Source organism: Leopardus geoffroyi, chromosome C1 (assembly GCF_018350155.1).
Source record: "Leopardus geoffroyi isolate Oge1 chromosome C1, O.geoffroyi_Oge1_pat1.0, whole genome shotgun sequence".
Classification (NCBI taxonomy): Eukaryota; Metazoa; Chordata; class Mammalia; order Carnivora; family Felidae; genus Leopardus; species Leopardus geoffroyi.
In genome coordinates this window covers 31444018-31506010 of record NC_059328.1, presented here as the reverse complement: position 1 = coordinate 31506010, position 61993 = coordinate 31444018, and the positions used below count along the sequence as shown (strand labels likewise).

The 61993-nt window shown below is 40.5% G+C and overlaps 4 protein-coding genes across 11 annotated transcripts in view; all 4 read right to left on the bottom strand.

The window, feature by feature from the left end:
* Positions 1 to 6554: 6554 nt before the first annotated feature.
* LOC123596783 (zinc finger protein 684-like) lies at positions 6555 to 13615 on the bottom strand. The gene is made up of 3 exons (XM_045475094.1): positions 13553 to 13615; positions 11963 to 12089; positions 6555 to 7220 (listed from the first exon to the last, which is right to left on the bottom strand). Exons 1-3 carry the CDS (start codon positions 13613 to 13615, stop codon positions 6610 to 6612), a joined length of 801 nt encoding a protein of 266 aa, XP_045331050.1. The 3' UTR covers positions 6555 to 6609.
* Positions 13616 to 23741: 10126 nt separating this feature from the next.
* ZNF684 (zinc finger protein 684) lies at positions 23742 to 53244 on the bottom strand. 3 transcript variants are annotated; one of them, XM_045476826.1, is made up of 5 exons: positions 53133 to 53244; positions 37041 to 37079; positions 31248 to 31374; positions 30822 to 30917; positions 23742 to 25289 (listed from the first exon to the last, which is right to left on the bottom strand). In XM_045476826.1, the coding sequence occupies exons 2-5, from the start codon at positions 37053 to 37055 to the stop codon at positions 24385 to 24387; spliced, it is 1143 nt and encodes a 380-aa protein (XP_045332782.1). In that variant the 5' UTR covers positions 37056 to 37079; positions 53133 to 53244; the 3' UTR covers positions 23742 to 24384. The 3 variants fall into 3 exon arrangements, with proteins under 3 accessions (XP_045332782.1, XP_045332783.1, XP_045332784.1); XM_045476827.1 differs by lacking the exon at positions 53133 to 53244 and adding an exon at positions 38807 to 38965; XM_045476828.1 differs by lacking the exon at positions 53133 to 53244 and adding an exon at positions 37417 to 38768.
* On the bottom strand, positions 48225 to 53870 carry EXO5 (exonuclease 5). Of its 2 annotated transcripts, XM_045476830.1 has the most exons (3): positions 53845 to 53870; positions 53222 to 53302; positions 48225 to 49739 (listed from the first exon to the last, which is right to left on the bottom strand). In XM_045476830.1, the coding sequence occupies exon 3, from the start codon at positions 49726 to 49728 to the stop codon at positions 48607 to 48609; it is 1122 nt and encodes a 373-aa protein (XP_045332786.1). In that variant the 5' UTR covers positions 49729 to 49739; positions 53222 to 53302; positions 53845 to 53870; the 3' UTR covers positions 48225 to 48606. The 2 variants fall into 2 exon arrangements, with proteins under 2 accessions (XP_045332786.1, XP_045332785.1); XM_045476829.1 differs by lacking the exon at positions 53845 to 53870 and having other exon boundaries at positions 53133 to 53239.
* A 7445-nt stretch (positions 53871 to 61315) lies between these two features.
* ZFP69 (ZFP69 zinc finger protein) overlaps positions 61316 to 61993 on the bottom strand; it is a 17446-nt gene continuing 16768 nt past the window's right edge. For all 5 annotated transcript variants that reach the window (XM_045476823.1, XM_045476825.1, XM_045476824.1 and 2 more), the window contains exon 6: positions 61316 to 61993. This exon is cut by the window's right edge and continues 1961 nt beyond it. The gene's annotated coding sequence lies outside the window, so the exon portion shown is untranslated.

Sequence of the window (61993 nt, the reverse complement as noted above, 5' to 3'; positions counted from 1 at the left end):
GGCCCGTCCCCCGCCTCCAGCCAGTACGCTTAAGGTGATGTCCATTTGGCCGGCCCGCCTCCTTCCTGATTCTATACAGGCTTCCAATCTCCTTGCAAGCAGCCCCAATCTCCACGTGGAATCCCTTGGAAACCTTCTCACTTGGTTTTTGGAGCAAAACTCGGGAGGCGCGGGGCTGCTTCTCCAAGGCTGATTCATGGTTGCTGGTTCCCATCCCCACCCCCTCTAACTAATCTTGTAGTTAGGAATTGTCTAACTAATCCTGTAGTGGAAATTGTCGGGTCTGGGAAAATGGTTGAAGATGGAGAAGCCTGTTTGGTCACCTTTTAGTAAGTCCTGGAAGTGGAGAGGTTGTCTGGCCCCCGGTTATTTATGGCTCTTTTTACATTGTAGGGTACTTGATGCCTCACCTCTTAATCCTAGTTTCCATCCTGGGCTAAAGGACAAATCCCAGTTAACATCATGTTCTGCACCTGTGACTGTAGTAGTCACAAATATTCTGGATTCCCACTTCTTTCCAGGATGTGGTAGACCTGCAGTTTCCCATCCCTTGGAATTTAGCGGTGACAGTGCGACCTGTTTGGCCACAAAATACAAGTAGTAATGTATGCCACTTTCCAAAGGAGTCTTTTAAGAGCCAATACACGATTTGTCCTGTTTCTTTTCTCTCTGCCCCCAGAAATTGTAACATTCGATGTGCAGGCAGCCTCTAAAATGGCTCCCAGTTGTTCCCTGTGCACTTCATGTCTCTGACACATTTTATTAAGTTCACAAAATTTCATACTTGCTCATTATTATATTTGTTACGATAATCTAAGATCGGTGATTACCATTTGCTGAAACCTCAGATGACAATCAGCATTTTTAAGAAAAAAATTTTAAGTGTATTTATTTTGAGAGAGAGAGTACAAGCCAGGAGAGGGACAGAGAGAAAGGGAGAGAATCCCAAGCAGCCTCTGTGCTGTCAGCGTGGAGAGTGACGCGGGACTCAATCTCATGAACCATGAGATCATGACCTGAGTCAAAATCAAGAGTTGGAAGCTTAACGGACTGAGCCACCCAGGCACCACAAGCAGCATTTTTCAATTAAGGTATGTATATTGTTAGACATACAATATATAGTCTATTGCACACCTAATAGACTATAATATACATAGTATATATATACATATACATGCTTACATAGTGTGACATGACTTTTATATGTACTGGAAAACCAGAAAAATTTGACTTGCTTTGTTGCAGCAGTCTGGAACTGAATCTGCAATATTTCCAGCATATACCTATATTTCAATGACAACCCCTATGTCAGTTATAGGAGACTAAACTGCTGTCACAAATAGACTTCCCAATGCATTGGCTCAGCCAAAATAGAAGTTCCTTATTCCTCATTTCACAGTACAAGGCAGGTGGTCCATGTTGGTGGGCAGCTTCTTTTCCACGTGGTTTTCAGCGACATAGTCCATTAAGGCTGCTATAACAAAATGCCATAGACTGGGTAGCCTATAGCCACAGAAATCTCCCACAGTTCTGAAGGTTGGAAGTCTGAGATCAGGGTGCCAGCATGGTCAAGAGAGGACCTTCTTCAGGCTGGCAGACTTCTTATTTCCTCACATGGCAGAAGGGGCTCGTGAACTCTAGGGGGCCTCTTTTCTAAGGGCACTAATCCCAACCATGAAGTCGCTGCCCTGATGACCTAATCATCTTCCCAAGGCCTCACCTCCTAATACCATCACCGTGGGCATGAGGTTTTCAACAGAGGAATTTTGAGAGGACACAAAAACCCAGACCATAGCAATGATCCAGACTGACAGTGGCTCTACCCTCTTCAACATGTTGCTTCCAAGGTTGTTCTGGCTGACACGGTCTAGCCCCCCAGAGGAGCATCTCCACTCCCAACACCCTAGTCTAAAACACCATCATCTACTGTCTGGGCAATTGCCTCTTACCTGGTCTCCCTATTTGCCCTCTTGCCATCCCTACTGTCTATTCCCCACACACAGCCAGGGAAAAGTTTTCCAAAGTAAATCAGACTATACCACTCTTCTCGAAATCTTCAAAACCTTCCCATCACATTTAGAGTGAAATCTCACATAGTCTGGCACCTATCTAATGCACAGAACTCATCTCCACATCTTTCCTCCAGCCACACTGAACTTGCTGATTTGCAACAGGCTAGACTCACTCTTGCCTCAGGACCCTTGCAGGATCTTTCCAAGGCTCCTTCCTTCATTGCATTCAGGTCTCTGTTTAAAGGTTCCTTCTTCTCAGAGGACTTCCTTAGTCACTCCAAATTAGTTTCCTATCATCTTCAATCTCCTTACAGGTTTTAAAGTGTTTTGCTTATCGTTACCTAAGATGATCATTTATTTGTTTACTGTTGGGTCGCATGCTGGTATCTTGCCTTTTTTGCTCACTGCTGTATTATCAGTATACAAGAGAACAGGGGTCAGCAATCTACATCAGATCTGGTTTTATGCCTGTTTTTGGAAATAGTTTTATTAGAATACAGTCACACTCATTTGTGTACACGTCTTCAGCTGCTTTCAGGCTACAGCAACAGAGTAGTTGTAACAGACTGAATTGCCCACAAAGCCCAAGATAATTAATATCTAGCCCTTTACAGGAAAAGTTTAGCAACCCCTGATCTATAGCAATTATTGATAGATCAGCTTTCTATTATTTGCTGAGTGGATCTTGTACCATTCCTTTATTTTCTATCCTTTCTGAATGATTTGGTTTCAATCTTGTATGCAGCTTATATTTGGATTTTAAAAAACAATCTGATAGTCTCTGCTTTGGAAAAGTATGGATTTTCAGGCCTTTCTTTTGCTAAGACAAAAGATGGAGGAACAAAAAGTATCTCCTTCTCCCTCTTGATTAAAATGGAACAAACTGGGGCACCTGGGCGACTCAGTCGGTTAAACAACCGACTTCGGCTCAGGTCATGATCTCACAGTGTGTGAATTCAAGCCCTGCATTGGGCTCTGTGCTGACAGCTCAGAGCCTGGAGCCTGCTTCAGATTCTGTGTCTCCCTCTCTCTCTACCCCTCCCACTCCCCTGCTCACGCTCTGTCTCTCTCTCAAAAATAAATAAACATTAAAAAAAATTTTTTTAATGCAGAAAAGATGGAGAACCTGATGCAAAGAAAACAGTAATTCCTACCTTAAAGACATTTGTACTGCTGCTGTGTGAAGGGCCTAGCTCAAAAATCAGACTACATTAATCCTTTCTCTGCCCAACATAAAGATAACTGTTAAACTAATTAAACGTGCTTACTGCTTTATTAGCTATAACTAATTTCTAGAATTGAAAAACATTATTTGAAGAAAACATTTCGTGTTACAAGAGATAGTATGAGTTCATGAAATAAATCAATCACATCACCAATTTACCTTCTTTCTTCCTTTTCTCCAAAAAGGTATCAGCTTGATTGATTGATTGATTGGGGTTTTTTGTTGCCTTTTTTTTTTTTTTTTTTGAGTTAATTTTTTTTTTTGCTCTTTTTTAAATATGAAATTTATTGTCAAATTTGTTTCCATACAACACCCAGTGCTCCTCCCAACAGGTGCCCTCCTCAATGCCCATCACCCACCTTCCCCTCCCTCCCACCCCCCATCAACCCTCAGTTTATTCTCAGTTTTTAAGAGTCTCTTATGGTTTGGCTCCCTCCCTCTCTAACTTTTTTTTTTTCTTTCCCTCCCCCATGGTCTTCTGTTAAGTTTCTCAGGATCCACATAAGAGTGAAAACATATGGTATCTGTCTTTCTCCGTATGACTTATTTCACTTAGCACAACACTCTCCAGTTCCATCCACATTACTACAAAAGGTCATGTTTCATTCTTTCTCATTGCAAAGTAGTACTCCATTGTGTATATAAACCACAATTTCTTTATCCATTCATCAGTTGATGGACATTTAGGCTTTTTCCATAGTTTAGCTATTTTTGAAAGTGCTGCTATAAACATTGGGGTACAAGTGCCCCTATGCATCAGCAGTCCAGTATCCCTTGGGTAAATTCCTAGCAGTGCTATTTCTGGGTCATAGGGTAGATTTATTTATTTATTTAGTTAGTTAGTTGTTATTTTTTGGAGAGCACCTAACTATCTCCCTTTTGCAACATAAGTTTTAAAGTGTTTCTGACACGTTAAAAAAGTAACCCTAAAATATAACAGACTTTATTATTCCTCAGGATAAGTGATTCAATCCATTTGCCTTTCTTGTGATTAGTGATATACTTGGACACATCCCTGAGTTCTGCCTTCTATTCACTGTGCCTTTCCTTTGTTGCTTTAGTTTTCCTTTCCTGTGTTCTACTGCATTTATAGTTCTCTTTATTCCCTTTCCTCTCCCTAGTGACTTGTGACATAGTCTGTTTCTTTTAGTGGGTAGCCTTCAGTTTTTGTCATGCATCTTCAGTAAGGTATGAATTTAATATCTATCCCAGAATACGGACTTTAAAAGACTTTAACCCTGATTCCTCCCATTTTTCTAATGTTATTATGTATAATATTCACTTCACCTTATTTCTAGCCCTCTCCCAAATTAATCCTTATTTAAATTACTCAGACCCGACACAAATTCAGATTTAGCAACATGTTTACAATTTGTTTGTTCACCAGTGCCTCTTGCATTCTATTCCCCCCAGTGGCCTGATGTTAATGAAGGTTTTCTCAGAAAAATGAGATTCCAGGTGGTATTTTATTAAATAATTTTTTTTGTATATGTTTTTTTTTTTTTTTAAACGTCTATTTTTGAGAGAGAGAGAGAGGCACAGAGTGTGAACAGGGGAGGGGCAAAGAGAGAGGGAGACACAGAATCCGAAGCAGGCTCCAGGCTCTGAGCTGTCAGCACAGAGCCCAATGCAGGGCTCGAACTCATGAGCTGTGAGATTATGACCTGAGCCAAAGTCGGACACCCAACCGACTGAGCCACCCAGGCACCCCTGTATTTTATATATGTCTTTTTTTTTTCTAATGAGGTACATCTGGGTGGCTCAGTCAGTTAAGAATCCGACTTCAGCTTTAGTATTAGTATTAAGTATTAAGTATTTAGTATTGGAAACTTTGTGAGACATGGCTTAACTTTAGATCTGATGGATATTCAGAAAATCACTCAGGTATAGTAAGTCTTCACCCATCATCACCCTGCAAAAATGCTCGTGACATTAAAACAATTCCAAGTTCACACATTTAATCCAACAACTTTGCTTGCAAGAGAAAACCTGATTTGGTGAATTTAGGTTCAAGTTCAATGCTGTCTGTACCTAAGCCTCACAACCACTGAAAGGCTTAAAGACTTTTTTACATTATCAAGTAACACTTAAACTGAAATAAAAAATTTCCACTTAAATCACTGTTGGTTCACGTGTTTCTAAAAGGAAAACACAAACTGTGCCTAATGTCAAATTATACAAGAGCTGGTAAGCAGCTCAAGAAAGCAGAAAAGCTTTTCAAAGAGCTGGATTTGACACCTGTGCTAGTCACCTAGAAACTTCCAAACAGGCCTGAGAGACCTCTGAATCAATTTCCACAACAAAAAAGTAATAATTTTCTTCCAGAAGTTTCTGCAAAGTATCACGATGCCTAATTTTTCCAAAGTACCCCAGTTACATGCTGCTTGAGCTAGGTTCTGTCCTACTAAGGTAGCCGTGCCAGTTAAATAGGATGGCTTTTATTTACATGACTGTTTACCTGAAGAAATGCCTCTCTTCCCGTACTAAGTGCTTAGGGTATTACAAAACACAGCTGATTTCTTTCTTCAGTATCCAGTTAATCAGGATTAAATACACACATACACACACGCTTTGGTGTTCTGCAGAGACAAGAAAACATATTACCCAATGTCTTCAGCTCAGCAGAGGCAGTACAAGATTTCATCACTGTCCCTGACTCCTATTATTTAAAAGGAGGCTCCAGAAGGCTCAGTAAAAACCTCCACGACTATTCACAGGTGCCAAGAAATGGTCAGAGATAAAATTCATAGTACTGAACTTCATTCTACATAATAAGGCACTGATTTCACTTCTAATTAGCAATTCTGCATATGGTGATTTTAGATTTGAAGAGACAATGACGGTGTTTACCAGACATTTTACCAGACATAGTTTTGGTTTTAAGTTTTATTTATATGTTTTTTCTTGCAATAAAATATACACACCATAAAATGTACTATTTTAACCATTTTAAGTAATTCATCGCATTAAGTACAATCACAATGCTGTGCAACCATCGTCATAACAGTTATAATTTCGTGTAATGTGCATAGCACATATTTCAAACCTATGGTTATACAAATTTCTTAAGCAATGCACTTGTATAACTTGTATAAAAATCATAAATTGGGGCAATACATGTATGTAATTATAGTCAGCTTGATGCCTTGATTTTTAAATTGTTTACAACTTCTTCAGTTTTATGCTATGCAGTAAAATTCTCAACTTGTAAACTCAAAATCTTCTGTAATCTTCTCAATAAAATTAGCAGTACCACTTACAGAATATGAATTTCAGAACATGCTTTTCCACATTCATCCAATTGGTGTTTTATTTTCTCATTATTAATTCTTTGCTGCTTTATTAAAAGGCTAACTGCACGTTCTCCCACATTCACAAAGCTTCCATGTGTTTATGAGTTCTTTGATGGACAGTGAGATGTGTCTTCCGGTTAAAACATCTCCCACATGCACTACATTTGTTTTGTTGCTCTGCTGTAGGAGTTAAGCAATGTTTAAGGAGATGTGACTTCTTGATGAGGGCTTTTCCACAGTTCGTACACCCGTGGGGTCTCTCGCCTGTATGAATCCTCTGATGCATGACAAGCACTGAGGCTTTGCCACATTCTCTACATCTGTAGGATTTCTCTCCTATATGAAATCTAGAATGTTTATAAAGGGATAAACTGTACTCAAAGGTTTTCCCGCATTCCTTACATTCAAACGAGTTCTCGAGTGCATGAGATTTCACATGTTGGGTAAAGGAGGAGTTGTGAGTAAACAACTTCCCGCACGGATGGCATTCATAAGGCTTCTCTCTAGTGTGAAGTCTCTGGGGGACCACCAGTTGTGCTTCATGCACAAATGCTTTCCCACAATCACTGCACACAAAGGATCTCTCCCCACTATGAATTTTTTGATGGGCTATAAGGTGTCCCTTACTGTTAAAGGCTTTCCCACAGTCATTGAATTCAAAGGGTTTTTTTCTCTTGTATGCTTTTTTTCATGTGTAACAAGATGAGCCCTCTTTTGGAAGGCTTTCCCACATTCAGTGCAGCCAAAGCTTTTTTTCCTTCTGTGCTTTTTTCTCATGTCTAATAAGACAAAACTTGTTTTTGAAGGCTTTTCCACAGTCCTTGTATTCATAAGAATTTTCTCTGGTATAACTTTTATTATAACTAAGCCAGTGTGAATTAGGTTGCAGACTCTTTCCATCTGACTCACATTTATGTTGTGTTTGTCTTGAAGAAATAAATTTTATACTCAGGTTACGATTTTGGACTCTCTTCATGGTCAGTGTTTTCTTAAAGGTGAACATATCTTGATTCAAAAAATTGTCTTTGCTTCCCTCCTGTCTCTCTAGTGCATCATCAAGTAAGCAGGTAACTTCTAAAAAGGTATAAAATTAAACATTCCCAGTTACTCTTTCCAATCTCATGTTAGGAAAAGAAAAATTTTAAAGTCTATAATATCAACAAGGATGCCTATTTCTTACCTAATAGCTAGACCAATTAGGTAAGAAAAAGAAATAAAGGCACCCAAACTGGAAAGGGAGGCATAAAGTATCTCTGTTCACAGATGACATGATCTTATATGTAGAAAACCCTAAAGAACACACACACACACACACACACACACACACACACACACATACACACAAACCTATTTAGAACTAATACACAAATTTGGCAAAGTTGCAGGATGCAAAGTCAATATACAAAAATCAGTTGTGTTTCCATACACTAAAACAAATAATCCAAAGAGGAAATTGATAAAACAATCCTATAATAGCATCAGAAAGAATTAATTAGGAATAAACTTAACCAAGGAAGTGAAAGACTTGTATATGGACAACTACAAAATACTGCTGAAACTAAAGACAAGTAAACTGACTTCACAGACTAGAAGACTTAATATTGTTAAAAATGTCCATACTTCCCAAAGCGATCTACAGATTCAATACAATTCCAGGGGTATTTTTTGCAGAAATAGAAAAAAACAATTCTAGAATTCATATGCAACCACAAAGGACTCAAATCGTTAAAACATTCTTGAGAAAGAGAACAAATCAGGAGACTTCATACTTCCTGACTTGAAACCATATTTCAAAATTATAGTAATCCAAATAGTATAGTACTGGCATAGAGACAGGCACCTAGACCAATGGAACAGAAGAGAGAGCCCAGAAACAAACGCATGCATATATGGTCTTCAACAAGGGAGCCAAGACTACACAATGGGGAAAGGATGGTCTCTTCAACAAAGAGTGCTAGGGAAACCAGATATCCACATGTAAAAGAGTGAAATTGGACCCTAATCTTACACCACACACAAAAATCAACTCAAAATGTATCAGAGACTTAAATGCGAGACCTGAAACTATAAAACTCCTAGAAGAAAACACAGGGGGAAAGCTTTGTAAGGTTGGTCTTGGCAAGAGTTGTTGAATGACTCTAAAAGCATTGGCAACAAAAGCAAACAGACAACTAGAACCACATCAAATTCAAAGGCTTCTGTGCAGCAAAGGAGACAACGAACAAAGTGAAAAGGCAACCTACAGAATGGGAGAAAAAAAATGTTTAAAAAACACTTGCCAGGTAAGAGGTTAATATCTCAAATCTGTAAGGAACCCCCACAACTCAATAGCAAAAAATGGGCAAAGGACGTTAATAGACCTGTCTCCAAAGGAGACATACAAATAAATGGTCAACAAGTACATGAAAAGATGCCCAACATCATTAATCATCAGGGAAATGCAAGTCAAAACCACAATAAGAGAACACCTCGCATCTGTTAGGATGTCTATTACAAACAACAACAATAACAACAACAGAAAATAACCAGTATTGGCACAAACACATGGAGATAATGGGACCTTGTGCACTGTTTGTGGGAATGTAAAATGGTACAACCACTGTGGGAAACACTATGGAGTTTCCTCAAAATACCAAAAAGGGAACCAACATATGATCCAGAAATCCCACTTCCGGACATTTATCAAAACATCTGGGCTGATGGCTCAGAGCCTGGAGCCTGTTTCCGATTCTGTGTCTCCCTCTCTCTCTGCCCCTCCCCCGTTCATGCTCTGTCTCTCTCTGTCCCAAAAATAAATAAACGTTGAAAAAAAAAAAATTTTTTTTTTAAATAAAAATAAAAAAAATAAAAGGTAAAGGGATATGGGGCCCCTGGGTGGCTCAGTAGGTTAAGTGGCTGACTTCGGCTCAGGTGATGATCTATCTCATAGTTTGTGGGTTCGAGCCCCGCGTCAGACTCTGTGCTGACAGCTCAGAGCCTGGAGCCTGCTTCACATTCTGTGTCTCCTTCTCTCTCTGTCCCTCCCTGTCTCGCGCTCTGTCTCTCTCTCTCAAAAATGAATAGACTTAAAAAAAAAATTTTTTAAAGGTAAAGAGATAAAGAAAATGTAGTATCTACATACATACTATTTAAAAAAAGAAGGAAATTGTATCATAAGCTACAACATGGATGAACCCTGAGGGCATTAGGCCAAGTGAAATAAACCAGTCACAGAAGGATAAATACTGCAAGATTCCACTCATATGAGGAATTTAAAATAGTCAAACACGTAGATATAGAAGGTAGAATGGTGGTTGCCAGGGGCTGGGAGGGGTGGAGAGATGGGGACTTGTCATTCAGGAGGTACAAAGTTTCAGTCACGCAAGATGAAAAGGCTCTAGAGATCTGCTGTTCAACGATGTGCGAACAGTTAACAAAATTGTACTGTACACATAAAAATCTGTCCAGAGGGTAGATCTCCTATTCTGTGTTTTTTTACCACACACACACAAATCTCTCTTCGAGTCTACTTCCCCATTCTGGACACCAAAACACAAGAAATTTGTATTTGCCCTGCCCCTGGGCTTTAAGAAAAAATTGCTGAAATGGGGTCTTGTGGAAAACAATAATGACAAATAGCTTTTTCTATCTATAAACAAGACTTTCCAACCTGTGGAAGATGTGAAACAGGAACAAGGTAAAGTTACGATGACAAAGGATGCTAGAAAGCACTCTTAACAAGGACACAAAGTTTTAAGCTCTGACAACAGAAGAGCCATGTCAGAGAAATGAAAGGGTAATCAGAGGAGCAAGACATAAAAGTATCATGGGGAAATGAGAAGATGTGGATTGGTTTGGAGAAGCTTAATAAGAGTCAAGGCCAACAACATCTAAAAACTAGATTATCCTGGGGGCCCCTGGGTGACTCAGTCGGTTAAGCGACTGACTTCAGCTCAGGTCATGATCTCGCAGTTCGTGAGTTTGAACCCTGTGTCTGGCTCTTATGCTGACAGCTCAGAGCCTGGAGCCTGTTTTGGATTCTGTGTCTCCCTCTTTGCCCCTCCCCCATGCTCTCTCTTTCTCTCTGTCAATAATAAATAAACATTAAATTAAAAAGAAACAAGATTATCCTGTTAGGATCTTCCTAATTTCCTTCATACAACTCTCTTTCTCCTTCCCCTGCACACAACCACCAAATGACTATGAAACCATTAACTCCCTTTTATCCGTAAGCACACTCCTATATCCTCTCAAATCATCCAAATCACGGCTGAGGCCTCTGCGTATAAAACTGTCCAACTCCACTTCCAGCTAGGATTCAGCCCCCAAAGCCTGCATATACCCAGGAACACAAGGAGGGGCCCAGAGGAACATTTGAGAGACCAGCCATAAATTTTTGTTTGCGTCTATCATCAGCTATTTCTACCACTTTTCATGACTTTGTCCTGAAAATTAACTGCTTTTTACAACCTCTTTCAATTTCCTAGATATAACACTCTTCAGAACCCTGCTTTGCCCATGACACCACACCCCTCAACTCAAAGTTTCCATTTTGGTTTCCACACTTACGATTTCTATTAACTTTGGGGACCTGAAACACAAGGCTTCTAGTTTATAGCAACATTTGCCTTTATATATTTTGAGGTCAAGGTCAATTCTGATGGTTACCATGAAGTCAATGTAACCTTGTCCAATGTAACAAAATCACTGCCAAGCTCAAATCCCTACAAGGCTAAGTCCGCTGATAATAATAATGTTAGGGAAATGGGGAGAAGATGGTTCTTCACTATTTCTGAGATTTGATTCCCTTCCATCAAGACGGAGTATTATTAGTGCAACACTCTAGACTCTTACCTCATTCCTTGTTTCTGAAAACCACACAATCTGACTACACCGGAAGAGCCAGACACACAGAAAATATCTGTGATCACGTTTAGGAAGGAAGAAGAATGAGGATTTGGGGAATTAAGAGAACAAAGCAAGGACCTACATAAAACAGGCAGCGTAGGAGCCCGGGCAGAGAGGAGAGGAGGGAGGTGGAAGCATAAACACACATCCTCTGTTTATGCTTCATCTCAAAGGGGATCAAGAGTCTGTGGGGCGCCTGGGTGGCTCAGTCGGTTGAGCGTCCGACTTCAGCTCAGGTCACGATCTCACAGTGCGTGAGTTCGAGCCCCGCGTCAGGCTCTGGGCTGATGGCTCAGAGCCTGGAGCCTGCTTCCGATTCTGTGTCTCCCTCTCTCTCTGCCCCTCCCCCATTCATGCCCTGTCTCTCTCTGTCTCAAAAATAAATAAACATTAAAAAAAAAAATTAAAAAAAAAAGAGTCTGTGACCACTGACATTCAGGGCCAAACTCCGTAATGCTTTAGAATGTCCACAAGTCCCACAGGAAGGGCACTATGAGTACATGCTCAGTTACAGTGAAGAGTTAGTTACCACCCACTGTCCTTACCCACTGCGGTGAGGTTTCTAAAGTTCTCCAGCATCACATCCCAATACAAGGTTCTCTGATCACAGTCCAGCAGCTGCCACTCTTCTGGGGTGAAGTCCACAGCCACATCCTGGAATGTCACCGATCCCTGTAACGGCACATTCGTCTTTAACCTGTAGTGAGTACCGCTGGGGGAAGTGGAGGGGATTCAGAGCAATTGCTCTGATTATGTTCATTGTTCTCAGTCTGCAATAAGTTATACAGGGTAACTAAAAACTACTATGTACTAGACTCAGAATTAAAATTTGTGAGAGAACAAAATCATATTCAAATTGCCCCACTACATACACATATACACACATGTATACACACACACACATATATATACATTCATATATAATGGGGAGGTACAGAGGAAGAGAAGGAAAAAGAGAGAGAAAATATTAAGTTCACTGAGCATGGCCTTGGCCTCACGTATGTTTAGATAAAAAGGACACCAAAAATGGTGATATGAAAACCCCTACCGCATTTATAACAAATCTCCTACATAATAAACACTTTTCAAATTTTTTTTCATAGTACATGCGAGGCAAACCTTATCTATGGAATTGTTATGCCTTATTCTCTAGGACAAGGCCAATAATTCATTGATTGGCTCCGTTTTTTCTGACTGACCAAGATGAATCACACATTTGCATTCAACATTACAGTGTGCAGACCCTATCACCTTCATATCAGCTTTCTAAGTGTGTGTTCAATTCAAATTTCTATCTATATTTTTCCTGTTTCTTATATGTTTATACTTTCCCATTGCAGTATATGGATTCTTGTAAGTCACTGCAAATTCACTAGGAAACAAAGTGAAATTTGAATGAATAAATGGACGAACAGGTGGACAGATGGATAAGTGTCTTGCCTAGAAATTGGTCATTTTTCTGGTGCTCATGGGAAAGGACGCAGATCTATGAAAACAAGACTAGGGGGATTTCTCTGCTTTTCCAGCCTAAAAATAAGTACAGCACTCATATGCCTGCTAGAATAGGCTACTGATGAATGAAATGAATGACTATTCAAACAAGTAACACAAGTCCGCATTCTGGAAGCACCAACTTGTCCACTTTTTTTTTTTTTTAATTTTTTAATGTTTATTTATTTTTGAGACAATGCGAGAGACAGAGTGCAAGCAGTGGAGGGGCAGACAGAGGGAGACACAGAATCCGAAGCAGGCTCCAGGCTCTGAGTTGTCAGCCCAGAGCCCGACGCGGGGCTCAAACTCACGAGCCGTGAGACCATGACCTGAGCCGAAGTCGGACGCTTAACCGACTGAGCCACTCAGGCGCCCCACCAACTTGTCCACTTTTAATTCTGCTATGATCGTAGGAAAGTTGGACAAGGATGTGCTCTCTTGGGTAGATGTATACATTTCTTCCCATTGATATATTACAACTTATTGTTAATTTCTTATCTAAGGATTTCTTTTCACCCAGAAATTTATCCTAAAGAAATAAAAACGGACGGATACAAAGATTAAAGTTTGGGCTCTGGAGCCAGGCAGCCTGGGTTCAAATTCAGCTACTCCTCTTACTAGCAGTGTGACCCTGATAGAGTTACCTTAACCACTCTGTATCTCACTTCTCTTATCTGCAAAATGCTGGTAATAATAGTACACGTCATAGGATTTTTATGACGATTAACTAAGTTAATACATGTAAAGCATTAAGAACGATATATGGCACATGGTAAGCACTCAATAAAATTGTAATTATTTTTAAAAATAAAAAAGGCAAGGAGAGATAAAAAGTAATGTTTTCACATCATTGCTTACAATATGAAAACACTGACAACAGCTTAAATGTCCGTTAATATGGTGTTGATTTTTCTAAAAATGCTATAGAAAGATATTGTTATGGAAAGAGGTTCCATTTATATTTGTAGGTGAAAAAAGTACATTAAAGTACGTAATATAATCCTTCCCTGTGTGTTTTTTTTTTAAATATGCACACAGAGACACACAATCTTGGCGGTCCTATATCAAAATGTAAATAATTATTATTTATGGTTGTAAAGACAGCAGGATCATCACTTTTATACTTGTACTTTCTAAATTTTTTATGAAGCATTACTTTTTCAGATACACATACATATATACACATACACATAAGAAATAGATATACATATACAATTTACAAATATACATATAAACTTTAAGCCAAGGTCTATAAGTCCCTACACCATTTTGGTTCCACCTCTTCTAATCTCATCTACTTTTAAAAAATTACTTAATTTTTTATTTTAGAGAGAGAGTGAGTGAGCAAGCCTGGGAGAGGGGCAGAGAGAGAATCTTAAGCAGGCTCCACACTCAGCGTGGAGCCCGACACAGGGCTCGATCCACAACCCTGGGATCATGACCTGAGCAGAAATCAAGAGTCAGATGCTCAACCAATTGAGCCATCCAGGTGCCCCTAATCTCTTTTACTTTAATCTTTCAATCACTCTCTGACAGCTCATCCTATCAGACTTTACGTTTTCTTGCTGTTCCTCCAAAATACCAAGGTTGATTACTCACGATCTCTGTACATTTCTTCTACTTGGACTGTTCTTTCCCTGGAAAAACTCGGATACTGCACAGCTCACTCTCTAAATTCTTAAATTATTATTTTTTTAATGTTTTTAAAAAAATTTTTTTTAACGTTTATTTATTTTTGAGAGAGAGAGAGACAGAGCATGAACGGGGGAGGGTCAGAGAGAGGGAGACACAGAATCTGAAACAGGCTCCAGGCTCTGAGCTGTCAGCACAGAGCCCGACATGGGGCTCGAACTCACGGACCACGAGATCATGACCTGAGCCAAAGTCGGCCGCTTAACCGACTGAGCCACCCAGGCGCCCCAAATTATTTATTTTTTAATGTTTACTGTAGTGTGTTGTTTTGAGAGACAGAGTATGAGTGGGGGAGGGGCAGAGAGAGAGGGAGACACAGAATCCGAAGCAGGCTCCAGGCTCTGAGCTGTCAGCACAGAGCTCGATGCTGGGCTCGAACTTGTGAACTACGAGATCATGACCGGAGCCAAAGTCAGATGCTTGAACTGCGAGATCATGACCTGGGCCGAAGTCAGATGCTTAACCGACTGAGCCACTTAGGCATCCCTCAGTCTCTAAATTCTTTTAGGTCCCTGCCTACACGTCACTTAGCAGTGAAGCTTTTCTTGACCCCCTCATATAAAACAGCTTCTCTCACTGTCACCATCAGGCCATACACCCTTACTCCTTTTCCTCATACCACTTGCCACCAGGTGACAGGTTATTTGGTTTTTGCTTATTTCCTTCCACGAAAAGAGACTCTGTTTTGCTCAGCGTGGACTCTGTTTTGCTCACCAAGCAACAGAACGGTGTTTGGCTCACATCAGATACTTAGCAAATGTTTGCTGAATGCATTAATGGATGAACCGCTTTTAGTGATGGTTCTCTCCTTGCTACGCATTTTCAAAAGAAACTTGTTAAGCAACTTTGGCCCAAATGAACTGTGGGCCAGGAAAAAGTCAATGATCTGGGAATCAGAGACTGGACTGGCACCTGACTTAGCCACTAACAAGCTGTTCAGTTCCAGGCACTCAATTGCGATCTCCGGGCTAGTTTCATTCCTCCTTAAAATGAGGAAGCAGAACTAGAAGTTGCCTAAAAAATCTTCTGGCGCTACCAGTCTGTGATTACTCTGTAAACTCTTTCTGCATTTAGGCAAGGGGACAGAGGGAATCAGTACACCAAAAGGCAAATGTAACAACTCCAACAGTATGGAACCAGCCTTGAAAGAACCGATGGACCAATAGGAAATGAAAGGGATGCACTGGTGCTAATGTGTGTTTGTGAGAGCCCAGAGAGGGAGAGAGAAGGAGAGAAAGAAGGACAGGCTGGGTCAGGCAGATGGGGAGGGGAGAAGAGGTGTTTAGGAAAGAAACAATTTCTTCTGTAGCAGTTCTTGATTCTTCCTTCCCTTGATCATACCCTCAATTTCCTCCTGTGAGTTTCCTTCTCCTGTGGAGCCTGACCACATACACCCAACTCTCCATTTTTCTGTAATTCTCAGCTCTCTCCTCAAACACTTAGGACAACACCTCTGAAGGCACTCACTTGTAATGCCATGAGTCAAGCTCTACTCTCACCAGATAGGTGGAATGAAAGATGATTCCTGTCTCTCCTGAAATGGGATAAAAAGTCACAGGTCAGGAGAGTCTTCCCAGGGTTAATCTCTTTCTTCTTTCCTTCTTCTAGAAAAGATGGGCTGGAGGACAGAGAAGCAACTGGAACCTTCACTCTGGGCCCCAAGACTGTAAACTCACAGTCATCTGTGGCCCTAGGTTGGCCTTGTGTAGATTTTTTTTTTTTAATATTGTATTTATTTTTGAGACAGACAGAGACAGAGCATGAATGGGGGAGGGGCAGAGAGAGAGGGAGACACAGAATCGGAAGCAGGCTCCAGGCTCTGAGCCATCAGCCCAGAGCCCGACGCGGGGCTTGAACTCACGGACCGCGAGATCATGACCTGAGCTGACGTCGGACGCTTAACCGACTGAGCCACCCAGGGGCCCCGGCCTTGTGTAGATTTTAACCAGGGCTGCTGGAAACTGAAACAGGCAGGTACATGCAAAAAGGACCCACAGGTTCAATTACAGGCCTCCTGCAGAGACACTAAGGGTTCTCTCAAAAACAAACAAACAAAAAACAATGATCACAGGTCGAAATTCACTTAACATTCACTCCTCTGAAAGAATACAAACTAACTTTATTGTTTCAGAGTACTATGCTGCAAAAAGGAATGAAATTTCAGGTAAAACTGCTCTGGGTTTGAACACCATCTCCTCCACTTACTACTAGCTGTGTGCTTTGAAGCAGGTAACTCCACATCTCTCTGTGAAATGACGAGGACACTTAACAACGCTGAGTAACCACGATAAATAAATGCACTTTGAAAAGTGTTTAACAGTGTTTGGCTTTCGATATGCTGGCTCTCGTCTCCGCCACCTTGAGGGGGTTCACTGCAGTTTGAGAGTCAAAAGGCTCCTAGAATAAGGTGAGGGGCAGTTCAACGCCCAGGAGTGGGCTCCCTACGCAGTGCACAGCACCTACAACACGGCGACGCAAACAGATCCGCCGCACCCCAGCCAGACCTGGGCTCCACCCCAGGGCAGCGGGAGCCTCGTCCTTCCTCGGCTTTCTGAGTCACATGCTACCGTGCAGCGGGGTTACCTACAGTTTTTATTTCCTTTGCATGAACCAACACGCCGGTCTTTGCCCTTCAACTGTCCCTGCAGCCCTTCACGATCACTAGCAGCTCAGGACCCAAGCACGCCGAGGAACATAGGCCACTTCCGGAGGGCCCTCCTGCGCGTGCGCGGAATAACAACGCGCCGAGATTTCGCAGGGTCTTCCCGGCAAAGCCACCTGAGACTACATTTCCCATAAGGCTCGTGGAATTTATGTCGGCAAAGCCTTAGGGGTTTCCCCTTCGTCTGGTGGAAATTTCTAGTTTGGTGGCACTTGAGCTTCATGGAGCGCTCTGGTTATATTGAAGAGAAACGTGTATGTAATTTTGAGTTATTTATATAGAGATGACATATGGAAAATATATAGCATATCGACATGGCAAATAGGAAACCGTAATTTATTGAAAGGAAAATGTATCATGGCCAAATGTGATTTCTTCTTTCATTTTCTTTTTTTTTTTTTTTTTTTTTTAAATTTTTTTTTTTCCAACGTTTATTTATTTTTGGGACAGAGAGAGACAGAGCATGAACGGGGGAGGGGCAGAGAGAGAGGGAGACACAGAATCGGAAACAGGCTCCAGGCTCTGAGCCATCAGCCCAGAGCCTGACGCGGGGCTCGAACTCACGGACCGCGAGATCATGACCTGGCTGAAGTCGGACGCTTAACCGACTGCGCCACCCAGGCGCCCCTCATTTTCTTTTTAAAAACAAACTTATTTTAGCAACACAGGAATAACATAAATATGTTTTTATTTTAAATAATTTTTAAATATTAACTGTTTAATGTATTAGAGCCCTGCTAAAAAGGTTCTTTAGTTCAGACAGCCTAATTATGAGTAAGTTTCAGTCTTTTTTATTACGGTCTTGCTGTAAAGTAACATTGGCAGGAGTCCAATTTCAAGTTTCACTCAGGGAAAAGACTTTATAAAAGGAAAAGAGAAGGATTACCTAATCATTTTTGGCTAGCTACAAAAAGGAGAGTGTATCTCTCAGGAATCAAGGTGGGGAAATGACTAGTTTCTAGACCAAGTCTTAATCAATGAAAGCCATTTTAAAATTTCTTATTAGGAATGATAGTTTCTCCCAGAATTGTACCAGAATGATAATTTTCCCCATGAATTACAGTGTGCAAAACAAAAACAAAACCCTTTTGACCAGAGTGGGTTTGAGACACTTTCTCTTTTACATGGTTTTTTATGTTTGTTTTTTGTTTTTTGCAGATCTTTTTACCTCAATCCTCTGCCCCCACCCTTTAAAATAAAATGTGTCGAGGCACCTGGGTGGCTCAGTCCGTTAAGCCTTCAACTTTGGCTCAGGTCATGATCTCACTGTTCATGAGGTTGAGCCCTGAGTGAGACTGCACACTGACATCACGGAGCCTGCTTGAGATTCTCCCTCTCCCTGTCTCTCTCTCTCTCTCTCTCTCTCTCTGTGTGTGTGTGCCCCTCCCCCATTCATACTCTCTCAAAAATAAAATAAATAAACATAAAATAAAATATGTGTATACTATCAGGCCTTATTGTAAGCATATATCTAATATTCATTCAACAAAAACATGTTGATCAAGCTCATGTTATGTACCAGGCATTGATTTAGGTGTGTACTAATGAACAAAACAGATGAAAATACCAGCCCTCATGGAGCACTTGTTGTATTTTATTTGATACTAATAAATTTTTGATGAAAAACAGGATATTTCTCCTACAAATTACTTAATTACAAAGGAAAAAAAATGGTAATTTTGCAATGAAGAAACCTGGTAGATGCCACCTTAACCAAGTGATCAAAGTTAAAATTACCAGTAATGAAACAAGTCAACATTGTGCCTCCTGTCCTGAAATGTTGAGAATATCACTTATGTGATATACTTGCCAAAAATGCATTCCTTGAATCTAATTATGAGAAAACATCAGACCAACTAAACACGAGGGACATTCAACAAAATAACTGGCTTGTACTTTCCAAAAATAACAAAGTCATGAAAGATGTTGAAAGGATGAGGAATTATTTCAGATTAAGGGAATCTAAAGAAATGCAGTGGGAAAAGACCCTGAATAGCCAAAGTAATGTTGAAAAAGAAAATCAAAGTTGGAGGCATCACAATCCCGGACTTTAGCCTGTACAACAAAGCCGTAATCATCAAGACAGTATGGTATTGGCACAGAAACAGACACATAGACCAATCGAACAGAATAGAGAACTCAGAATTGGACCAAAAAATGTATGGCCAACTAATCTTTCATAGCAGGAAAGAGTATCCAATGGAAAAAAGACAGTCTCTTTAGCAAATGGCGCTGGGAAAACTGGACAGCAACATGCAAAAGAATGAAACTGGACCACTTTTTTTTTTTTTTTTAATTTTGTTTTCAACGTTTATTTATTTATTTTTGGGACAGAGAGAGACAGAGCATGAATGGGGGAGGGGCAGAGAGAGAGGGAGACACAGAATCAGAAACAGGCTCCAGGCTCTGAGCCATCAGCCCAGAGCCCGACGCGGGGCTCGAACTCACGGACCGCGAGATCGTGACCTGGCTGAAGTCGGACGCTTAACCGACTGCGCCACCCAGGCGCCCCTGGACCACTTTCTTATACCAGACACAAAAATAAACTCAAAATAGATGAAAGACCTAAATGTGAGACAGGAAACCATCAAAATCCTATAGGGGAAAACAGTCAACAACCTCTGACCTCAGCTGCAGCAACTTCTTACTCAACGCGTCTCCAGAGGCAAGGGAAATAAAAGCAAAAATGAACTATTGGGAATTCATCAAGATAAAAAGCTTCTGCACAGCAAGGGAAACAATGAAACTAAAAGGCAACCAACGGAATGGGAGACGATATTTGCAAATGACGTATTGGATAAAGGGTTATAATCCAAAATCTATAAAGAACTTATCAAACTCAACACCTGAGAAACAAATAATCCAATGAAGAAATGGGCAGGAGACATGAATAGACACTTTTCAAAAGAAGAACATCCAGATGGCTAACAGACACATGAAAAGATGTTCAACATCACTCATCATCAAGGAAATACAAATCAAAACCGTATTGAGATACCACTGCACCGGTCAGAGTGGCTAAAATGAACAACTCAGGCAATAATAGATGTTGGCAAGGATGTGGAGAAAGGGGAACCCTCTTGCACTGTTGGTGGGAATGCAAACTGGTGCAGCCACTCTGAAAAACAGTGTGGAGGCTCCTCAAAAAATTAAAAATAGAACCACCCTATGACCCAGCAGTAACACTACTAGGAATACACTACTAGGAATGTATCCAAAGGATACAGGAGTGCTGATTCATAGCCCCAGTGTTTATAGCAGGGCTATCAACAATAGCCAAAGTATGGAAAGAGCCCAGATGTCCATCAACTGAAGAATGGATCAAGATGATGTGGTATATATATACAATGGAATACTACTTGGCAATGAACAAAAATGAAATCTTGACATTTGCAACAATGTGGATGGAACTGAAGGGTATTATGCTAAGTGAAATCAGTCAGTCAGAGAAAGATCTATGTTCTCACTAATACGTGGAATTTGAGAAACTTAATAGAAGACCATGGGGGAAGGGAAAGAAAAGAAATAGTCTGAGAGAAAAAAAACTGAGAGGGAGTCAAATCACAAGACTCTTAAATACAGAGAACAAACTGAGGGTTGACGGTGGGGCCGGGAGGTGAAAATGGTGATTACCATTGAGGAGGGCACTTGTTGGGATAAGGACTGAGTGTTATATATAAGTGATGAATCATGGGAATCTACTCCCGAAGCTAAGAGCACACTGTATACTCTGTGTGTTAGCTAACTTGACAATAAATTATATTAAAAAAAATAAAAATAAAGTTATGCCACTAAAGAAATAAATTAAATAAATACATAAATCCATATGCTCTTTGTGAGAGAGAGAGAGAGAGAGAGAGAGAGAGAGAAAGAAAGAAAGAAAGAAAGAAAGAAAGAAAAAGAAAGAAAGAAGAAAGAAAAAAAGAAAAGAAAGAAAAGGAAAAAAGAAATGCAATGGTAATCCTGGTTTGGATCCTGGACTGGAAAAAAAAAAAATTTGTTAAAAAGAACATTGTTGGTTTAAATACAATGTGGTATCTTGGATTGGATCGTAGAACAGAAAAATGACATTTGTGGGGAAAGTAGTGAAATATGAATAAAGTGTAGAGTTTTTCTGCACTTTTCACTTTCCCTGATCTCTGTTGGATATATTAAGTTCTCATTATTCCTCTCTTCAGATTTGTAAGTTACATATTCGATTTCTATGCTTTTCTACTCTTAATTTTTTACATCTTAGAAGGCCTAAATGTTCTCCTTTTTTCTAGAACATGAGGACTCCTAAACTGAGATTTCCCTTTCCATTTTTTGTTTTCTCATTACATTTTTCATATTTGATTCTTAAAAATTACCATATATAATCAGAAAAATGAACAGTTTCATTGGGGGGAAAATGCCAATACACCATCTATGTATAAATAAAAGAGAGAAAAGGCATTTTGAATTATCTTTTATAGAGTAAAACAAACAAACAACAAACCCCCAGAAAATCTCAAGGTATGACGAACTGTAAAGAGGTGGTAAAAATCAAGGGATTTCTCACCTAAATTGTGCGTGGCTGTCTCAGCCACAGAGCACAAATAGACTAGGGAGTTCTGGGAATCCAAGATGTTTAGATGAGTCCAAGCATAGTTCTGTTTTTCTTCTTGCCAAAATTTTGTACAGCCTTACAATGAGGTCAGTGGCAAAAGCTGTCTAGGAGGCAGTTTATATCTGTCCAGTACTGGAAATATTTTTTTCTACCAGTGCATTCCTACTTCCACTTACAGAAGGGAGCAAAATAATTTATGAACCCCAGATTACATGCTTCCTGACATATTACAATTAAAACTCCCTTGTTTTATTCCCTTATCCCCAGAGCAGATCACCGCACACTTCTTGCCACGTTGACCCACACAGCTGCTCTTTCAAGGGGCCTCACATCATGCTGGCAACAGTAGAGCCCCCTACCGCCTCTCTTCCTACTACTAGCTTTAAGTAGTTTGGAGTTTCTCAGATGAGAGATATGGGCTTGGGAAAGGGAGAGACAGGATGGGAATGGTAAAACTAAGTAGGACAAAATGAGAATCTCATGTAGGAAGTGAGAAAAACGTTGAACTGAAAAAAAGGCAAGTCCTGTGACTATAAATACCTAAAGAATTTCCTGCATGGCTATCAAACTGATTCTGAAAGACAATTCCAAAAGAAAGGGGTTCCAGAAATTTTTGGAACTACGAGAGTAAAACCAGCCTGTAGCCTCCTGAAACACTTGGGGAGTATGAAAGAAAGAAGATATTCGGGGCATCTGGGTGGCTCAGTCGGTTGAGGGTCCGACTTCAGCTCAGGTCATGATCTTGCGGTTCGTGAGTTTGAGCCCCGCATCGGGCTCTGTGCTGACAGTTCGGAGCCTGGAGCCTGCTTTGGATTGTGTCACCGTCTCTGTCTGCCCCTCCCCCACTTGCGCTTTCTCGAAAAAATAAAAATTAAAAAAAGAAAGAAGATATTCAAGGTCACTTGTTAAAGATGGCAAGACAGGACCATTGCAATAGGTATAAGGACCACTGTATTGAGATTTCAATTGGGTAGAGAGATTGGTCTTAACTCTGAATACAGCATGGGCAAGTGGGAATTTATAGCAAAGGAGCAAGGTGGGAATCAATGGGTGGAAAATCAGAGGTAAGGAGGATTCTGGCTAAATCGACCTAACAAACGCGACTGTTGCTGAAGACAGGCCAGATGATGGATGGTAGAGGATGAGGAATCTGATCAAATACCAAGGGTACGGAGTTCTGGTTAAACTGACTCCATGAGATTCTTGCTAAAACCATTTTACAAGGAAGTGCACAGAAGAGAAGGCCTAGGAGAAGGTGCATGCGACTGATAAAAGTTTGGACAAGCGAAGAATTCTTGTCAGTAGACAAGATTTAACTTAGTTCCGTAAGTTCTTGTGTGCTTGTTCAAAAAAGCACTATCTCTCACAATCATTACTCAATGTTACTCTTCAAAAAATGGCTAATGAAAGAAAAACAATGCAACAGTTATAACTCAGCTTAAACTTGAAAAGGCTTGATTTCCAAATTTAGGTTCAGGTTGTTTTGTCACTACTCAGGAAAAGGCATAAAGGTTTTTTGACATTATCAAGGAATACTGTGGACAGCAATTAAAAACTCCAGCTTAAATAATGGGTGGTTCATCCTTTTAAGGGACTATGCATAACTTACCTAATATCACATTCCAAAGTGAAGTTGCTAAGGAGGGACACGCTCTCTGCAACTTAACGTCGCCTATGCTGTCACAAGGACAACTCCAGGCACCCCTAAGAGCTAAGCCTGTCTCAATTTCTTACAAGAAAACAAAAACAGACACAAAAACTCACTCCCCCAAAGTTGCAAAGTATCAGGACACCCTGGTCTATTAAAATCAAATACAGATGTACCTCAGTTAAACATTACTTGAGCTGTGCTTACACCTTCTGTAGATACACCAGTGAAAAAGAACAGGAATGTGTGAAGGGCAAATGTTTTATTTACAAACTTATTTTCAACTGAATGCTTACCGTAATACAGAATACAAAGGCTTTTCCCTCTCAATTGGTATATTGTTTGTTTTGCTGCTTACATACACAGGAAAACATCTTTTTAACAAGTTTTATAATTAAAGAGGAGACTGAGATTCAGTAACACTGCCTTGCCCATTAAAAGTGCCAGCAAATGGATGAAAATATTACTGAAATTCATACTTCGTATTAAACCATTTTTTCACTTGCAGGTTTTTAGGATTGGAAGAAAAAATGGTATGTGCTTCACTCTTAACAGATATAATTTAATACGTAAACATTTTATACTCACACTTGCATATTTGATAATTTGTTATAAAAATAAAAATCAGAGACGGTAAATGTAGTTTTCACTAATTCCTTCATTATTTTATGCTACTTTTTAAGCTCCATGCTCTATTATTTATAAATCAATGTTTTCTGTGACCTTTTTAACACTTTATTATCACTTTCGGAACATGACTGGCATTATTTTTTTATGGGAATCTACTTTGCCAAATCCAAATTGGTGGATTTCTCTTCACCATGAATTTTCGATTTAATAAGATTTATCTAATATTTAAGGCTTTGTCATATTCACAGCATGAATATTATGTATGAGTTTTCTGATGTACAATAAGATTTGACTTCTGGGAAAAAGCTTTCCCACATTTGTTACATTGATAGGGCTTTTCTCCTGTATGAGTTATCTGATGTCTAAGGAGATGTGACTTCTTGATGAACGCTTTGCCACATTCAATACACCCATATGGTTTCTCTCCTGTATGAATTCTTTGATGCGTAACAAGCACAGATGTGTTACCAAAGGCTTTGCCACATACGATACATCGGTAGGGTTTCTCTCCTGTATGAAATCTAGAATGTTTATAAAGGGATGAGCTATACCTGAAGGTTTTCCCACATTCTTTACATTCAAACGAGTTTTCGAGTGTATGAGATTTCACATGTTGGGTAAAGGAAGAGTTCCAAGTGAATGACTTCCCACACTGATGGCATTCATAAGGCTTCTCTCCAGTGTGAAGTCTCTGGTGGACCACCAGTTGTGCTCTGTACATAAATGCTTTCCCACAATCACTGCACACAAAGGCTCCCTCTCCATTATGGATTTTCTGATGAGATGTAAGGTGAGACTTCCTGCTATAGGCTTTCCCACAGTCGTTGCATTCAAAGGGCTTTTTTCTTGTATGATTTTTTTCATGTCTAATGAAATGAAACTTCTTTTTGAAGGTTTTCCCACATTGAGTGCATTCATAAGAGTTTTCTCCAGTATAGTATGTATTATAATTAAGTAAATCTAAAGTAGACTGCACACTCTTCCCATATGATTTACATTCATATGGTTTTTTTCTTGTAGGATGAAGGCTTGTGCTCATGTTATAACCATGGAGTCTCTCCATAGTCAGAATTTTATTGAAGGTGAACAAAACTGAATTCAAAAAATTGTCTTTGCTTTCTTGGTTCTTCTCTGATTCATCAACAAGTAGCCAATCAGCTTCTAAAAAGGAGTACAATAAGACATGCCTCGTTAATTTTTTCCATCAACAGTTATTGAAAGAAACATGATTTCAAATCTAGTATCTAATTCTGAAATAAATCCTGTATTTGCCTTGCTCTTGAGCTTTAAGAATAAAACTGCTGAAGAGGAAATGGGAGCAGATGAATGACAATAATGAGAACAGATGGCTTATCTTGTGACCTACGGAAAGACAGTTAAATAGGCACAAGTTACAGTGAGTAGGGCACAAAGGAAGTCAAAAAGTTGCTCAACATTGATGCATGGTTATCTCACAGAATGGAGACCTATTGCAGGGATCTACCAATGGATGAGTGACTAGAGGAACAAGAGACTCTGGAGTTAAGGGAAAATATCAGAGGAAAAACCAGATCTGGAGGCAGCAGATCAGAATCAGAGTCCCCACCACCCCGGTCCTAGATTACCCTGGTAGGACAGCTCCCCGTTTCCCTCATTCATATCTCTTTCTCCTCTTAATCACCTGGCACAATGGCAGTTACCTTCAAGAACATTCTTACATCTCCAGTCCTCTAACTCCATCCAAATCACAGGTGAGACATGTCTGCAGAGGGCACCAATCTACAACAGCTGGGATTCATTCTCCTGTGTCCTTGGAAGCCCAGGCATAGATTCTGTCTGCTTGCTATTGCTTTCATTCTGGTTGGGTTTCTATATATGACAACTATTTGTTGTATCTGTATTTGATAAGTACAGTTTTTACATTTTCTTTCAATCTACCCAACAACCTAGTCCTTAGAAAGCTGAAGTCACTTTATCCTGAAGTTACATTTTTTCATTCCTATCCCCAAGACACTACAAATCTCCAGTTGATCTCTCCACTAAAAAAGGGGGGAGGGTGCCTGACTGGCTCAGTTGGAGGAGCACATGGCTCTTGATCTCGGGGTCATGAGTTTGAGCCTCATATTGTGTGTAGAAACTGCTTAAATAAATAAACTTAAAAAAAGAGGGAGAAGGGGTTATATCCCCCCTCCTGAATTTCTCTCCTTGTGGAGTGTTAGTACAACACCCCAGCTTCTAACCTCATGCCTTCTTCTCTGTGGAGCTGCTCCAAGCAGTGGGCTATAGCCACCGGTACACATTTTTTTTTAAATTTTCTTAACATTTATTCATTTTTGAGAGACAGAGAGAGACAGAGTGTGAGTGTGGGAGGGGCAGAGAGAGAGGGAGACAGAATCCGAAGCAGGCTCCGGGCTCCGAGCTGTCAGCACAGAGCCCGATGTGGGGCTCGAACTCACCAGCAGAGAGATCATGACCTGAGCTGAAGTCGGACACTCAACCGACTAAGCCACCCAGGCACCCCTTTGGTACACATTTCTTTATGCAGAGTGCAGTTCCTGTCTTCTTTCCTCGCTGCTTCAACTAATGGGAAGCAGCGTCCTGGGTTCCCTCAACTAATAGTAACCAACTGAACTATCCAGGGCAATCAGCCTGGTGAACAAAACTATACATTATAATGAATTCATTCATGGTATCTAAGCACACATTTTTCGGGTCCTGAACAAATACCTTCTGTTCCAAGAATTCTAGACTCTAAATAATTACAATATTTTGCTCATGTTCCTTTCCCATCTTAACTTGCTCTACCTCATCACCTCTCACCCTATTTAGTACTTACATATTCTTTAGGGAGGAGCCATTGTTCCATAATCTCAAAAAATGACTCCTTTCATCTTTGCATACTTTAACTTTAAGCTCCATTTTCTCTGAACTTCCAGGACAGTCCCACTGCTGCCCGAAACCACTCATTCTGACAATTAGTTAGAAAAAAACTGCAATGTTATTGTACATCCAACAAATCTTCCACACTCATAAAATTTTAAAATATCTGATATGGCTGTTTTGCCTCTCAACTACAATTTTCACACCTTGGCAAATGGTAATGGGTTTTTTTGCTTTCTTTGAATCCTCCTCAGGAAACGTAAAAAAAGCCTCACTGAAAGAATAAGAAGCATCCCACAGTGCCTGACTTTACGACAGTAAATTAATGAAATGTTCGTTAAATATCCAGTGTGTGCTCAGCAATGGTATAGAAACAAAAAATGATATTGGACTTTCTCTTCAGGGCATTATCATGAGAAAAGATGCCTTAAGAGCACACAGGGTTTAAAAAAAATTTTTTTTTAACATTTATTTATTGTTGAGAGACAGAGAGAGAGCACGAGCAGGAGAAGGGCAAAAGAGAGAGGGAGACACAGAATCCAAAGCAGACTCCAGGCTCTGAGCTGTCAGCACCGAGCCCAACGCGGGGCTTGAACCCACGAACCGTGAGATCATGACCTGAGCCGAAGTTGGACACGTAACCAATTGAGCCACCCAGGTGCCCCATGAGCATACAGGGTTTTAAACTGGTGCAGACACCCTGGAAAATAGTATGGAGGTTCCTTAAAAAATTAAAAATAGAACTACCCTACGACCCAGCAGTTACACTACTAAGTATTTAGCCAAGGGATACAGGTGTGCTGTTTCAAAGGCGGCACATACACCCCAATGTTTACAGCAGTGCTATTGACAATAACCAAAGTATGGAAAAGGCCCAAATGTCCATGGACAGATGAATGGATAAAGATGTGGTATATATATACAATGAAGTATTACTCAGCCATCAAAAAGAATGAAATCTTGCCATTTGCAACTATGTGGATGGAACTAGAGGGTATTATGCTAAGCGAAATTAGTCAGAGAAAGACAAGTATCATATGACTTCACTCATATGAGGACTTTAAGACACAGAACAGATGAACATAAGGGAAGGGAAGCAAAAATAATATAAAAACAGGGAGGGGTCAAAACATCAGAGACTCTTAAATACAGAGAACAAACTGAGGGCTGCTGGAGGGGTTGTAGGTGGGGGAATGGGCTAAATGGGCAAGGGGCATTAAGGCACACACTTGTGGGATGAGCACTGGGTGTTATACACAGGGGATGAATCACTGGAATCTACTCCTGAAATCATTATTGCACTATATGCTAACTTGGATGTAAATTTTAAAAAATAATAATAAATAAATAAACAAATAAATAAAGTTTTAAAAAAATCTAAAAGAATATATGTCAAGTTTTCATGAAAGAGCCATAGTAGAGCTGGGACGGAGCTTCAAAGAAGGTAGAGATTAACACAGGCTGGAGTTATCATGAAAGAGAACAGTGAATTCAGACTTAGTAGCATGCTGGTTTTAGAGCACACCAGTATCAAAAGAACTGACACACAGAAGAAAATCGTGTACAAAGTTCACTAAAGAGCCCAACTGCCATGGAATAGGGAAAAGATGGACCGTTCCAGATAAACAGAATGGGATCACATTAAAGAGACCTTAAAAGCCATCTAAGTATCACTTAATAAAGGTTATAAAGGAATAACTCCTGCTAATTTGTCAGAAGAGTGACTCAGAAAATGAAATGATCTGGATAAATCTTGCAGGAACATCTAATATAAAACAGAAAATAGAACAGAATTGGCAATATAGAATCATGAATGGCCTAGACACCATAGCAGGAGTTAAAATTCACTTAGTTTGTATTAGAAGTTGGGGTCCCAGGAATGTAAAATACACTTAATTGGTGTCTTAATCATTTGAAACATACTTCTTTTACGGGCTCTGTGGAAAAAGAAAATTTTATTTTAAATCAGTCTTGGATAACCTAATAATTGAAATCACCGGTAATAAGTCTAATGGTATTTAAGGAAACACTCGTGACACAGAAAAGCTAAGTTGCTTACCGCAGTGATTCAGAGACTGCAAAGCAGCAGGCCAGTCATTATCCTTGATTATAATTTAAAGAGAAAGGTGAAGGTTGAAGCATATTAAATATTGGTTACTATGAAAAAACGGAGATTAAAGCCAGGTGGGGAAAATTATGGGAATGGGAAGTTGGAGAGGCACAGATAGCACAAAGAAAATCATGCGAGTTCTTCAGAGGGATGCAGTTTCTGAAGGAGTTACTGTGGGAGAAGTTCTGGAGAGAGACACGAAGGCAAGAAACAAAGGTGGATAAGCAGGAAGTGAGGGTGAGGGCAGATTAGCGAGGAACCAACTCAAATGAAGTTGGAGAATTTCCAAATGACATCAGTATCACCAAGTGAAGCAGACAGATGCACTATAAGGTAGATACCCCAAGTCAGCAGTGAGATGAAAGATGAGCAAGGTGGGGTACAGAGATGGGGCATATGCTATAAGGTTTTTTGGGGATTTTTTTGAAAAGAGGAATAATTAGAGCATAATGTTCCTGTAAGTTTTAAAATAAAAATCTCTTTAAAAAATTAAACAAAAAAAAATAAAAATAAAAATAGCCAACATATACTGAACTCTTACTATCTGCCAACTACTCGAATGGGTTTGCATGTATTAACTCACATAATCTTTAAAAGAAACCTGAAGTGAGGAATAGTATTATCCCTGTTTTATAAATAACGTTGTGCTACAAAATAATTAGGTTAGACAGTGACTGGTGGAGTAAGACTTCAAATCTACATGATCTGACTACAGTATAAGAATTAGACGTATAGGGGCGCCTGGGTGGCTCAGTCAGCTGAGCTTCTGACTTTGGCTCAGGGCATGATCTCACAGCTCATGAGTTCGAGCCCCGTGTTGGGCTGTATGCTGACAGCTCAGAGCCTGGAGCCTGCTTCAGATGCTGTGTCTCCCTCTCTCTCTGCCCCTTCCCCGCTCATGCTCTGCCTCTCTCTGCCTCTCAAAAATGAATAAACGTGGGTCACCTGGGTGGCTCAGTCAGTTAAGCGTCCGACTTCGGCTCAGGTCATGATCTCGCGGTCCGTGAGGTCGAGCCCCGCGTCAGGCTCTGTGCTGACAGCTCAGAGCCTGGAGCCTGTTTTGGATTCTGTGTCTCCCTCTCTCTGACCCTCCCCCATTCATGCTCTGTCTCTCTCTGTCTCAAAAATAAATAAACGTTAAAAAAAATTAAAAAAAAATGAATAAACGTTAAAAAAACAAAAAACTAAAAAAAAAAAAAAAAAAAAAAAGAATTAGATGTATAAAAAAAGATCTGGGATCATTTTTTAGTTTTGTTCTGTTTTACAAAGTAGGCTCCATGCCCAGTGTGGAGCCCAATGCAAGGCTTGAACTCACGACCCTGAGATCAAGACCTGACCTGAGATCAAGAATTGGTTGGTTAACTGACTAAGCCACCCAGGCACCCCAATCTATGATCATGATGAGGAAAAAAGAAGAATGAGGACTTGGGGAATTAAGAGAACAAAGCAAGGACCTACATAAAACAGGAAGCATAGGGAGCCTGGGCAGAGAGGAAAGGAACATCCCTCCATACAAGAGCTGAGCAAAGACAAAAAAACAGCTATGTGGGCAGAGTGAGTGAAGGTGTCATCTGCGGATCTAACAATGAATGGTAGGTCAAGCATACCCAGTCACTTCCAAAGGTGTGTGGCTTTTAAGAGGTGCTTCAAAGGTACCTGTCCTTCACTGACCAACTGGAATCTCAATTCCAAAGACTCCATCTGCCTAGCTTTCTCTCACTCACCTGGATAGCGCCAACATGGGTTCTCCCCCTCCACCATCCATGACTCCTGTCCTTGCTCCTCCTTGAAGATCACTTTTGTTTTGGTAACTGGACCCCCTGTTCGTGGGAAACAACACAGAACTGGAGACAAAGTGCTAGACACAAACAACTACTTCACAATTCAGGTCTGCCTCCTTGAATCTCAGAGCCTGGAAAAGGATGACAGACTTTAGAACAAAAAAGACCTTTCTCTCCATTTGGAAGGTGGAAGCATAAACACACATTCTCTGTTTATGCTTCATCTCAAAGGGGATCAAGAGTCTGTGACCACTGACATTCAGGGCCAAACTCCGTAATGCTTTAGAATGTCCACAAGTCCCACAGGAAGGGCACTATGAGTACATGCTCAGTTACAGTGAAGAGTTAGTTACCACCCACTGTCCTTACCCACTGCGGTGAGGTTTCTAAAGTTCTCCAGCATCACATCCCAATACAAGGTTCTCTGATCACAGTCCAGCAGCTGCCACTCTTCTGGGGTGAAGTCCACAGCCACATCCTGGAATGTCACCGATCCCTGTAACGGAACATTGATCTTCAAACTAAAGTGTGCATTATCTGTTGGTGGGAATGCAAACTGGTGCAGCTGCTCTGGAAAACAGTGTGGAGGTTCCTCAAAAAATTAAAAATAGAACTACCTTATGACCCAGCAATAGCACCATTAGGAATTTACCCAAGGGATACAGGAGTGCTGATACATAGGGGCACATGTAACCCAATGTTTATAGCAGCGCTTTCAACAGTAGCCAAATTATGGAAAGAGCCTAAGTGTCCATCAACTGACGAATGGATAAAGAAGCTATGGTTTATATATACAATGGAATACTACTTGGCAATGAGAAAGAACGAAATCATGCCATTTGCAGCAATGTGGACGGAACTGGAAGGTATTAAGCTAAGTAAAATAAGTCAGTCAGAAAAGGAAGATATCATGTTTTCACTCATATGTAGATCTTGAGAAACTTAACAGAAGACCATGAGGGAAGGGAAGGGGAAAAAATAGTTACAAACAGAGAGGGAGGAAGGCAAACCACAAGAGACTCTTATATACAGAGAACAAACTGAGGGTGGATGGGGGCATTGGGGAGAGGGGAAAATGGGTGATGGGCATTGAGGAGGGCACTTGTTGGGATGAGAACTGGGTGTTGTATGTAAGCCAATTTGACAATAATTTATGTTAAAAAAAAATAAAACAAAGTGTACATTATTTGGGAACTTGCAGGAGAATCATGGCAGCCTCTTATGATCATATATTCATTGTTAAGTTTTCATAAAGTTATATATGATAACTACTGTATGCTCGACTCAGAAATATACTTTGTGATAGAAACAAAAATCACATTAAAAATATTCACTAGTGTCGGGACAATTAAATCGAGTAAAGATTAGTCTCTTTAATAAGAGGTGTTGGGACTAGATATCCACATGCAAAAGAATGAAGCTGGACCGCCTTAAACGCACATAAACACCTCACATCATATATAAAAATGAACTAAAAATGGGGGCGCCTGGGTGGCTCAGTCATTGAGTGTCTGACTTCGGCTCAGGTCATGATCTCACAGTCTGTGAGTTCGAGCCCCGCGTCGGGCTCTGTGCTGACAGCTCAGAGCCTGGAGCCTGCTTCGGATTCTGTGTCTCCCTCTTTCTCTGCCCCTCCCCAGCTCACGCTCCGTCCCTCTGTCAAAAATAAATAAACATTTAAAAAAAAAATTTAAAAATGAACTAAAAATGGATCAAAGACGTAAATGTAAGAACTAAGATTATAAAATTCTTAGAAGAAAACATTGGAGTAAATCTTCACGAGCTTGGATTAGGCCATGGTTTCTTAGATATGAAAGGAAAAGTGTAAGTGACAAAAGAAAAAAATAGATAAAATGGAAATCATTAAAATTTAAAATATGTGCTTCAAAGGACACCATCAAGAAAGTGAAAAGACAACCCACAGAATGGGATGAAATACATGTAAATCATATATTTTGGTAAGAAATTTGTGCCTAGGATATAAAAAGAACTCTTACAATACAACAGTAAAAAGACAACCCAATTTAAAAATGGACAAAGGATTTGAACGGATTTTCTCCAAAGACATAGACACTCATATGAGCATGAAGCACATGAAAAGATGCTCAACATCATTAGTAAATAGAAATCAAAGCCCCAATGAGATATTGCCTCACACCCACAAGGGTTGTTAAAATCAAAGACAGACAATGACAAGTGGTGACAAGGATGTAGAGAAACTGGAACTGTCATACACTGCTGGTGGGGTTGTAAAATGGTGCAACAACTATGGAAAATAGTTTTACAGTTCCTCAAAATGTTAAACATTGAATTAACCATATTACCCAGCAATCCCTCCTAAATATATACCTACGAGAACTAAAAATATAAAACCTGTAGACAAATGTTCATAGAGAAGTATTCATTAATAGCCAAAAGTGAAAACAATATGGGTATCCATCATCTGATGAATAGGTGGAATAACAAAATGAGGTATATCCATATAATGCAATATTATTTGACATACGTGTAAAATTGATGACCCTTGAAAATACTGTTACTAGGTGAAAGAAGCTAGTCAAAAAAGATCACATATTATATTGTCTTAGTTACAAAAGTGTTCAGAAAAGGAAAATCCATAGAAACAGAAAATAAATTAGAGCTAGGGGATAGGACAAATAGGGAATGACTGCCAATATGGGGTTTCTTTTGAGGGTAATGAAAATATTCTAAAATTAGATTGTAGAGATGGTTTTACAATTCATGGACAGACTAAAAACCACTGAGTTGTATATATCTTAAATGGGTCAATCTGTAATATGTGATTATGTCTCAATAAAATTATTTAAAATATTGCTTATATGTTCAGTATTTCATTCATTCATTCATTCATTCAGACAATGTCTAATGAGGACCTACCAGACACTGTATTAGTGATACAAAAAAGAATAAAAATGTTACTGGTCTCAGAGATCTTACAATCTATTACATACTACAAAGTAAATATACATAAGTTAGAAGGGCTATAAGGTTAACATGTCAGACTCACATGACCATAATAAAATAGAATATAAGACCTTTTTTTACATAATATATCCTCTCAACTGTAATGTTAAAATCATGTTTAACTAACTTAAGCTGAAATTAAAAAGGCATGTGGCTACATGTCTACCACAAAGACATAGTTAAAACCATATAGAACAGGGGTCAGCAGACTACAACCCATACCCCGGGCTGATGTTTCTGTAAATAAAGTGTTACTGGAATATTTATACCCACTCATTTGCTTCAGATGCAAAGTTAAAATTGAGTAGTTGCCACAGAGGCTGTATGGCCTTCAAGCCTAAAATATTTACCATCTGGCCCTTTAAAAAGTTAGAAGAGGGGCGCCTGGGTGGCTCAGTCGGTTGGGCGTCCGACTTCAGCTCAGGTCACGATCTCGTGGTCCGTGAGTTCGAGCCCCGCGTCAGGCTCTGGGCTGATGGCTCAGAGCCTGGAGCCTGCTTCTGATTCTGTGTCTCCCTCTCTCTGCCCCTCCCCCGTTCATGCTCTGTCTTTCTCTGTCTCAAAAATAAATAAACGTTAAAAAAAATTAAAAAAAAAAAAAAAGTTAGAAGACTAGGTAGGATTTATCCCATGAATGCACAGATAGTTCAATATTGAGAAATATATTAGAAATTCTTGGAATTCCTATATTAAAGATAAAACATTATTTTACCAACAGGTATTTTATTTACCTATCTATTTTTTTTTTATTTTTTAAATGTTTTATTTATTTTTGAGAGAGTGCAAGCAGGGGCGGGGCAGAGGATCTGACAGCAGTGAGCCTGATGTGGGGCTTGAACTCAGGAACCATGAGATCATGACCTGAGCCGAAGTTGGACACTCAACTGAATGAGCTATCCAGGTGCCCCAACCAACACATATTTTTAAAAAACATATAAGAAAAAAGGTTTCCACTTGATGAAAACAATGTTCACAAGCTAAAAATCTTTAACTTGATTAAAAACAAGAAAACAAAACAAAACTATTTACCAAAATACAAGAGGAAACAATAAAACACTGGAAACATTCCCATTAAAATTGGAACAAAAAGATACTGGCTAGCAATTTATAGTTCCTGGGGCACCTGGGTGGCTCAGTCAGTTGAGCATCCAACTTGATTTCAGTTCAGGTCATGATCTCACAGTTTGTGAGATTGAGTCCCAGGTTGGGCTCTGTGATGGAGGCACTGAGCCCAGCTGGGATTCTCTCTCTTCTCTCTCTCTCTCTGGCCCTCCCCTGCTCACACATGTACACTCTCTCAAAACAAATAAACATTTTTAAAAAATTATAGTTCCCAAAAATCCCTGTCCATTGCAATAAGACAAGAAAAAACATGAAGACATACATATTGAGCAGTAAGGAACAAACTCCATTTGAAGAGTGTATGATTGTCTACCTAGAAAACCTAATAATCAACTAAAAAAATATTGAACTTAATAAGAGTTCTGCAACATTAAAAAATTTTTTTTTTTTTTTAATTTTTAAAGAAGAAACAGGGGGAGCCTGGGTGGCTCAGTTGGTTGAGTGTCTGACTTTCGGCTCAGGTCATGATCTCGCAGTTTGTGAGTTCGAGCCCCGCATCAGGCTCTATGCGGACAGCTCAGAGCCTGGACCCTGCTTCAGATTCTATGTCTCCCTCTCTCTCTGCCCCTCCCTTGCTTGCACTCTGTCTCTCAAAAGTAAATCAACATTTAAAAAAATTTTTTTTTAATTAAAAAAAATTAGGTCTGTAAGTTGACATAAAGTCAAATAGATAAATACATACTTTCCTATACACCAAAATAACCAATTAGAAAATACAATGAAAAAAGATCCATCCTTTCTCAACAGCAACTTAAACCATACGTAAGAGTAAATATTACAAGAAATTCTTATACGAGAAATGTAGAAGAATTATAATAACAAACCTATAAAAATGTAAAGAAGGACCTATATGAAACATTAGAGAATACATTATTGAAAACTAATGAATTTTCTACAAATTAATGGAAACATATATTGCCATCACAATAAAAATACCTAAAATACTCCTTTATAGACCCTGACAAGCTAATTCTAAAGTCCACATGGAATAGGGCCCATGGGTGGCTCATTTGGTTGAGCATCTGACTTTGGCTAAGTCATGATCTTCCGGTTCTTGAATTCAAGCCCTGAATCGGGCACGCTGCTGTCAGCACAGAGCCTGCTTTGGATCTTCTGCCCTCCTCTCTCTCTGACCCTCCCCTGCTCACTCTCTCTCTCTTTCAAAAATAAATAACATTTTAAAAAATAATAAAATAAAATAAAATTCACATAGAAGAGAAATTGCTCAAGAATACTAGCAGACTCTGGAAAAGATATAAGATTTACTTATGGTTCCAGAAGAATATTAAAAAAGATATGTACCTGAACTTACAAACGGAGTTCGCATAGTGCTGCTTATTGGCACTAAGCTCTTTGCTTACTCTAGGAAACATTTTAAGAAATACAGCATGCTATATAATATAAAATGTGATGTTATATTTATCACAGGGTTGTTGCTGTGAATGTTATTTCTCTTTTTTTTAAACTTTTTTTCCCCACGTTTATTTATTTGAGAGAGAGAGAGAGAACAAACACGAACAGGAGAGGGGCAGATTAAGGGAGAGACAGAATCCCAAGCAGGCTCCACCTACAGTGGAGTGTCAACAGTGCAGAGCCCAACACAAGGCTCGAACCCACGAACCACAACATCACGACCTGAGCTGAAATCAAGAGTCAGAGCTTAACCAACTGAGCCACCTAGGCACCCCTGTGAATATTATTTCTAACATTATCTCCATGAAAACCCATTATAAGATATTTTCTTCAGAGAACTGCATCAGGAAAATCTTTACTTCTCCAAGGGATTGTTTTCCTTTATCTTTGTGGACAATAACAATACGTTAACTGGTTGACTATCCATTTTCTGTGATTGCTATAAAGACTGGGTACACATATGCAGCTCAAATTTATTCCAACTATGTACAGACCCTGTGACGTGGATATCAACTGATCAATTTTCTAAATTTTCTTTTGGACCTGATCTATTCAATCTATATTTTCCCTGTACATGTCTATAAATGTCCTTTTTATATAGATTTTTGAGAGTTTTAAATGACTCAATAAATGGATACCTACCTGGAAGTTGATCATTTTCTGGAGCTCTTACACACGGATCTATGAAAGTAAAAATAGGAAAAAGAATAGAAAGACATGAAAAACCAAAACGCAATGTAGAAAAGAAAAGAAGCACTATTAGAAAAGAACTCTTGGGGTGCTTGGGTGGCTCAGTTACCCCAGCGTCTGAATCTTAATTTCGGCTCAGGTCATGATCGCAGGGTTGTGAGATTGAGCCCCACATCAGGCTCTGTGCTGAGCATGGAACCTGCTTAAGATATTCTCTCTCTCTCTCTCTCTCTCTCTCTCCCCCTATCCCTCTCCCTGCACCTCCCCCATGTTCTCTCTCTCACGCAAAAAAAAAAAAAAAAAAAAAAGTTAGAAAAGAAAGACTCACATTGCAGCTTCAGTAAATGTCACCTAGTGAGAGAATGACGATTCTAGGAGATGTCAGGAAAGTCCATATTTTATAAGTGCCGAACTCTACTGGTAGATCTGTTATGAATCTATGAAATTTAGGTAAGTATGTTGTACATTTTTGTCCTACTGATCTAATGGCAAGTTGTTAATCTTAGAACTAGTGACATTTTTTTCTTCCCAAAATTTTATCCTAAGAAAAAAAATAATAAATAAGTCCAAAAACTAACTAAAACCCTAGTTTCTGAAACTCAGTATATCTCTGGAAGTCAGTCCTTCCTGTGACTCTCTGGTCTCTGCTCTGAAGCTGGGATAAGAGAGCTCAAATTAGGTTGGGTTTTCTTGAGAAGGCTGGATTGAGGGATCCAGGAATTTTTTTTTTTTTGTTTTTTAAAGACAGAGCCTTCAGTTTAAATTCTAAATCTGTCTCTCTCTCTTTCTTTGGAAATTCACCATCTTCTATGAACCAGTATAGTTTTTTAAGAATTTAAACCAGCAAAGTTGGGGCCATAGAAAGGCTAAAATATGCAAGAGGGACTCACAGCTTTATTTACACAGTCTTCACTGGAAGATCTGCAAATTCACCAAAGACTATTAACAACAACAAAAAAAGACTACAAATCAAAATTTATTCTGCATTCATTGCTCAAATATTTCAAAAGGAGAATAAATACAACTCTTTTTTTTTTTTGCAGGGTCCTAACTACACTTGTGGCGATCATAGCACAAGGTAAAACTTGTCAAACCACCAAGTTGTACAGCAGAAACTAATGTAAGATTGCGTGTCAACTATACTCAAAAACAAACAAAACGCCAGAATAAAATTCGGTGAAAACTCGTCTGGTTCGACTCTCAGCTCTTCCACTTATTGTCAGTATAAGCAAGTAACTTAACCTCTCTCTCAGCTTCAGTTAATTCATATGCAAAATGGAGAGAACACTTCAGATAATTGTTGTGAGAATATACTGAGAACATGGCAAGTTTCTCTAGAAATACTTCCTAGATCCCTTGGAATGGTTTAATATTGCCTTTTGCGGGCTCTGGTAGGGCCAGCGATGTTCTTGTAACCAGGAAAGGTAAAGCCTGAAGCACATATTCCTACACTGTGATCTCTACCTACAAGGGCAGGAATGCAAACTGAGCCTGCCCCATCCCTACTCGGGATCCGGGAACCCACTTGAGTGGCAGTCAGCCCCTTCTCTTGCTTTCTCTGAACTCCAGAATTGGACAGGACCCACACATCCAAACACTAAATTGCTGCACGTGGGGGTTGTGAAGTTTTACCTTCCTTTGGGTACGCCAATAAACTGGTGCCTATCTTTCTCCCCGCCCTTCCCTTACGTCCCCAAGCTCCGCAGAGTCATACCTACCAGTCTTTCACCACCACACTCCCATCTTTGGTTCTAAAAGATCAGATTACAGAGATCTCCCACAGGCTCTCAGGGAGAAAACCGCGTTCCCCCTTCACGCGGCGCAGGTTGGAAGATTACTGAACACCGGCTACCGCCCCACTGCGCGTGTGCGGAAGTAACTGCCGCCCAGGTTCCCAGGTCCCCCCGCGGTGCAGGCTCTTCTTAGGGGACTACATTTCCCATAGGCCTGTGGAGCTCGTTTCCGGAAGGCTTCAGAGGCCTCTGCCTCTTTGTAGGGAGAGTCCTGGGTTGGTATCTCTGGGACTTCCATGAGAGCCAAGCTCATTTATAAGAGGGAAGTGTATATATCATTTTCGTTTAAAAATACAAGACACCAGAATTTTTAAATACTAGAAAATCTAAATCAGCACTATAAGATAATAATCTACCCTTAGTTCAGTTTCTTTTAGCAACGCACTAGCTTAGGTCCCAAAAAGGAGGTGAAGCGGAGGACCCAACAAAGAAGACTGAGAAGGGATAAGGTGTGAGACGTAAAAGTAGAAGAGTTTGATTCTGCAAAATCAAGGGAAGAAAATGTTTCAAGAAGTGGGGAATACTCCAGCAGTATTAAATGCTGCTAATTTAGTCAAGTAGGATGATCACTAAGAATTGACCATTGGATTTAGCATTGTGGAGGCTGTTGAAATATCCCATTTTGGCGTAGTGGTAGAATTTCAATAAAATCTGATAAGAATTTGATAGGAGTGGAATGAGTGGAATTTGATAAGAGTGGGAAGAGAGGAAGTGTGGAAAGCAAGTACAGGCAGTACTTTTAAGAAGTTTGGCTTTTTTAAGATGAGTAGAAAAAGAAAGCTGTCGTTGCATATAGATTTGGGGGTCCAGAATTTTTTTTAAGATGGAAGAAATTATAGTATGTATGCTAATTAAAATTATACAGTAGAGGGAGAATACAGGAGAAATGGGATAGTTGCAGGAAGAAAAGTCCTTCTGGAGAAAAGGGATGGGATTCAGTACACTGTGGAAGGATCAGTTGTGAGCGTGGACCATTCGTCCATTGAAATAAAAAGGGAGTCAGAATTTATAGGTACAGGTGAGATACAGATTTAGTGGTGTGAGAATGAGCCTATCTTCTTCTGAATGCTTGTATTTTCTTAGTTAAATAGGAAGCTGAAAATGAAGGAAGGGAGAAGGTATTGGAGATTTGAGGAGAGAAAAGTAATACTGTAGGACATTGATTCTAATATACACTTTTTTCATATTTGAACATCTGCAAAACTGGTATTTTACAAATGATGGCATGCTATAGTTTAACTGGCAGCATGTTTTTTCTCTTTGAAAGTATGTGAAATAATTATGTATCTTATAATCAATGGCACCTGAGATTCTAATGTTATTTAGGAATGTGGAAGAGTGGGGGCACCTGGGCGGCTCATCGGTTGGCGTCTGACTTTGGCTCAGGTCATGATCTCATGGTTCATGGGTTTGAGTCCCCCGTTGGGCTCTGTGCTGACAGCTCGGAGCTTGGAGCCTGCTTCTGTGTCTCCCTCTCTCCGCCCCTCCTGTCCCCCACTTGTGAGCCCTCTCTCTCTCAAAAATAAACGTTAAAGGGGGGGAAAAAAAGAATGTGGAAGAGTGAATGGATTAAGGAAATACAGTACTATTGCTTGGTAGCATTAAGAGCCCACTTGATATTAGTAGCCACTGTATTCATTGGCATTTTCAATGTCATAAAAATGTTTTTTTATATCTTAAAAAAAAAAAATCCTTTCTTGGAGCGCCTGGCTGGCTCAGTCGGTTAAGCGTCCAACTTCGGCTCAGGTCATGATCTCGCGGTCTGTGAGTTCAAGCCCCGTGTGGGGCTCTGTGCTGACTGCTCAGAGCCTGGAGCCTGTTTCGGATTCTGTCTCTCTCTCTCTCTCTCTCTCTCTGACCCTCCCCCGTTCATGCTGTCTCTCTCTGTCTCAAAAATAAATAAACGTTAAAAAAAATTTTTTTAAAAAACAAAAAAACAAACAAAAATCCTTTCTTAACCTGTAGCCCATTTGAACAACTGCACCATTTCCTAACTTTCCTTCATAGAAAAATCTTTCTAAAGAGCTGCCCCTTGTTGCTGTCTACATCTTCACACCTCCAATTCTCTCTGCAGTCCACTCTAATAGCTTCTTGACTCTACTCTCCTAAAACTGATCTTGTCAAGTTACCAATTCCAATTCTGTCCTCATTATATTTGACCTCAACAGCATTCAACACAATTAAAATACTTCCTTATCTTGGTTTCGAGGACATCTCATAAAAGCTAGTTTCTCCCACTTCACTCAGACTACTTCTGTATTTCCTTTACTAAAACTCTGTTCCTCTGTTCCTCCTCCAAATGTTGGAATACTCAAGGGTTTGACCTTCAGCCTTTGCTTTCTGAAATTGTCCTCTGAATGATCTCATTCGGTCCCATGGCTTGAAATACCATTTACGTGATGATGAGTGATGACTGAAAATCTGTATTTCCATCTTTCGTTTCTCCCCTGAACAGCAGACCTCTAACTCCTTATGCCTACCTGAAATCTCCCCTTAAAAATCTCAACGTCACCTCCAACTTCACACTTCCAAGCCAATTAATCCCTGCCTTCTCCCATCCCCAATCTAGCACTTCTGGTTCAATAAATGCACCATCACCACCTCATTACTCAAGCAAAAATTTAGGAGCCATCCTTGATTTCTCTTATTCCTTTTCTTTTTCTCATAGTATATATGTTTATGAAAGCACATATTTTTGTTTGGCAATACTGTGATTTATAATAAGAAATATATATTTGATCTTCATCCCTGTTTTTGGTTCAGAGCTCCTAAAAGTCTTGGAATTTCCTAAGTGATGAGAGCAATAACGGTGTCTTTTGTTATATTACTGAAGTGATTTTGTACTGTACCTAAGCATGGGAGCTGGCTGCCAGGAGAACCAATCATATAATTGGAGATTAGAGAGTTGAAACTTTCAGTCCCAACTCCCTGACTTCTGGGGAGGGGAAGAGAGGCTGGAGGTTGAATCAATTGCCAGTCATCAATAACTTAATCAATTGTGCCTATGTGATGAAGCCTCCATAAAAACTCAAAGGACAGGGCTCACAGACTTTGTGGGTTGGTGAACACATGTAGGTACAGAGAGAGTGTTGGCCCAGAAAGGGCATGGAAACTCTTTTCCCTTTCCCCATACCTTGCCCTATGCATCTCTTCCATATGGCTGTCCCTGAGTTATATATCCTTTTATAATAACTGGTAATCTAGAAAATAAAAATGTTTCTCCAAGCTTTGTGACCTGCCTAGCAAATTAGTCAAACCTAAGGAAGGGGTTGTTGGAACCTCCATTCTATAGCTAGCAAGTCAAAAGCACAGATGACAATCTGGACTCGCGATGGGCATCTGAAGTGGGGGGAAAAGGGTAAGCTTGTAGGACTGAACCCTCAACCTGTGGTATCTAACACTATCATCAAGTAGTATCAGAGGATTGTTTGGTGGTGGGGGAAAGCCCACACATTGGAATTTGTGTGAGTAGAACCCGGCACATAATAGGTGCTAAATAAATATTTGCAATACTGAATATACAATTGTCCATAGTTTTATCTCCATTAAATGTGTCATAGAACTTGTTTCCCATATCTATGAGTCTATTTCTGTTGTTCTATTTGTTCATTTGTTTTGTTTTCCAGATTCCATATATAGGTGAAGTTATATGATATTTGTCTTTATCTGATTGATTTCACTTAGCACAATACTGTCTAGGTCCATTCATGTTGTCACAAATGATAAGATTTCATTCTTTTACGGCTGAATAATATTCCCTATTCCTGTGTGTGTGTGTGTGTGTGTGTGTGTGTGTGTACACACATCACATTTTCTTTACCCATTCATCTATTGATGGGCACTCAGGTTACTTCCATATCTTAACTATTGTAAATAATGCTGCAGTGAATATGGTGGTGCATATATCTCTTCAAATTGGTGTTTGTGTTTTGGCTTTTTTGTTTTGGATAAATACCTGGATGTGGTATTGCTAGATCACCTGGCAGTTCTATTCTTAATTTTTTGAGGAATTTCCATATTTTTTTCCATTGTGGTTGCACCACTTTACATTCCCACCAATGGTGTATAAGGAAGGGTTCCCTTTTCTCCACATCCTTGCCAACACTTGTTCGTTCTCTTCCTTCCTTCCTTCCTTCCTTCCTTCCTTCCTTCCTTCCTTCCTTCCTTTGATAATAGCCAATCTGACAGGTGTAAGGTGATCTCATTGTAGTTTTGATTTGCATTTTCCCTGTTGATAGCTGACGTTGAGCATCTATTCGTGCACCTGTTTGCCTCATGAGTGTATAAATGTTCCTTCCTCTTCAATGTTTTGGAATAACTTGAAAAGAAGAAGTACTAACTCATCATTAAATGTTTGGCAGATTTCATCTATGAAGCTGTCTGGTCCTAGACTTTTTGTTTTTGGAGTTTTTAAAAATATTGATTCAATTTCATCGCTTGTATTGGTCTATTCAGATTTTTTTTTATGTTTTTTATTTTGAGAGAGGGAGAGAGTGAGAGAGAGAGAGAGAGCAAGCAAGCAAGGGAGGGGAGAGAGAATCCCAAGCAAGCAAGGGAGGGGCAGAGAGAGGGGGGAGAGAGAATCCCAACCAGGCTCCGTGCCATCAGTGCAGATTGAGCAGGGGCTCAACTCATGAAGTGTGAGATCATGACCTGAGCCAAAATCAAGAGTCAGACAGGTAACCAACTGAGCCAACCAGGCACCCTGGTCTATCGAATTTTCTATTTCTTTGTAAATCAGTTTTGGAAAGTTATATGTTCCTAGGAATCTATCCATTTCTTCTAGGTTTTCCAATTTGTTGGCATATAATTGTTCTTTGTGGTTTCTTATGATCCTTTGTATTTCTGTAGTGTCAGTTGTAACTTCTCCTTTTTCATTCCTGGGTTTATTTAGGCCCCTTCTCTTTTTGTCTTGATGAGTGGGCCTAGAGCTTATCAATTATGTTTATCTTTTCAAAGAACTGATTTTTCATTTCATTGATCTTTGCTATGGTTATTTATTATTTTAAAAGTTTATTTGAGAGGGAGGGCGAGAGAGAGTTCAAGTGGGGAAGGAGCAGAGACAGAGAGAGAGAGAGAGAGAGAGAGAGAGAGAGAGAGAATTGCAAGCAGGCTCTGCGCTGTCAGTGCAGAGCCTAAAGCAGGGCTCAATCTCACAAACCGTGAGATCATGACCTGACCTGAGATCAAGAGTCAGATGCTTAACCAACTGAGTCAACCAGGCACCCCTTTGCTATTGTTTTTAAAATCTCTATTTCATCTATTTCTGCTCTTATCTCCTTTGTTCTACTAACTTTGGGCTTTGCTTACTCTTCTGTTTCTAGTTCCTTTAGGTATAAAGGTATTTATTTTGAATTTTTCTTGTTTCTTGAAGTAGGTAGGCCTATATCAATATAAACTTCCCTCTTAGAACTGCTTTTGCTACATCCCATAGATTTTGGAATGTTGTATGCCCATTTTCGTTTGCCTCAATGTGATTTTAACTTCATCTTTGATTTATTCATTGCCCCATTAGCTGTTTAGCAGCAGGTGTTTAGTCTCCATGTGTTTGTGTTTTTTTCCAGTTTTATTCTTGTAATTGATTTCTAATTTCATACCACAGTAGTTGCAAAAGATGCTTGATAGGATTTCAATCTTCTTGAATTTAGAGACTCATCTTGTGGCCTAACCTGTGATGTATCCTATGGGATGTCCCATGTGCTCTTAAATGAAAGTAATACAATAGTATGGGGCTTTAATACCCCACTTACCTCAATGGATAGATCATCTAGACAGAAAGTCAATAAGGATACATTGGCCTTATGACACCTATCAGATGGATTTAATAGGTGTCATAAGGCCAATGTATCCTTATTGACTTTCTGTCTAGATGATCTATCCATCGAGGTAAGTGGGGTATTAAAGCCCCATACTATTTTGTATTACTTTCATTTTTATGGACTCTCTCTCCTATATGTCCTGTGCAATGAATGTGAATACCTGTGCTGTGACTGAAAACGTTGGTACATTCTTGACTTTCATAGGTCCCTATGTGTGAAAAGATTATTTTGATCATCTAAGCTTTGACCAAAGCTCCTTAAACTCCTCTGCAATGTATTTTCTGATGAATATAAAGACTTGAGCTCTGAAGGCCTCAGCACAATTACCACATGTATAAAGTTTTTCTCCGGTGTGGACTGTGATGTACATGAAGAAATATTTGCATTTTGGCTGAAGCTCTTACCACACACAACACACTTCTTTGGTTCCTCTCCTACTATACTCTAATAGATGTTATGTTTTGAGCTGTCACTAAAACCTCTATCTCTCTTCACACCTTTATGGGGCCTTTCTCTCATATAATCTCTCTGAAGAACTTGAAGGCCTATATTCTACCTGTGGCTCTTGTCACACTCACCACACCAGCAGGGTTTCTAAACATATGGATTCTCTGATGAATATCAGAGAATCAAAACAAAACAGAGAAGCAATAACCAAAGCAATAGTTGAAAATTTTTAAAGGAAGTAACTTATTCCTTACATTTTAATGTACTTTTATAATAAGCATGTATTATTTAATCAGAAAATTCCATCATGGGGGAGCCTGGGTGGCTCAGTTGGTTAAACGTCTGACTTCAGCTCAGGTCATGATCTCATGGTCCGTGAGTTCGAGCCCTGCATCGGGCCCTGTGCTGACAACTCAGACCCTGGAACCTGCTTCATATTCTGTGTCTCCCTCTCTCTCTGCCCACCCCCCTCCCTTGTGCTCTGTTTCTCTCTCAAAAACTAAAGAGTGAAAAAAATTTTTTTAATTAAAAAAAAAAAAAAAAGAATGGGGTGCTTGGGTGGCTCAGTTGGTTATGCGTCCAACTTCAGCTCAGGTCATGATCTCGCAGTTTGAGGGTTCGAGCCCTGTGTTGGGCTCTGTGCTGACAGCTCAGAGCCCCTCCCCTGCTTCGGATTCTGTCTGTCTCTCTCTCTCTCTGCCCCTCCCCTGCTCATGCTCTGTCTCTCTCTGCCTCTCAAAAATAAATAAATGTTAAAAGAAAAAAGAAAAATCCACCATGGAGAAAATTAAAAGACATGCAACAAACTGGCCTTTAAGAATAATTTTAAAAGATTAAACTCCTCATTAAAAATAAGCAGAGGGATGCAAATTTAATAAGATTAAATTATTTACTAAAGGAAGCAAATTTTAAAAAACCAAGAAATAGCTTTGTTATGATATCTCTTTTCATTTAACTGCTCACTGAATATTCAAGAGGTCCATAATTTTGAGTTCAGATACCTTTAGGCAGAATTTGCAAGGAAAAGATGACATTATTAGCTATGTGGAGGCTGCAAACCCGGGAAGCATTTGTTGTAGAGAATAGCATCAATGATCCTGGGGTGACCCCAACTACAGAGGTCTCAACTTACCTTGTGAGAAACCATAAAGTGATGACTAGGAGATGTTAACTTAAAATAAAAATCTGAGGGGCTCCTGGGTAGCTCAGTCGGATGGGCATCTGACTTGAGCTCAGGTCATGATCTTGCGGTCTGTGAGTTCAAGTCCCGCATGGGCCCCTGTGCTGACAGCTCAGAACCCGGAGCCTGCTTCAGATTCTGTGTCTCCTTCTCTCTGCTCCTCCCCTACTCACGCTCTGTCTCTCTCTCTCAAAAATAAATAAACATTAAAAAATAATAAGGATTTGAGAGCTCAGGGTATTACTGAATTACAGAACTACTGAATTCTGACAATGTCACTGTCTGAAACCAACTTATTTTTCTTTTCCCTCTTTTTAAACCTTCTAGTATATCCAACATGATGCCATCAGAACCCTGACAAGCTGTTTTCTTGAAGACTGTTAGCTTAATACTCTTGATTCTATAAAGTCCAGTTTATTTACTATGCCCCCAATTTGATTCCAAACTTCCTAGGGTCTAGAATAAGATACCATGTAGGGGGCTTAACAACAGCAAGAAATACTTTACAGCATAATGGTTAAGAACATAAGCACTGCAGTCAGACATATCTAGGCTGGAGTCTACCACTTTCAAACTGTGTTTTATAACCCTTCTAAGCCTCAATTCCCTCATCAGGGATAATTAACGGATATACAGATTTAATCATCAAAGTGCTAAGCATGATGCCTGGCACATAATATTCATTCAGTAAATGAGAGTTATTACCCCAAGATTCCCATTGTCCATAAGAAAAGTTGTGTATAGCTCAAAACACCTCCAGAGGTAATCTACTGTAACTCCAAAAATGTCCAGGTTTTACCAGTTCACATAGAACATGGAGTCACATTGGGGCGCCTGGGTGGCTCAGTTGGTTAAGCGTCCAACTTTGGCTCAGGTCATGATCTCGCAGTTCATGAGTTCAAGCCCTGCATTGGGCTCTGTGCTGACACTTCAGAGCCTGCAGCCTGTTTCAGATTCTGTGTCTTCCTCACTCTCTGCCCCTCCCTCGTTCATGCTCTGTCTCTCACTCTCTCTCAAAAATAAAGATTTAAAAAATTAAAAAAAAAAAAAAAAACATGGAGTCACATTAACAATATTCACCATGTTCTGCTGCCTCTTGACCTTCTAGTTCATATAGAAACTCCACTCCTGGGGCACCTAGGTGGCTCAGTCAGTTATGCGTCCAACTCTTGATTTCAGCTCAGGTCAGATCTCGGGGTTGTGAGATCAAGCCCCACGTTACGCTCCACACTGAGCATGGAGTCTGCTTAAGATCCTCTCTCTCTGCCCCTCCCCGGCTCACACACTCTTTCTAAAATTAAAAAAAAAAAAAAAAAAAAAAAAGTAAATAATAAAATAAGAATAAAATAAAGAATAAACAAATAAAATAAAAAATAAACTCAACCCCTGCCAACTCTCCTCCCCTTTCCACCTATATATGCAAATTCTCCAGTAGTGACTGCATAAACAAGCCTTTTCCTTCCAGGTGATGTCCATATCATTCTTTCCTCTGGCCTCTTTGGTGATGTTTGCAACCAAGAGCTCCACTATCTTCTAAAATGCACTGAGATTCCTCTTCACTATCTTCACATTTTCCTTAAAATGTGTTTAATTTTTTGGTTCTCCCTTTATAAAAAGGGCACCATACTGTATGTAACCTTTGGGGACTTTTCACTTAACTGTGCTAACCACACTGTTGTGTGTCATTGTGGCTCATTTCTTTTGGTTGCTGTACATCGTCCACACTCTTCTGATGATGGGGACCTGGACAGTTTCTAGGGTTAGGTTTTGCTATTGTGAAAGTACTATGAAGCATATTCTTGTTCATATTTTCTGTTGTACACATGTAAGACACAACTATTTATTGTGGTCATTTTTGAAGGATTGAGATTATGAAAAAAAAATCAGTTCGACTGACTTGGACAGCATTTCATTCTATTTTATTATATAAAATGTAGAAAGTGTTAACTAAGAAAAAACAGGGAAAGGACTTAACAGAAAGTTTAGGATCTTCTTAGGAAAGCAATGATTGCTGAAGGATGCCCTTTGCTCCAGCCACGATGAGCAACTGTCTTCTTGGCAATTCACAGCAAAGTTCCAGGGACCTATAGCCTCAGATTCCTCCCACTCACCCCTGAAACTTGGTCTTGACTTGAGTGGTTAGAGTCTGAGAAAATATGAAAAGAACCAAAATAAGAATATTCTCCATGAAAGCTAAGTTCAAAAATTGGTCCTCTTTTCCTCTGCTGAGTACATTAGAAGCAGGGAGGCTGAAAGTTCCTGAAGGCATACCCTTCTGTTCATTTCACTTTTTTGGCTAGGGGCTCTAGAATGGAGCTGGGCACCCCACCACCCTTCCTCCATTCACAGATATCTGCATAGTTGCATGTCCGGCACTTCCAAGCCTCCTCCACATCAACCCCTTGAGGTTCTCGGTGGCCCATCCAGTAGGCCATATAGTGCTGTACCTTGCCTCTCACCTCCTTCTCTTCAAAGGCCACAATCTCTGTACCCAGCACTGTGGCAGTCTCTTGGTGGATGTACTCAATCTTTAGGATATCAATAACTGGGAGGTCAGACAGTGTTAGAGACAAGAAGACTAGCTCCATGAGGTCACCCAAGGACTTTACAGAGAAGCCTCCCTGCCGGGCATGCCTCAGCACTGAAGGTCCCAGTGGCTTGTCTGGACATAATTTTGCGTGGTGGATTAGGCTAGCACTGGTCACTTTCCCTTGAACCATGGCATCAAAGATATATTTGTATAGGCGGATTTGAAAACAGTCTTTTTTCTTCTGAGCTTCCAAAGGGAGCATAGGGCGCCTGCGTGTCTTAAGTTCAGCCAGTTCCAGTTCCCCCTTGGCGGTATAGTGCAGCTCATCAATTACTCCAACAAGCAGCACACCCTCCACTTCTCCAAACACTGGAAACTCTCTGATGCGTCCTTCTGACTGCAGGACAGGAATCATTGATAATATATTCAAAAACTTAACTGCCCAAGCATCTTCTTTAGTGGTGGTGGGGACAGTCACAAGATCATGAACTTCTAGTTCTCTAGCTAGGTGGATGCTGGCACCGGTGTCCAAAACAGCTGCCTTCTCAGGAGCCAAGAAACCAGGAAGCTCCTTCCCATATACCATTTGCTGTTCACACCAGTCTTGAGTAGACAAGTCAGTGACATACAAATATTTAAGGTGGAATCGCTCCATAGGTGATGAGACATCCAATCCTCTTTTCCACTTTGGTAAGCTTGTGAGCTTGTCATCCTTCCCAGGGAGTTCAGAAGAAGGACCAGGCTTGCTAAGTGATGCACTTGACTCCTGAGTATCTTCCAGGTCCAGATACTCTAGCAACTCTGAGTCACTCAAGTCTGAGAACCCTGAGGCCTCTACTGACCCCGTCTCCTCTTCCCCATTCTCTGCCATGGCACAAGGCCCTGCAATGTCGTGTTAAAGAAATGTATTATCCAAATAACAAATTTATCCAAAGCACTTTCAAATTCTAATAAGGTAAAAAGAATCATGACTATTTATTTACATTCTTTAAGAAGCCTAGCTATTTACGACCAACCAGCAACGCAACAGAATTGCGTTGGCCTCGATTTCTTCATTTAAAAGGAGATTTGAGGTTTGCTTTTTCTGCTTCAACGTTCTACTGACTTGGAATATTATTTCATTATTTAGAAATGTATAGATCTTTGTAAATGTTGGAGCAATGTTGGTAAAAACATGGCCACTTTTATGATTCTTCTAATACAAAATCCTTGACTAAGAAAATGAAACTCAATTACAAACTATTCCTTGAGAAAAATCAGCTCTATGATGACTGTTTTACAATGTAGTTCTCAGGAACATAGTATAGCAAAATTCAAAGACTAACTATAGACAAATACCAATAGATCTGCTCATACACAAAGTAATAGCATACAGCGTACCCAGGTAGCTTGGTCAGTTGGGCATCTGGGTCTTGGTTTCAGCTCAGGTCATGATCTTACGGTTTGTGGGTTTGGGCCCCATGTCAGGCTCTGCACGGAGCCTACTTGGAATTCTCTCTCTACCTTTCTCTCTCTGCCCCTCCCCTGCTGTCACTTTCTCAAAATAAATAAACTTAAAAAAAAAGGTAATAGCATGAAGTCATGAGAGAGGATGTTCACAGCAACATGTGGAAATCCACTGCTTTCAAGATTTGAAATATACTAAGGAAATGGCAAGGAGGAAAAGCTCTTGGTGTGTTTTACTTTATCCTTACTGACTTTATAAATTATCCTAACAGAAATTGGTGTTTCCCACTAAGTTTATTTTTTCTCCCCACAAGAAATTAGCTTATGATGGAAAATATTTGTCAATAAGCACTAATAAAATACTACAGTATTTGCTATAATATTGAATATTTATTGTGCAGTTATTGAGTGCTAGACATTGAGCCAAGTGCTTCACATCCAATATCTCACTACTCTACTGTGGGACAGGTACTCTTTTTTTTTTTTTTTAATTTTTACTACAAAAAAAATTCACACATACAAAGAAATAGAACAATGAACATCTATATATATACACAACACCTAAACAACTGTTGACATGCTGCTGTATTTGCATCTTTCATGTGTGCATTTTTGGCTATTTTAAAGTAAACTGTAGATCTCCTAACACTTCAGATATAAATGCTTCAGCATTCATTTCCAGATAAGGACATTCTCCTACATTAACTACATTACTGTTATCACAACTAACAAAATTAATAATTCCCTAATACTCCCCTCCTTATTCAAATTTCCCCAGCGGCCCTAAAATGTCTTAAATAGCTTTTCTTTAAATCAGGAAACAAAGACCACACATTATGTTTGATTTGTTTTGTCTCTCAAACATTTTTAATCCTAAGAAACTAGGCAAACTATTTTGTAAAGATACTCTTTTTAAGCCTTCTTCCTAATCTCACATATCTAACCTAGCATAGGTTAAAAACAAAACAAAACAAGGTATGACCGGTCCACCAGTATTGGACTTTGGGTGCCAGGAAAATAATCTGACGCAGAATTTAAACTGATTGAGGTAACTATGAACTAAATTTCCTCTTTGCTATTAAGCAATGAAGAAACTGAATGCACCAAATTCCATATTAAAAACTTAAGAACTGATATATTGAAAATGGTATTAATATTTGCTATGGTTGTACTTAACTCATTTTTAAATAGTCTAAATGTCCCTAATGAAAGAAAACATACACAGCTGGCAGAGAAGTTATTTGCAATGAACAAAAGTAATGCAATGCTAAGATTTCTGCTTATATCCTATAAAGTTATTGCTTTAGAGGATACTTCAATAGTGATAAAACACAGAAGATGCACATTTACATAAGTGTCTCAAATTATAAATGTGCCTTGGATGATGACAGTTTCAAAATGACTAATGTTATTTGGACCATGAAGTCCCTGAAAGTTGGAAAGAATCTTCATCTTCTGTCAAGAAAATGAAGTTAAATGGCAATTAACATGTACACTTTGGGTGTTTTTCCCCGCTGGGGGAGGGCACTAAATCTAAATCTAAATCAATGGACCTTGAAAACATTTTATTTCAAATATATAGATCTGGGTTGGCCAATATGTAGCCACCAGCCACATACAGCTACTTAAATTTAAATTAACTAAAATAAAATAAAACTTAAAACTCAATTTCTCTGCTGCATTAGGCACATTTCCAGTAATTAGTAGCTATATGTGGCTAGGGGGTATCACATTATAGAAATGTTCTTTTTGGACAGTAGTGATTTAGATTATTCTATGTGTCTGTACTAACTCCCTGGGGTGGGGGGGAGAAGGAGAGGCAGAGAGAGAGTAAGCTCCTGAAAGTTATGAACTTTGTTACTTGTTTTACATACTGAGAATAGGGTAGCCCTGAACAGGTTAAGCAAAACGTTCTGTAGAGAAGAAACAAAAAGGAGGCATTCTCTGTGAAATTGTTCATCTAAGCGAAGAAAACAATACACTGGGGATGAGCAATTTAGACTCAGATGTGTTGCCTGGACTTTCCTGCACAGAAAAATTCCAGGCAAGGGCATAATACAGCACACTGTCTCGGAATGCAGTTTGTATTTTTCTGACATGAGATGATTTCACATGGTTCACATGAGATGATTTCAAATGATTTCAACATTTTTAGACACATCTTAGCATATAAAGCTATATTCAAATGCATAAATCCAATGCATCATTTCATAGAGAGTGTTTCTTAGGACAAGTGTGGTCTTTAAATAAATGAAATTTAAAAATTTTAAACATGAAAATAACAATACACGTAGTACACAGGAATGGCAACAATCCTCAGGTGGTAAATGAATGAAATGTTTGGGAAATACCAGCATAGTGTCAAGAGTCTGGGGGTCGTGGGGATCTAGATTCTAAACCTAATCCTGACTAGGTCAGTAGTATTCAGTAACATGCCGCTTGCCTTTGAGTGCTCTTGAGCAAGTTCTTCGTTTTCCTGACGCTACTGACACAGTATCCCCTCCAACTGTCCTCAGCTACTCAAAATAGTGATAAAACAAAACAAACATACTAGCATTCAACAAATGTGGATCTCCTTCCCCTACTCAAGGAAGAGACGAGATAGCATTTCTATTCCTTTTGACAAATTGAGTTTAAACTTTAGGAGAGAAGAAACTTCTACTCCCCTGGGACTTGGCTGATCTTTCCCCTTACCAGGAAGTGCAGAATGCTGAAATGACAGGGGTAGGGGAGGAGAAAGGAGCTCTGAAAAACCAGGTCTGCACTGAAGAATCCAGATTAGCAACTCTGTACCTTGCTGTGGTAGAATGGGGACTTTTCCTTTCTCACCTGTCCAGTCCCTCACATTGTGGCATTTCCTCCTCTCTGATCCACACTGCACAGGCTGTGGCCCATCCCAGAAGCTAGGTAACGCTTGCCTCTCTCCTGGATCAAACCCTCCAAGACTTCTTCGTTTTCTCCACACCCCGGATGTAGTTACTTAATTCAATCCTCGCTCCCTGCAAACAAGAGAATCAAAAATAGCCAAAGTCACCCAGGAGCTCCAAGACCAGTTCCCTCTTCCAGCCCCAAACCTCAGCCGAGGTGCTGGGCAAAGACCCCAGGTGAGAGGCTTTTCTTCTCTGATGGGTTCCTGCTGCCTGTGGCACTGCTACTACCTTCACCCTCTACATTCTGACTTGTTCGGTGCAGCCCGGACTTGTGGGCTCCGACAGCGCTTGCCTTCAGCCAGGACCTTTCCACCGGCCCCAGACCACTGTCGCCCCAGCAATTCCATGCCCGTCCTAAAGTTTACTGAGCACTCCCTACAATGTCTTGGAGGAGCCGGAAATGACAGCAAGGGGTCGCCGGCCTCGGGAAGAGGTCCCAGCGGACCTCCAGGAAAGGGCCAGAACCCACAGGAGTCTGGCCTGCGAAGGCAGACACTACAAGCCGCTGCCCGGGGGCCGCTCCCGCCCGGGGATCGCGGCAACCGCGGGAACAGACCCCAGGGCTCCACACCGCAGCCGCTCAGCCACCCATTCGCCGGCCTGATCCTAACCTTGGCTACTCCTCCGAAACCCGGGCTCTCCCCGGCTCCGCCGCGGCCTCGTTACTGCTCCCGGACTCTACCGCGGACCTGCAGGGGGAGCTTGAGCACAAAGCTCTCCGCTACGGGGCGGTGCGCACAGGCGCGGCGGGAGCGCTGGCCCAGAATGCCCAGCGGCGGTCCGAGGCCCGCCCCCTCCCAGAGGCCGCGGTGGCGCAGCACGCTTCTCGAGTCCACGGCGGAGCGGACTCCCTCTAGCGGCGGGGCGAGCAGGGCGCTAAAGGCGATCGGCAGCCTTTGGGCGGGCTGTCCCCGCGGGCGGCTGGCTGTGCGTGTGGCTTATCTCCGGACGGAACTGCGCTGTCACCTGTCCCAGAAGCTCTCACTGCGGCCCCTCCAGGCGGGGGTCCGGGAGCGTCGTGGGCGCGTCCCTGTCCCCGGTGCACCGGCTGCGTCTTGGCTTTGCCTCTCTTGGACTCCGCACCCGCTCTGCCCCTCGCGCCAGCTTTCCCAGCTGAGAACAACCACAAACTCCCTTTGCAAAGATGCTGGCGCCCGTCTTAGCCTTTTTATTGGGAAGTATAACAGCTCTATTCTGAAATAGGAAACAAAGGCAAATAAAAGTATTGAAAAGATAGGTCACTGTTAGATCAAAAGCAGAAAAGTGACAAGCCCTTTCCAAATACACTCCCATGCCTCCTTCCCGAGGAAACTACTAGCCTGATTTTTATGACAGTCACTTCCTTGCTTTTCTTTACGTTTTTATCACATACGAGACACTTGATTTACGATTAAGGTAGCATCGCATAGCAACGGAGAAAAGATGGTCTTTCAATGAAGGTTCTGTGACCGCAGGGTATCCTTATGAAAAAAATCTATAAAATGATACCTCTTATCTTACTTCCTCACAAAAATCAATTCCAGGAGTATTAAAGTCCTAAATGTGAAAAGCTAAACTATAAAGCTTTTAGAATATAATACAGTATTGTTTGGACTTCAAAATAGGGAAAAGATTTTTTTTTTAATTTTTTGAATGTTTTATTTTTATTTTGAGACAGAGTGCAAGTTGGGGAGGAGCAGAGAGAGAGAGAGAGGGAGACACAGAATCCAAAGCATGTTCCAGGCTCTGAGCTGTCAACACAAAGCCGGACTTGGGGCTGGAACCCACTAACCACAAGATCATGACCTGAGCCAAAGTCCCACACAACCAACTGAGCCACCCAGGCGCCCCAGGATCTCTTAGAAGTAAAATAGAAAATACTAGAAAGGATAATTAGGGAAATTAAATGTGACTTGTATATTAGATAATAGTATCTATCAATTATAAGTATCCTGGTATGATAGTGATTTTGTGGTTGGGTAGGAAAATATCCTTGATCTAAGAAATATGAAAGTTGAGAGAAATCTTTTTAATTAAGTGAAATGAGTAGGTGTTGCTGGACTGAGGCTGGAGGTTTCTGCCTCCTCCCCACTATAACCTTCTGTAGCCAAAATGTAACTTCCAATGCCAGGCAAGCCTTTTTTCAACCCTTTCCCACATGCACCTATCTTCAAATGAAGTTTGGGGGAGGGGTGATACAGAGGGGAGTGAAACGGAAGAGATTCCCGAGACAGTAGGACCGTGTCACCCAAAGCTTTCATTCTCAACACTGAGGGACTCAAATTTAACAATGCCATGCCCTTTCCCCAAAAGGCTATCCTAAGAAGTGCGGGCATGTCACTACATGTATACAATGTATACACTGTGTATACATTGTGTTCCTCACAGGTGCTAGAAGAGCGCAAAATTTGCGCTCAACATATTGGGCACTCAAATTTGCCCAACATAGCCCTGATTACAGTCTACCACATAAGAGTCTATAGGATAAAAGTGTTTATCTGTATGATTACTCTCTAGAGCTGCACTGGCCAATGATGTAACCACCAATCACATGTGGCTCTTGAGCACTGGTAATGTGGCTAGTCCAAAATGAGATGACTTAATACCAGATTTTGAAAACTTAGTACCCCCCCAAATGAAAATAACACATTAATTTTTTATATTGGTTACCTGTTGAAATTATAATATTCTGGAAATATTGGGTTAAATGAATATATTATAAAATTAATTTTCCTTATTGCCTTTTATTGTATTACTGTGGCTGCCCAGAAAATTTTAAATTGCATATATGGATCACATTTGTGTTGTGGCTCACATTATATTTCTCTTGGACAGCGCTCCTCTAGGGCATCAGAGTCTAAGGGCAGGGAATTTATTTTGCTCAAGTTTGTGTTCCTCACAGGTGCTAGAACCATAATTGACAGAATTTTTATATGTTCAAGAGAAGCCCTCACTGGCAATATTCTGTATTTGAGAATCTTTTCTTCCACATATTAAGATCAGCCTCTCAAAAAACAAAACAAAACAAAAAAGATCAGCCTCTCTTCAGCCAAACACCTATTTCTGATCATTGAAAAGGGCATTGCTTACTTGGAGAAAGCCAGAGGAGATAGCCCTAAGGAAGTTGAGGGAGTTGGAAATGAGCCAAGGATATAAGACTGAGGCCTTTTTCTAAACACAGGCAGCTTCAGATGTAGGATATTTGAAGCCTTCAATCAATTAGAGTTTATTCATTTTTAAGAGATTCAAAAGCCAGGGGCTCTACCTTCAGGTGAGGCTTGATCCAGGGTCAAATAGTGTGATGGGATTTAAATTTTCGGTTCATTTCTTGGATCAGTTTCCTCTGTGTTTGCTCATTTCTAAGCAACCTCCCTCCTCTTATACTGCCAGTAGCTTCCAGGGATATAGCCTTTCAGATTTGTATCTAGTGGGGAAAAAAGGAAGTCTATTTCCCTAATACCTCAAAAACAAATCCAAAAATTCTCCCTTCTTCCTGATTAATCAAACTGGGGTTATAAGCTTGTCTTAGCCAGAGTCTTCCAGAAAACAGAGCCTAAAGCAAAGATTAGATTTTTTTTTTCTTTTTCTTTTTGAAAGTGCAAACCCATGGTAGCAAGGATAAGAAAAGAAAGTTAAGCAAGCAACAACTTGAAGCAAATTGAAGTGGTGCACTATTGTATGGATATTGTTTCATGTTGACCCCATAGTCTTACGCACTGATTCCAGAATAATATTATAAAGTTAAAACCCCATGGTGTCATTCTCTGATTAAAAAAAAAAAAAATCCTTGAATATAAAGCCTATCACTTTATTTAGTAAATTCAGCCAAGAATTCCAAGTGCTCCTCCAAGAAGACATAATTTTGTATAGTCGTCCCTGATGACGTGACACAAGTTACATCTGGGAGGATGGGGAGCTAACTGAACAAAGAAATTAGGCAGAAGGAAGAAAAATAGCACAGCTGAGGACCAGAAACCATGCAATAGTATGGAACATTTGCAGGACCATGAGATCCTTATGGCTGGAGCAAAGTATGCTTGAGGGAAAATTTGGAAGACGCTGCCAGAAAAATAGGCAATGCTCTATACCAAGTGTTCTGTATTAAGAAGAATACAGAAGATGAAGTTTATCTTCAAGTTATGAGAACCCATTGAGGGATTTTGAGCAATGTAATTAGGTTACTTTCGACTGAATACGTTTTAGAATGATCATGTTAGTAGCAGTGGGGAATATAGAAAGATGAGTCCAAGTCTGGAGGTGAGGCAGAACTCCGGGAAGGTTATCACTTCTTGGATCTGCTCTGAGATGGTTGCCAACAAATCAGAAAGCTTACTGCCTGCTGGCTGCCGGCATGGAGAGGCTGTAACCAAGAGTTTGCTCCAACTTCAGGACCGTGTGGACCATCTCCTCATGTTTTTGCACATCTCTCTCAATCTCTTTACTGATCTTCAGGCACTCTGCCACAGGACCGGTAAGCAGTGAGTCAAATGTTTGCCCATATGGAGCACTGTCTCCATAGCCACAGTGCATGTCAGAGGCATGAGATACTGCCTCCAGGCGGCCCACTGCCCTCTCCAATCTTTCTACCAGATTTTGCATGTCAGCCATAATGTATGACCTGCTGAAAGAAACCAAATGTCACTTAAAAATTTTTTTTTAATTTGTTTTGAGAGTGTGTGCAGCACGAGTGGGGGAGGGGCAGAGAGAGAGGGAGAAAGAAAATCCCAAGCAGGCTCTGTACCGTCAGCACATGAAGCCGAGGCAGGGCTCAATCTCATGTACTGTGAGATCATGACCTGAACTGAAATTAAGAGTTGGATGCTTAACTAACTGAGCCACCCAGGGGCCCCCAAATGTCACTTGTTTTAATAGCACATAGCTCTAACAGTTTAGTGGAAGCAAGCATTGAGAGAAAAGTGTAAGATTTAATCCCAGCTTCTTTTGGAGCTTGGATTAAAACCCATTTTTTCCCCCCAGAATGAATTCCCAGTCCCTGAGCAGTTCAAGACCCTATGGAACGGGCAGAAGTTGGTCACCACAGTGACAGAAATTGCTGGATAAGCGAAGTGCCACTGGGTTCTTTGCCCTCTCCCTCACACCGTGGGATAAATCTGTATCAAGACGGTTCTTTTCTAGATTTCCTCTACCTTTCTGCTCTTAAACCGCTTCTCTGCTCTGAGAAGCACAGCTACCTGCCTTCACTGAAATATACCTTAGGCTGAGATTTGGGTGGGAGAGCAGGTCAGTTGATCTTCTGCAGGAAGGTGCGGCTTTTCCCTGTCAGCTCAACCACACCACCAGTCCATTCTTAAGGAACTGCACACCAGGACTGCTGTGTTTTAGCTTTCAGCCTTTGGGGGTTATTTGACCAACAGTCATGTGGGAGGAATAAAGCGGTCCCCAGGAAGTAACAGATCAGAATGTTCACACAAGTTCATCTTTTTCTAACAATGCCCACGAAGGTAGCAGAGGCTGGTGTGATTCTAGCTGGTTCTTCTAACCAAACTAACTTTTCACTGTTGACAGGTGAGGCAGGGGTCGCACTGGACCAGAGGCTGAAGCCTGGCCATCTAGCATTCCGAGCAAAATTGATTCCTGTAGGCATTCCTTTTATTCTGCATTCCATCCTGGGTCTGCCTGAACCTGAGAGAGTAGGTTGTCCTGTACCGGCCGCTGGGCAGAGCCCTGCGCCCAGGCCAGTTAAAGGAGTCTTGGACCCTTTCTTTCACTTGGATCCCTGCCCAGCACCTTCCTACAGAGACGACTTAAACAAAAACAAAACAAGACAAAACAAACAAACAAGGAAACTACACCATTCCAAGGAATCTGGAATTCCTTCCTTCTTCCATGCTAGGTGCCTGCCCTCCGTCTTCGCTGCCTCCTTTGCCCTGTCATGCCCAACTGCTTTTGGTTTCTGTCCAGGCACCTGAACAAAGGACTAAAATCTCCACTGAAGCCTGGTTTTAGGTCTCGTGTAAGAATCTTGCACAGCATTGCTAATGTAAATTACAGTTTTTCTCTCTAGGACACTTACCAAAATATGCAACTTTTTTTGGTGGGAAGAGAGATTGTCCTGTGACTTCTACCCATTTCCTGAGGCCTGTGGAAATAAACCTTTATGTACTTAAAGTTATACAGAAAATAGAATAAAATTAATACCAAACTTGAAAAAAAAAAAAAAAGAGTCCAGATTAGATATAGAAATACCAGTTGGGACCCTATTTAGGACGTGCTAACAGTCTAATTAGAGAGCTGACGAAGGAAATACAGAGGAAGATATAGAGTGAACAGATCCCAAATAGGATATATAGGACTTGGTGACTGGGGGAAGGTGATGGATGAGAAGAGGAAGTCTAAACTGGAGAATTGGGTGGAGGGTGGTACTATTTACTGTATTAAGGACACAGACTTTATTGAAAAGATTGAGTTGGGTTTTGGACATACTCTGAGAGGACTGTAGTATATGCAAATAGAGATATTAAGCACAATGTTGAATATAATATTCTAGAGCTCAAGAGAGACTCCTAAGATATAGATGTAGATTTAAAAAGTGTTGAGGTTAACAAGATCAGTTAAACAAACTGTGTAGCTTGAGAAAACAACATGGCTAAGGACACTGTCCTGAGGCACAGCATTTATGTGATTAGCAGAGGAAGTGCCTGTAAGATAACCAGAATGAAGGAACAGGCAATGATAATAGGCAAAACCAATGGGTAAGCTCGAAAATCATAAAGGCCTTCTGAAGCAGTAGCAGATCTAAGAAGAAAAACTTGAAAAGAACAGCTTTGTGTAGCCATTAACGGCAGGTGCTTGGAAAACTAGGCTAAACCTGGAGAAAAAATGCTCAGAAACAACTCAAGTGAAGGACAGGAATAATCATAGAAGGGGACTCTCCATTTCTTCATCTACAAAGTGGAGAATTCTAAATAGGTGGATTCCTAGACCCTTTCCAGTTCTAAAATTCTGATCCTATGAGCTGGTGTTGAGGATTGAGCAGGATCTGGGGTGCCTGGGTGGCTCAGTCAGTTAAGCATCTGACTTCAGCTCAGGTCATAATCTCACAGCTCGTGAGTTTGAACCCCACGTGGGGCTCTGTGCTGACAACCCAAAGCCTGGAGCCTGCTTCAGATTCTGTCTCTCCCTCTCTCTCTGCCCCTCCTCCCTTTGATCTCTCTCAAAAATAAACATTAAAAAATGTTTTTAAAAAACAGTGGGTAGGATCTGGAGTTTCAAGAACAGTAACCCTTTCTGCTCTCTTGCCGCTCCAACCACACAGCACCCTCCCCCTGCATTCACACCAACCACATGGTTCCCACAGTTCTCTTTCTACAATTGACTTTAGAGGTGCGCACCTCACTCGACTGGGCCAATGAGACCTTTCCCAGGATTTGAAGATTGGAAGTGAGAAAGACATTTGTTTTTTTGTTTTTATTGGGGGGGGGGGAGGGGAGGGGCAGAGAGAGGGGGAGACAGAATCTGAAGCAGGCTCCAGGCTCCGAGCTGTCAGCACAGAGCCTGATGTGGGGCTTGAACCCACGAACTGTGAGATCATGACCTGAGCTGAAGTCGGACGCCCAACCGACTGAGCCACCCAGCCAGGCGCCCCAAGAAAGTCATTTTTTTTTCCTTTTTTCTGGGTGATGGAAAGAATATATGTGAAATCTGGAGCTGATGGTAACTGATTTGTAATGAGGTGCTAAAAAAAAAAAAAAAAACAACAAAAAACAAAACAAAACAAAAAAAAAAACGAAGACACAAGCAAAGGTGAGAGATGGAGAGAAAGCTGCCTGGGTTTTCTAAAGTGCTTCAGGTCCTAAGCCCAGTCTGCTGTTTGAATGTATTGCAACCCATGAATTACAGGATACCCCAATATCCCTCTAATAACACCCCCACATTGAGGCTTAAAAAGACCCAACTGATTTATTTGACCAAAGAGTCTCAACTAATCTACTGTGTTTAGACAGAGCCCATATAGGAAGGAGGAAAATGGCACATGGAACTATAAAGTAGCAATAGCTATAATGGAAAATCTAAGTGCCAGGCTTTGGTTTATAACCTTAGTGGATGGAGGTGAGGGTAAATCGATTAACATTTCACAGAATTACTAAAACTTTAATAAACATTTACCAGATTGAAAAATGAGCATGTACAAAACCATGTGGCCCCAGTCATGGTGCTCAGCTTTCACAACATAAGCAATGTTAATTAATACTTTCATTAATCAATGCTTATTAGACAGTCATGCCCTACCTCTTTTCTCTCTTCCTCCATGTATTAACTATAACTTGCTAACTTAACCATCCGGTAAAATGCTGTGGTTGATCATCCATAGTACACCCTGCCATCTTAAGTCTCCCGACTCAATTATCAGTGTTCCTCCATTCCATCAGAGGGGTTGCAGCCAAGATTTGACTTGCTAAGATAGGTGGATTGGTCTCTTTAAAAGGACTCTCATTGATCAGGCAGCTCCAGCCTAGAGGTCAAGGACTGGAGCAGTTGGTGGAAAGAGGGCTTCTCCTTTTCCAGCTGAGATTTTGGTAGGCTTGGCTATTCAGTAAGATGCAGACTCCTCTCTGGCTCCAGGAATGGCAAGCAGCGCTCCTTCTGGGGATGCAGCTCAGCTGGTACTTCCACACTAGTTATTGAGACAAATGGATACTTCTTTGATGACTAACGGGGCTGTGGGTCCAGGACATGCTTCAGCATCAGGTGGCTCCTAGTCCTCTTGCTGGTGGGAAAGTAAATTGGCCCAACCTCTATGAAGGCCAGTTTGGCACTATC

Excerpts from the sequence above, each read along its gene's own strand:
- LOC123596783 (XM_045475094.1), bottom strand. The coding sequence starts at position 13,615 with ATGACGTGTACTATTATTACCAGCATTTTGCAGATAAGAGAAGTGAGA. Across the intron at positions 12,090-13,552 it reads TGAGATACAGAGTGGTTAAG|GGATCGGTGACATTCCAGGA; the intron begins GTAACTCTATCA and ends GTGCCGTTACAG. Across the intron at positions 7,221-11,962 it reads TAGAAACCTCACCGCAGTGG|GAAAAAAAGCATACAAGAGA; the intron begins GTAAGGACAGTG and ends CTTGTTACACAT.
- EXO5 (XM_045476830.1), bottom strand. The coding sequence starts at position 49,728 with ATGGCAGAGAATGGGGAAGAGGAGACGGGGTCAGTAGAGGCCTCAGGG.
- ZNF684 (XM_045476826.1), bottom strand. Across the intron at positions 30,918-31,247 it reads TAGAAACCTCACCGCAGTGG|GGGGTCCAGTTACCAAAACA; the intron begins GTAAGGACAGTG and ends TCCCACGAACAG. Across the intron at positions 25,290-30,821 it reads CCCATGTTGGCGCTATCCAG|AAGCTGATTGGCTACTTGTT; the intron begins GTGAGTGAGAGA and ends ACTCCTTTTTAG.